The following is a 72,089-nucleotide window of genomic DNA, read 5'->3' as shown; positions in this document are numbered from 1 at the left end:
GGCCGGCCTAAGCTTGGGTTTAAGGTGGCCGGCCCTAGCTTGAACCCAAGCTAGTAGGGCCGGCCATAATTAATTAAAAAGAAAAATTTTAATGTTTATTATTATGTGGAAGATTTAATTTAAAAGAGAATTAAAATTAAAATATCTCTCTTGTAAAAATTTACAAAAGATTAAAGAAAGAGATTAGATCTCTTTCCTTATTTGTAGATTGGAGAGATGTTTTATTTTCTCTTTAAAATTATTCACATGTTAATAAAATTAAAATTATAGATATTTCCTTTTATTAACCATGAAGAGATTTTTAAAGAGAAATTTTATTTTTTTAAAATTTCCAGAAACAAATTAGGAAAGTTTTAATTGTTGATTGAAACTTGTCCAATTTGCTTCCTCTTGATGTGGCCGGCCATTAGAGTTTATTTGAGAAATTTTATTTTATTTTTCTCAAATAAATCATGTCAAGGAAATTAAGGAAATTTTATTGTAAATAAATTTCCTAATTTGCCTAGGCCAAGGAATATAAAAGAAGGGGTAGGGGTGCCTTCATGAGACACAACCTCTATTGTTTTCTCTCCCTTTTTCCTTGGTGTTGTGGCCGGCCATTACCCTCTCCCTCTCTTCCTCTTGTGGTGGCCGAATACTTCATCTTTCTTGGAGTTCTTGTGGTGACCGGATACTACTTGGAGAAGAAGAAGAAGAAGGAGAGAAAGCTAGCATCTCTTGGAGCTTGGTTAGTATTTTGATTTTCTTCTTTGGTAAAGTTCTTCCTTTGTGGCCGAACCTTGCTTGGAGGAGAAGAAGGTGGTTGGTGGTTTCTCGTCTCGGAAGATCGTTGCCCACACAACGTCTGAGGTCAGAAGAGGAATACGGTAGAAGATCAAGAGGTTTTTCTACAAGGTATAACTAGTAATTTCTATTTCCGCATCATGCTAGTTATTTATGGAAATAATACCAAATACAAGAGGCTTACGTTCTAGTATTTCGAATATGTTTTTTCGAAGTTGTGTTCTTTTGTTTCTTTCTTTTCCTTGTGATTTGATTGTTCTCTTTGGTTAACCTAAAGTTATTTTAGGAAATTAAATATTAGCTTTCTATTAAAGGTTTTGTCTAGTCGGTGGTGGTTGCTCCCATATCCAAGAAGGCCATGTGCCTCGCCACGTCGATCTGGGAACCTTTTATGGAAATTAATATTTAATGGAATTAATAACTTAAGGAGACTTGGGTCGAGCGTGTTAAGTTCGCAGGAGATCCAAGTCAAAACCTAAAGAACAAATAGATTAAGTTTTGGATCAAGCGTGTTAAGTTCCGGAGAATCAAAATTTAATTTAAAAGAACACATGGTAGCTAGGAAAGGTTCAGATCTTTGTACAAAATTTTTATGCAGTGGAACCTATAGGCTTTCCGAGTAGCAACCAACAATTGGTATCGAGCTAGGGTTTTGCCTCTGTGTATTTGGTATTTAGTTTAATTATGCACATGTCATACATAATTTAGGCAGGATAATAGTAGGATGTGTTAACTTTGTGGATGCAGGATCCAACTATTATGGCTTTTAGTTAATTATGTGTGTGATTGGACCCTTGGACATGTCAAGGGCAATTTATATGTGTGTGCATGATTGTATTAAAATACAGAGCTGTATTTAGTTTTATTAGGATTTTATTTTTGATCTAGATACATGTACATTCCTTTTATGGAATATAGGATCAAAATGTAAAATTCTATTTATGTCGCGGATCGAATCTTGCAAAGCGTGGAACCTTCTAAGGACCAGAGGCGCAGCGGAACTCGGAGCAAGATGGATGCGACAGTTAGACCCGGTGGCGGTGGCCAAATATGGCAGCAGCTTCGGATGACAACACACGGAGGACAATTAAAGATAAAAGCCATAATAGTTGAAAATTAGATTTTCTATTGCTTTTATATTGTGCTGTGTGTGCATGTTAGTTTACAAGTTTAGTAGGCTAGCATAGTTAAAATTCCTCATTTATAAATAACTAAGTGGGAGAGGGATTTTTAAGTAAATCCCATGGTCTCCATTACTGGTTTGTAAGTGATGCAAACAAGCTTGCGCGTTGGCTCTGAGTGCCTTCCTCCATAACGGATGAGCTTGTTTGCGGATCACTAGAACAAACTTCCATTTTTGGATGACTATAGGAAGTTAATTAAGAGCGTGTGATCTTCCCCAACGGAAGGGGCATAATCTTATTAATGGACTTAGTGTCAAGTAATGGTGAACACTTAGACACATCTAATAGTATCCTCCCCAACGGAGTCACTGCTATTATTTGTGTGACCAAATAATACCAACTATTAATTTTATTTGTCAAAAAGTTAGGTTGACAAGATAATAAAATTAATGGGTTAAAACCCTCCTTTTACAAATGTTGAAATTGTATACGTCCACACTAACGTGGCATACAAAATTCACGGTGTTATGAGGTGTTGGTTAATTTAAAATAGTATTGTTTGAGGAATCAATATTATTCTAAATTTAGAGTTCTGACCAAAAGTTATTTGTGATTCTTAGGATGACTTTCAACCCACTGTCCATCATACTTCAACAAAATAGACTTACTGGACCAAATTACATAGATTGGAAAAGAAACTTGGATATTGTTCTTACTGCTGAAAGCTATAAATTTGTACTGACTGAGCATTGCCCTGATGCACCTACTGGTGAATCTACCCAAGAGGAGATTGAATATCATAGGAAATGGGTAAAAGCAGATGAGATGGCGCGGTGTTACATTTTGGCTTCAATGTCAAATGTATTGCAACATCAGCATAAAGATTTACCAACAGCTTATGATATTATGAACAATCTCAAGGAACTCTTTGGTCATCAGGATAGGGCTTCTAGACAAGAAGCTATGAGAAAGATAATGACAGCCACCATGCAAGAGGGTACTCCTGTAAGGGATCATATCCTAAACATGATGGCTTATAGGGACGAGATACAGATCCATGGAGGAGAAATTGATGGGAAACCCGGATCGATATGATCCTCAAACGCTACCTAGAAGTTTTGAGCGGTCCACTGAACTATAATATGAATAAAAGGATTTATTCATTAGGGAACTACCAGAACTTCAAGCGCAGAAGAGTTATTTCGTCACAATGCTCAAATTCACTATCGAAAATGGTTCTACTTCTAAACCGAAAGGAAAGAAGAAGAAGAAACAAGGTGGTTAGGAAAGAAAGTGAATAAATCTCAGTACTGGATTTAAAGCTGGAATGAAGAAGAAGGGCAAGTGCTTCATCTGTAAGAACATTGGAAGGCGGACTGTCCTCGTAAGAACCAAAACAAAGGTATATCTCATACTCTAGTTGTTGAAACATGTTTAGCGGTGTTATCTACCAACACCTGGTGTGTAGATACGGGAGCCACTGATCATGTTTGCAATTCCTTGCAGGGGTTCCAGGAAACCCGACGACAATTCTTTGAACATGGGCAATGCTACTAAGGTGGCAGCTGTTGCAGTGGGAGGCGTCTACTTATCTTTTAGTAGAAATAGAAATTTGGTTTTAAGAAATTGTCTTTATGTACCCGGTTTTAGAAAGAATTTAATTTCAGTTTCTAAACTGTTTTTAGATGGATATTCAGTTTCTTTCGATAATGATGTAGTTATTAAAAGAAATAAAGTGATTATCTGTTCCGGTGCATTAGTTGGCAATTTGTATATTTTAAATCCAAATTCTTCCACAAAGCAAAACATGGAAATTTATAATTCATCTTCTAATTCTAATAAGAGAAAAGAACCTTCAGAAATGAACCAAGCATATCTTTGGCATCTAAGGCTTGGTCATATTAACTTAAGTAGGATTCAGAGGCTTATAGCTGATGGACTTTTAAGTTCATTTGAGTTGGAAAATTTTCCAACTTGTGAATCTTGCTTAGAAGGTAAAATGACCAAGAGGCCGTTCAAGGCCAAGGGGTATAGAGCCAAAGAAGTGTTAGAGTTGGTTCACTCTGATTTGTGTGGTCTATGTCTGTCGAGGCAAGAGGAGGTTTTGAATATTTTGTCTCTTTCATGGGCGATTATTCAAGATATGGATACATTTACCTAATGCGCAGTCCGAATGCTTTGACAAGTTCAAAGAATACAAGGCTGATGTGGAGAAACGATTAGGTAAAGTATCAAGACACTACGATCGATCGTGGTGGCGAATACCTCTTAGGAGAGTTTAGGAATTACTTATCGGAGGTTCAATCCCAATTATGCGCACCTGGAACACCCCAAATGGTGTAGCAGAGCGAATGAATAGGACTCTTATGGAGATGGTTAGATCGATGATGAGTTATTCAAAATTACCAAATTCATTTTGGGGATATGCTCTGGAAACAGCAGTATACGTTCTGAACTTAGTACCTTCTAAATCAGTTTCTTCTACTCCCATAGAATTGTGGAATGGGCGAAAACCCAGTCTAAGACATATTCGGATTTGGGGTAGTCCAGCACATGTGTTGAAACCAGATACTGATAAGTTAGAATCTCGTACAGAAGTTCGCGTGTTTGTAGGATATCCCAAAGGAACGAAAGGTGGTTTATTTTATAGTCCTAAAGACCAGAAGGTCATTGTTAGCACCAATGCCCAGTTTTTAGAAGAAGACTATATAATGGATCACAAGCCCAGTAAAGTCGTTTTAGAAGAACTTAGAGAGGACATGTCTATTTCAGTACCAATAGTACAAGATGAAGTACCACAAGAGACCGCAACACGTGTCACACATGATACACAACCAGACGTGCCTCGTCGTAGTGGGAGGGTTGTAAAGCGACTGAAAGATTCATGTTTTGGGAGAGTCTTGGACTTAATCCCTGGTAAACATGACTGATCCTGGTCATATAATGAAGCACTCCAAGATATAGATGCGATCTTGGCAAAAGGCAATGAATTCGAAATAGAGTCCATGTATTCTAATAAGGTCGGAGCTTGTAGAACCACCGATGGTGTAAAAGCCGTTGGATGCAAGTGGATCTACAAAAGGAAAAGAGGGATGACGGGAAGGTAGAAACCTTCAAAGCTAGGCTTGTTGCGAAAGGGTACACTCGGAAAGAGGGAATCGATTATGAAACCTTTTCACCGGTAGCCATGCTTAAGTCTATCCGGATACTCTTATCCATTCTTGCTCATATGGATTATGAGATTTGACAAATGGATGTCAAGACGACTTTCCTTAATGGAAGTCTTGAAGAGAACATCCATATGAAGCAACGAAGGATTTATTGAAAAGGCAAAGAGCATCTAGTATGCAAGCTCAATCGGTCCATTTATGGACTGCAAGCTTCAAGTCTTGGAACATCCGGTTTAATGAAGTAATCGATCATATGGATTTATTCAAAGTCCGGATGAGTCTTGTGTATATAAAAAGTGTAACGGAAACGTGGTGGTATTTCTTGTATTATCGTAGATGATATTTTGTTAATTGGCAACAATGTCAAGGTATTATCAGACGTAAGGGTATGGTTGTTCAAACAATTTGATATGAAGGACTTAGGAGAATGTGCACACATTCTTGGGATCAAAGTTATAAGGGATCGCAAGAAAAGAATGTTGTGTCTATCCCAAGCTTCATATATAGATACAATCCTTGCTCGTTTTAGCATGCAGGATTCCAAGAAAGGTTTCTTACCTTTTAGACATGGAGTAGCTTTATCTAAAGAGATGTCTCCAAAGACATCAAAAGAGATAGAGGACATGAAAGCAGTTCCTTATGCTTCGGCTGTAGGAAGCCTAATGTATGCAATGCTATGTACGAGACCTGATATCTGTTTTGCCGTGGGCATGGTCAGCAGATATCAGAGTAACCCTGGACAAGGACATTGGACTGCGGTAAAGCATATATTAAAGTACCTGAGAAGGACTAGAGATTATATGCTAGTTTACCAAGCAGATGATCTGCTCCCTGTGGGTTACACGGATTCAGATTTCCAATCAGATAGGGATAACAGTAAGTCTACATCAGGCTATGTGTTTACTTTAGGAGGTGGAGCCATCTCATGGAGGAGTGTTAAGCAGAAATGCGTTTCGGACTCAACCATGGAAGTTGAGAATGTAGCAGCCTCTGAGCCAGCTAAAGAAGCAGTATGGCTCAGGAACTTTCTAATGGACTTAGATGTGATTCCTGGTTTGCCCAAGATCATCACAATTTATTGTGATAATAGCGGTGCAGTTGTAAACTCGAAGGAACCACGAGCTCATAAGGCGAGTAAACATATAGAGCGCAAGTACCACTTGATACGAGATATCGTGAAGCGAGGAGAAGTTGTCATCGCCAAGATTGCATCAGCGGATAACCTGGCAGATCCTTTCACTAAGGCCCTTCCGGCGAAAGCTTTCGATCGGCATGTGGAGGGAATGAGAATCAGATGTATGGTAGAAGATATGGCAGCTTAGTCATTAGTATAACTGGGAGATTGTTGGAGTGTATACTGAAAGCCTAAGCTTTGTAAACATTCATTATGAATAAAGAATCACATTTGGTCTAATTATCTACATTTGTTTGTAGTTGTTCATTTAATTTATATTGTAGATAACATAGTATGTGGTGTCACATACAGAAGATGATGTTATCAGTACCTTATAAATTATAAACAGTAGCTCACGACCAGAATGGAAAGGAACAAACCATTAGAAAGTCGTAGTGTAATTAGGTATTAGTTTATCTTGACTATATAATTACACTAGTACACTCAGAGTGTATTGAGTAGGACCATTTGAGGTCGTTCCTTTTATACTGACTTTATAAAGGAACAAAGACCTCAGTTATTATGGAAGTGTGTGCTCTTAATCCTAATATAATAACAAGCACATATGTTTGATATTTATTTCTTTAATTTATCAATGGGTGAGATTTAGTTCGATGAATCAATAAACCCGATAAATTGGGAAATGATATCACTCATAGTGTGTGTTGTTGATTATAGAAGGAAACTGTGTCCTAGTGATACTAGGTTGATAATGTCCTCAAGAGGAGCTCATAAAGATTGTCATGTTAAACCCCGCAGTGGACTTAGTCCGACATGATAATAAGGTTGAGTGGTACTACTCTTGGACTTAGATATTAATTAAATGAGTTGTCAGTAACTCACTTAATTAGTGGACATTCGATATCTTAAACACATGGAGACTAACACACTCATAATAAGAAGGAGCCCAAAATGTAATTTGGGATTGGTGCGATAGTTCAATGATAGTTCTCTAGTGGAATGAATTATCATTGATAAAATTAAGTTGTGTGTTCGGGCGAACATGGGATGCTTAATTTTATCGGAGACCAAAACCAATTCCTCCTCTCGGTCCCTATCGTAGCCTCTTATTTATAAAGTACTATACCCACATATACCCACCTTCTATACCCACCTAAAGGGGGCCGGCCAAGCTAGCTTGGGAACCAAGCTAGGGCGGGCGGCCGCGTGGGTTTAAGGTGGCCGGCCATTGCTTGAACCCAAGCTAGTAGGGCCGGCCATAATTAATTAAAAAGAAAAATTTTAATGTTTATTATTATGTGGAAGATTTAATTTAAAAGAGAATTAAAATTAAAATATCTCTCTTGTAAAAATTTACAAAAGATTAAAGAAAGAGATTAGATCTCTTTCCTTATTTGTAGATTGGAGAGATGTTTTATTTTCTCTTTAAAATTATTCACATGTTAATAAAATTAAAATTATAGATATTTCCTTTTATTAACCATGAAGAGATTTTTAAAGAGAAATTTTATTTTTTTAAAATTTCCGGAAACAAATTAGGAAAGTTTTAATTGTTGATTGAAACTTGTCCAATTTGCTTCCTCTTGATGTGGCCGGCCATTAGAGTTTATTTGAGAAATTTTATTTTATTTTTCTCAAATAAATCATGTCAAGGAAATTAAGGAAATTTTATTGTAAATAAATTTCCTAATTTGCCTAGGCCAAGGAATATAAAAGAAGGGGTAGGGGTGCCTTCATGAGACACAACCTCTATTGTTTTCTCTCCCTTTTTCCTTGGTGTTGTGGCTGGCCATTACCCTCTCCCTCTCTTCCTCTTGTGGTGGCCGAATACTTCATCTTTCTTGGAGTTCTTGTGGTGGCCGGATACTACTTGGAGAAGAAGAAGAAGAAGGAGAGAAAGCTAGCATCTCTTGGAGCTTGGTTAGTATTTTGATTTTCTTCTTTGGTAAAGTTCTTCCTTTGTGGCCGAACCTTGCTTGGAGGAGAAGAAGGTGGTTGGTGGTTTCTCGTCTCGGAAGATCGTTGCCCACACAACGTCTGAGGTCAGAAGAGGAATACGGTAGAAGATCAAGAGGGTTTTCTACAAGGTATAACTAGTAATTTCTATTTCCGCATCATGCTAGTTATTTATGGAAATAATACCAAATACAAGAGGCTTACGTTCTAGTATTTCGAATATGTTTTTTCGAAGTTGTGTTCTTTTGTTTCTTTCTTTTCCTTGTGATTTGATTGTTCTCTTTGGTTAACCTAAAGTTATTTTAGGAAATTAAATATTAGCTTTCTATTAAAGGTTTTGTCTAGTCGGTGGTGGTTGCTCCCATATCCAAGAAGGCCATGTGCCTCGCCACGTCAGTACTGGGAACCTTTTATGGAAATTAATATTTAATGGAATTAATAACTTAAGGAGACTTGGGTCGAACGTGTTAAGTTCCGCAGGAGATCCAAGTCAAAACCTAAAAGAACAAATAGATTAAGTTTTGGATCAAACGTGTTAAGTTCCGCAGGAGATCCAAAATTTAATTTAAAAGAACACATGGTAGCTAGGAAAAGGTTCAGATCTTTGTACAAAATTTTTGTACAGTGGAACCTATAGGCTTTCCGAGTAGCAACCAACAATATATTCATTGTATTTCTCTTGTAAAAGATTTGCGAATTATTAGTTAATTGCCCACCGAAAGTACTCTCACATGCGAGCCTTGGAGTAGGAGTCGACGAAGACTCTAAACCAAGTAAAACTTTTGTTAGCGTTGTTTTCATTGTTATTTTTCCGCTGCGTACTCAATTTAATTCTTGATTTTCGACAATTGCTATTCAACCCTGCTTCTCTAGTGTTCTTCACGATCCAACACATTCATCGACAATCTCAGGCAAGAACAAATTGGCATCATCTGTGAGAATATTGAGTGTTGGGGACCGGTAGCAGCCAACTAGAGGGGGGAGAATAGCCCTGCAATAAAAAACGAACCTTCATTTTTCTTTATAGCGTAATTAAATCGAACACTTGCATAAACAAAGTAAATAAACTAAAAGGAAGAGACACAATGAATTACTTGGTTACAACTAGGGAGGTTGTTAATCTAAAAAAGATAAAATCTCAGTAAACTCTCCTTCAGGTGGAGAACTCTTTGCAAGTAAAAAAATTTGTAAGTAAACAATTTTTTCTAAGTAAAATTCGCTAGAAAAAAAAATTACAAAAGAATTTTTACTAAAAAAATTTTCAAGTAATTTTTTTTTAACCTTTTTGCAAGGAAAAAAATTGCAAGTGCCCTATAGACTTGTTCTTCCCTACTCCCCCTTTGGTTCACATTAAAAAAGTGGTTCATTTAAAAGTCTAAGAGTAAAAATAATAAAACTAGTGAAAAAATTTCTAACTATTTTAAAAAGATAAGAATTAATAAAAAAATATTTAATTAATTTTTTAACAGGAAACTAAATGTTTAACAATTAGTCAATTAATACTTATTTCAATAATTGACTTCCAGGCTGTGATGAGACACTAGATATTTTTGGATATTAGAACAACAATAACTTTCTAGACAAAGTCTCTTAAAGAAATTTAATATTTAATTTACTCTGAAAGCTATAATTTAAAAACATTCAATCCAAATATGATTTTGGAATCCAATATAGGTTTCTTCCTACTGGGTTAATTAAAAAATTTTATGTATGTATTTCTGTGAAATTTTCTAAATCTAACCCTTATGATATTTAAGGTACCAATTCAATTCACTATATTTTCTAATATATTGAATATTTGAGCTGGTACAATTTTTCAAATTTTCAATTTCATTTTTAAGCTTTCATTTTCATTTTTTATTTTATCATAGTCTTCTAATAGACAAGATTTAGCTAGAGTTGACTTTAATTCTTTATCTTCTTTTTCTAATTTACAATAATTTTTTGTTAATAATTTAACAAACTGAAATAATTTATTAGAAGAAAGAGAACGTACCTAACTTACCTTGTCGATCCCGTAATCCGAAATTCCCCTTGAAATACTGCTTTCTTCCGATGTCACTTCCCCTTTATCGATGCTTTCGATGCTCATTTCTGACGAGCTTGTTTCGTCTCCTTCTTCTTGGTGACTTGCCACTAGCACAAGTCCGGCGATGACTTCAATTTCTGACTCGGACAATGTTTCGTCCCACGTCGCCTTCGTATTCTTGTACTTGTTCACTTGGGTCGGCTTCTTGTTCATGCTCTTGTCCTTGTCTTTTAATTTAGGGCAGTTATCTTTCACATGTCCTTCTTCATTGCATGGTAGCATCTTATCCTTCTTTTTCTATCCTACGCTTGATTAAATCTTTTAGTTTTAAATAACTTTTTAAATTTACGTACCATCAGTGCTGTTTCATTATCATTTAGAGAAGATTCTAAATCTTTTTCATCCGCCTTTGCCTTTAAGGTAATGTTATGCTCCTTCTTCGGACTTGCACATCTCGTTTCATGGACTTCAAAAGTTGAAAATAATTTTTCTAAAGTAGTTGAGTCTAGATACTTAGATATATAATAAATATCTACTAATGATGCCCATTCAGTATTTCTAGGGAATCTGTTAAGAGCGTACCTTAGCGAATCTCGGTTACTTACCTTTTCTCCGAGATTCGTGAGTCCAGTGATGAGCTCCTTGATCCTTGAGTGAAGGTGTGCAACGGTTTTGCCTTATTCTAATTTGATGTTGATGATATGGTTTCTGAGCAAATCACGTCTCACGAGTTTCGCCTCCAAGGTTCCTTCGTGTAGTTCCAAGAATTTCTCCTTGAGCTCTTTTGCAGACTCGTAGACTCTAATCCGATTAACTTCTTGTGACAGTAAAATGCTCAACAAATGGAACTCTGCTTTGCCGTTTGCCACGAAATCAGCCTACTCCTTTTTGGTCTAGTGGTATTTTTCTTTGCCTTCGAGTGCTACAAAATCAAATTTTATTATTAAAAGTAAATTGAAATCAGTTTTGAAAAATACCTCCAACTTATTCTTCTAGTTGGCGAAATCTCCCTCGAACTTCGGTGGGTAGATGCTTGATCTGACCATCTCGTACGCTTCGTTCGGCGGTTAGTCCTTTTGAAGTGAACTTGACTCTGATACCACTTGTTGGGGACCGGTAGCAGCCAGCTAGAGGGGGGGGGAATAGCCCTGCAATCGAAAATGAACTTTCCTCGTTCTTTATAACATAATTAAATCGAACACTTGCATAAACAAAGTAAATAAACTAAAAGAAAGAGACACAATGAATTACTTGGTTACAACCAGGAAGATTGTTAATCCAAGAAAGAGCTCAGTAAACTCTCCTTCAGATGGAGAAGCCTTTTACAACAATTGACGCACTCAATTACAACTCCGAACTCAATTACAACAATAGGTTTCTTCGCCTACACGATGGAGATCATTTTAGTATTTTCTTCCATCTTGGATTAACAACCACCTAAATTGTAATCAAGTAACTCCTTTGTGTCTTTTACTTATTAGTTGCTTAATTTCCTATTTATAAGTGTGCTACTAATTTGAGTTGAAAGGTCGAGAAGAGTTTTGTGTTATTTATTTTACAGACAATTCACCTCCCTCTTACCGGCCTCACTTGTGCCAACAAAGACATGTTGTGATTGGTTATCATCCTAATGATTCATGATGCCTAGTTGATTTAAGACATGGATTAAATGATGTGTTGATTTGGATGAGTTTTAGAGATGAATCATGTATAAATCTAATCTAATTAGGTTGCAGTATGATTAAAGCTAATTGGGGGATTAATTCATAATTATGTTCGATTAGAGTTACTCTAATTATGTGGGGGTGTTTATTTAGCTATTTACTTCATATGTAATTAGCTAAATACATTATGTGATCGCATGACTTGAATTCAAGATGAGCATCTCAAAGTGGGATTTATTTAGCATGATCAACATATAAAGACTGATATTCTTTCCTTGCCCTCTATATAGTTATTTGAACTTAGTGCATGATTATTATTTGATGGATTAGGCTGTTTTATCTTAAATTCATTTGTATTGTTATTCTGCTTGATACTTATGCTTGACATTTGAGATGATCTATTCATTTCCGATACAGTCTTAGCTTTTGGATATCTATACTCTATTATATATTTACATGTAGAGTATGTATGGTAGGGGATATCTTGTTGACTGAGTTAACATGATGATTATGCATTTATGATGAGTTACACATGATTGGTATATATTGTAGAAGTCATCTGGTTGATTGTCCATTTGTATATTGTATGTGTACACATGTCCGGTGTTTTCTATTGGTGGAATCATGTTTTTTGTATCTATGTTGTGTGTATGTGTCTGATATGTAACAATTGGAAGAATTATGTCGATAATGTCTATGTTGATGAGTTTATGTATCTGGTGTAATATTAGAGGTATCATGTTGATTATACCTACGTTGTAGGGTGTGTACGTGTATGGTGTGTATGTGTCTGGTGTTGCTACTTATGGTATTTATTGTTTAGTAGACACCAGTTGGATTTACTCATACCTCCATATATAGGTATTAGATGGATCATTTTACTAGAGGTATTTATGATGATTGGGATGTTGCATTGATGATGCTTATGTCAGTATTATGATTATTTACATTATGTTCATTATTCATTGCATGCTGACAACCAAAGTCTCCCTTGTGGTGTGAGAGAGTTGTCAGTCATATTTATAGTTGCTCATTAAGTCACTGTGGGAAAGTGATAGCTAGGAGTGGAGCTAGTCCTGTTGTGCTCACTTGGCCGCTCAGTGTTACACTCTGTCAGCCTCGGCCACTCATGTCACGCCCCAGAGGAGTCCCTGTCCGAAGAAATTTCGACAGCATCTCCCATGTACGGCGGACAATCTGAAACTTTCTACATCTTCATATACCTCAGCCACATGCGGCTGGAATAATAACATAAATAAAATACAACCCACAGACATTCCACGCAATTTAATAAGCCATGATAAGAAGACTCAAAATCCACCCTACTCAACTACACTCATAAAACACAAATCCGACGATAAGATCAATTTACCTCTTCTGCCGTCTAGGCAGGCATGTAGTAAAAGCAAAACCAAACCAAATCCATCGACATCACAAAATCTATACTATATCCATACCATCAAACAAAATAAATTTAGCATAATCTATGTAAGAAAACCAAAAGACCAATAATATCCTCGAGGTCTGCAGGGACTAGCAACTGGAACTCTCTCCTGATAGCATCAACCTGAAAAAAAAAAACAACAATGGAGGCGGGGTGAGTCTAACACTCAGCAGGTACAACTGATATGCAAAGTAGGGAAATAACATCTAGCACTATTCATGCGTACAGTCTCCTGATATAAAAGATGAAATGCAACTGAAGTAAACAGGAGAAAAATTATACTAACCAGGACCTGGGTATAAGGACAAATAGTCCGAGTGGCATAGAAATCTTGTATGCATGTCAAACATAGGTATCCAAACAATATGCAGCATATAAATGCAACAAGCACAAACACAAGCAATAAATGCATCATGGATATAATGCCAATGATGCGTCCTGGTCACCCCTGATGCCAGTCGATCATCTCACACCCAATAGTGAGGCCGAGTGGGTAGGGCTGTGACAACCGTGCACTCTGTCGTCACTACTCCTGATGAGTGATCGAGTAGATGGGATGCTGTCGGAGTACACCTATCCTCCTACCCCAAATCATAATGGGGGAGCGCAATGCTCTCAACTCCCGGTACACGATGACGGGGAGGAATCCCTGCCGGCTAACACGTTGCATTACGCTACCCATGAGCGGACCAACGGAGCCAAACAAAGTCCCTGCTGCAACACACACTGCCTGAATCGACCACTAACCCATGAGTGGTGGTGTGTGCAGATCCATATAACTGGCGATGTGCTCAACAATAATGGAGCGGACTATCGCACAGCATGCATTCATGCAAATGGTGCATGGCACTAACCACAAAATATCCTGAGCTAAACCATGTATATATATAGAAAGTGCACCATAAGTCAATGAATCAAAACAACGGTACACAGATCAGATAAGGTATACAATCTAGGTCCTAGAACATGGTGAAGCATGGTATATCACTACCCCTACAAGCATGTATAAACAGGTAAAGTATACATGAGATGCAAACCAAGCAATCAATCAAGCATGTAACAAGTTTTGGGTAGTGATTAACCGAAACAAAATGAGGAACATAATTAATGCAATTTGTTAAATTCACTACTATGCATATCAAACGACATAAAGTCAAAAGTACCCGCCTCCAAAATAAGAAAAGTCCAATCCGAAATAGATCCCTCGTCGAGACACTGCCTCGAATCAAAGTCCTGCAGATAATGTGATATACAATTTAGCTAATTTTATAAACAACAACTAGCTAAATTCAACCCAACTAAATTAGGAAAAACCCTAATCGATCATCATTAATTAATCCTAATTAATGATTAACTTGAATTAATCTCTTTAATCAATAATCTTAAATCAACACAATCATTTCCTTTCGCTGATCAACTTACGATTAGCAATATGATCATCTCTAATAAATCCAAGGATTAAATCTAATCCAATATAAATCAACTGTACTTAATTCATCACAACTACAATAGATTAAGCCTTCCATAATCACATTAGGTTAAGTTAAACATGAATCCATCATAACTTACCTAATTCATCAATAATACAAACCAATTTCCCTACTTCTTACCTTAATCCACAGCCCAACAAAACCATAGCAAAGACAACTTACTGTTGGGACAGAGGTAGCTGTTGGAAATCAAGAAACGCCCTCTTCACTAAACTTCTTCTGTTGGTCCACAATAGGTAGTTGCTGTCAGAAATTGGGGCAGCCGCTGAAAAACCAGATACATAACCGGCGCAATGAATCTACAATTAGAGACCAACATTCTCTGTTAGCGTAACCTTCCATCCATCCCAAGTGTTGCTCACGGCAGGACAAAAATCAGAGCATAAAAATTGAAAACCAAACCCTCAGCCCTCACCTTCAATGCCACTGCCCGATTATTACTACCCTCTGTCGCCTTCTCAAGCTCTTGACTTCTGGCGATCTAGGGCATAGTGTCACCAGGGGCGGCGGCGCACAGGGCAGAAGGAAGGCAGCCATCGCTCCATATCAGTGGCACGAGGTGGAAGGAAGCTTCGGCCGACGACAGTGCTAGGGCGGCAGCGATGTTGCTCAGCGTTAAATAGTGGTGTCGAGATCGCTCCGCACAAGAGGTAGAGAAGAGACTTGGCGAGGGTTTGTATGCCCGGGGAGGAGAAATCGCCGTGGCGACAGCGGTTGAGGAAGAAGTGGTTAGGGCAAATGAGTTCGGGAGGAGAGCGGCGCGCGGAGGTAGGCTCGAGTGAGGGAACGACACAGTAGAGGATCGGGAAAAGAAACGGGAAAAAGAAATAAAATAAAAAAAAAAGAAATTAAAAAGGAAAATAAAACATTTCCTCAATTAAATGGGTAACCTAAACAGGTTTTCCCGGACCCCGTTTTTCTCCCCGTAAACTCGTCCATACGAGCTCTGAAAAATTCTCAAAAAATTTCCAAAAATTCTGGAAAATTCCCTTATCATTATTCACCATTTTTTTTCGGTATTTTACATTCTCCCCCCACTAATAAAAATTTGGTCCCCAAATTTCGTTATCTACCATCAGCAAATACTAACAACAGGTAAAGAGTATAAAATGTTGAACGGTAAATTAAATCACATACCTCAAGTGAAAAGATGAGGGTATCGAGCTCGGATAGTCTCCTCAAGCTCCCAGGTAGCCTCCTCGTCCGAATGATGCTGCCATCCGACTTTAACAAGTCGGATAGTCCTGTTCCGCAACTGACGCTCTTTCCGTCTAAATTCCGTACCGGAACCTCCTCGTAGGTCACGTCAGGATGTACGAGAACTGAGATATCTGTCAGCACATGCGTTGGGTCAGGTATGTTTCCCCTCAGCATAGATACATGGAATACGTCATGAACTCCTTATAGGAACGGTGGTGGTGTCAACCGGTAAGCTACCGCTCCAATCCTTTCCAAAATCTGGAAAGGTCCAATGTATCGCGGAGCTAGCTTACTTCTGAAGTCAAATCTCTTCACTCCTTTTGTGGGTGAAATTCGCAGAAATTATGGTCGCCAATAGAGAATGCTAGGGTTTGCGTCTCCGATTAGCATAACACTTCTGGCGATCCTGCGCCTCTAACATCCTCCGTCTGATAGTACGGACTAACTCTGCGTCATGCTGAGCTCTATGAGGTCCCAACAACTGGGCCTCCCCAACCTCATCTCAGAGGGTGTGTGTCCGACAAGGCCTACCATACAACGCTTCAAACGGTGTCATCTGGATAGCCAAATGCAAACCGTTGTTGTAGGCGAACACTACCAATGGCAAATGGTCCTCCCAACTGTCTCTAAAAATCCAACATACATGACCTCAGCAAATCCTCTAGAATCTGTATGGTCCGCACTGACTGTCCATCTGTCTGCGGATGGAAAGTTGTACTGAAATAGAGCTGCGTGCCCAAGGCCTGCTGCAGACTCTGTCAAAAAAATGAGACGTGAACTGGGGGTCTCTATTCGAAATAATAGTCAAAGGGACTGTTGGTTGCTACTCGAAAAACCTAGAGGTTTCACTGTACAAAAATTTTGTACAAAGGTCTGAACCTTTTCCTAGCTACCATGTGTTCTTTTATATTAAATTTTGGATCGCCTACGGAACTTAACACGTTTGATCCAAAACTTAATCTATTTGTTCTTTTAGGTTTTGACTTGGATCTCCTGCGGAACTTAACACGTTCGACCCAAGTCACCTTAAGTTATTAATTCCATTAAATATTAATTTTCATAATTGGTTCCCAGTACTGACGTGGCGAGGCACATGGCCTTCTTGGATATGGGAGCAACCACCACCGACTAGACAAAACCTTTTATAGAAAGCTAATATTTAATTTCCTAAAATAACTTTAGGTTAACCGAAAAGAACAATCAAATCATAAGGGAAAGAAAAACAAAAGAGCACTATATCGAAAACAAATTCGAAACTCTAGAATCGTATGCCTCTTGTATTTAGTATTATTTCCAAAAATAACTAGTATGATGCGGAAACAAAAATTACTAGTTATACCTTTTAGAAAGACCTCTTGATCTTCTACCGTATTCCTCTTCTAACCTCGGACGTTGTGTGGGCAACGATCTTCCGAGATGAGAACCACCAAGCACCTTCTTCTTCCTTACAAGTTTCGGCCATCAAAACTTCTCCTAGGATGAAGAGGTTCGGCCACCACCACCATGCTCCAAGGGATGCTAGAAAAGAGGCTTCTTTTCTCTCCTTCTTCTCCTTCTTAGATCCGGCCACCAAAGATATCTCCACCATGAGAAGGTTTCGGCCACACAAAGGAGAGGAGAGGAAAGAAAGGGCCGACCACACCCAAGGAGAAAAGAGAGGAAAAATAGAATAGAGTCGTTCACTTTGAAGCCTCCTCTACCCCCTCTTTTATAATCCTTGGTCTTGGCAAATAAGGAAAATTTAATAAAAACTTCCTTAATTCTTTTGCCATTGAAAAGGAAAATTTATTTAATTAAAATAATTTTCTCTTTTCAAATTATAATGCCACTCTTCTCCCCAAAACAAGGAGAGTTTTAATTAAAACAAAAATTAAAACTTCCTAATTTGTTTCTAGAAATTTATAAAAATTTCTCCAATAATTTTAATCCCTTCATGATTGGTTAATAAAAAGAAATTTTATAAATTAAAATCTTTCTTTTAAACATGTGGATAATTTCCAAAAAGGAAAGTTATCTCTAAAAATTAAAATCTCCTTTCAATCTACAAATAAGGAAAGATATTAAATCTTTTCTTAATCTTTTGTAGAAACTAATAAAAGAGAATTTTTAATTTTCAAACTTTCTTTTAAATCATGAATATAATTAAAAGGAAAGTTTTTACCAAAATTAAAATCAACCTTTTAATCTACAAATAAGGAAAGAGATTTTAACTCTTCTCTTAATCTTTTGTAGAATCTTATAAAAGGAAGGATTTAAATTTTTAAACTCTCTTTTGAATTATATTATCCACATAAGAAAAATTTTAAAATTAAAATTTCTTTTTATTTTAATAGGGTCGGCCACATGAATTCACCCATGAACATACCCATGGCCGGCCCTAGCTTGGTCTCCAAGCTAGCTTGGCCGACCCCTATAGGATGGGTAAGAAGGTGGGTATAGGTGGGTATAGTACTCTATAATTAAGAGGCTATGATAGGGACCGAGAGGAGGAATTGGTTTTGGTCTCCCGATAAAATTAAGCATCCCGTGCTCGCCCCGAACACACAACTTAATTTTATCAATAATAACTCATTCCACTAGAGAACTATTATTGAACTACCGCACCAATCCCAAATTACATTTTGGGCTCCTTCTTATCATGAGTGTGTTAGTCTCCCTGTGTTTAAGATAACAAATGTCCACTAATTAAGTAAGTTACTGACAACTCACTTAATTAATATCTAGCTTCAAAAGTAGTACCACTCAACTTCATCGTCATGTCGGACTAAGTCCACCTGCAGGGTTTAACATGACAATCCTTATGAGCTCCTCTTGGGGACATTCTCAACCTAGATCACTAGGACACAGTTTTCTTCTATAATCAACAACACACGCTATAAGTGATATCATTTCCCAACTTATCGGGCTTATTGATTTATCGAACTAAATCTCACCCATTGATAAATTAAAGAAATAAATATCAAATATATGTGCTTGTTATTATATTAGGATTAAGAGCACACACTTCCATAATAACTGAGGTCTTTGTTTCTTTATAAAGTCAGTATAAAAGAAACGACCTCTAATGGTCATACTCAATACACTCTAAGTGTACTAGTGTAATTATATAGTTAAGATAAACTAATACCTAATTACACTACGACCTTCCAATGGTTTGTTCCTTTCCATTATGGTCGTGAGCTACTGTTTATAATTTATAAGGTACTGATAACATGATCCTCTGTGTGTGACACCACACACCATGTTATTTACAATATAAATTAATTGAACAACTACATTTATCATAAATGTAAACATTTGACCAATGCGATTCTTATTTCTAGATAATTGTTTATACCAAAAGCTAGGCTTTTAGTATACACTCTAACAGGGACACCACGTGATCTGATGATCTCTCGACAAAACAGATCTACCAATCGATCCAGGAAATCAGTCTTCCGGATCGCTAACGAGTGCGCGAATTTGGTTAATCAATCAACGATTACCCAAATCGCGTCACGGCCTCGTCATGTCCTCGGCAAACCCACCACAAAGTCCATAATAATGTGTTTTCATTTCCACTCAGGATTAGGAATCTGCTGAAGTAAGCCGGCAGATCTCTGGTGCTCGACATTCACTTGCTGACAGACAAGACATCTAGCTACAAAATCTGCGATGTCTTCCTTCATGTCGTCCTTCATGTCGTTCCACCAATAGAAACACCTCAAATCTTGGTACATACGGGTACTGCCTGGGTGGACAGCAAATCATGAGCGATGAGCCTCCGAAAGTAACTCCTATAAGACCGGATGAGACTGAAGTACGCAAAATCTGCCTCGGAAGTGTATAACACCCTCCTCGTCTCATGTGAACTCGGTCTGCTGCCCGGAAGCTATCTGGCTGCAAATAAACTACAAATACTGATCAACAGCCTAGGCTCTCGTATCCTCGTCCTGATCAACGACTGAGCAACCATGGTAATCAGAGTACCCTGCTCTGTCTGTCCTTACCCCTCAAGGCCTAAATCGGAGGAACCTTAAATCAAGTCTGTGACCACAACTCGGTGGCAATCTAAAATCCCTCCGGACTTCCTGCTAAGCGCATCGGCAACGACATTAGCTCTCCCCGGGTGATAGCTAATGGTACAATCATAATCCTTCAGGAACTCCATTCATCTCCTCTGTCGGAGATTAAGTTCCTTCTAAGTAAACAGATATTCGAGACTCTTATAGTATGTGAGAATCTCAAATGTAACGCCATATAGGTGATGTCGCCAAATCTTCAAGGCAAAAATAATAGTGGCCAGCTACAAATCATGTACTGGGTAGTTCTTCTCAAGCTCCTCCAACAGCTGGGAAGCATAAGAGACTACCCTCTCGTGCTACATCAAAACAGCGCCCAAACCCTGTAGAGATGCGTCGGTATAGAGCACGAATCCGTCCTCTTCAAAGGTAAAATCAAAATTGGAGCGGACACTAGTCTCCGCTTCAGCTCCTAGAAGCTGGTCTTGTCATCCTCAGTCCAAGTGAACTTCACGCCTTTCCTGGTCAAGCGTGTAAGTAGCGTAGCAATCCGTGAGAAACCCTCAACGTATCTCCGGAAATATCGAGCCAAATAAAGGAAGTTGCGAGCCTCTTCTATAGACTCCGTCTACTCCCAACGGTAACAACCTCGATCTCCTGTGGAACCACGGTATACTCCTATTGGTGACCGTGTGTCTCAAACATCTCACAGAAGACAACCAAAATACGTACTACTGATCCTCACATCTAGACGTTTCCATCGAAACATCTCTAGAACTATGCAAAGATTATGTGCGTGACTCACCGTGGATCCGAAATAGATCACAACATCGTCAACAAAGACAATGGAAACCGATCCAAACATCCTGGGAATACCAAAATCATCAAGTCTATGAAAACATCTAAGGCTTCCCAAACCCTAATGGTAAAATCATGACACATAATGTCTGTATCACAGACATTTCTAACCATAAAATCTCTGACAATAAGTCTGAAATATAATCACCAACAATACAAATCACCAAAGAATAGATCTACCAGTATGAGAGCAACGCTCCATCACAAGAAATACCACATATGTGGGAGCAACGCTCTACCACAAATAATCTGTAATATGTGGGAGCAACGCTCCACCACATCAATCCAAAATATGTAAGAGCAACGCTCTATCACAAACCAACAATAATATGTGGGAGCTCCGCTCCACCACAAACGATCCATAAGTGTCCAAGGCACCTAACTATCCAACTAGAGGTTGCACGAGATCACTCAACCACATATCACTGTGGGCAACCAAAGGTATAACAATCCAGCAATCAAATCAAACTCATCGTCAAATCTATCAACATCGTAGTGAGTCACCCACTGATAAGAATATGGGTTGATAGGGTAATCCAACAAATGACATAATGCAGACACTCCACATCCTGCATTCAACATAAGTAGAATCATCATGCTACTACCAACAATACACCTGGCACACTTGCTTACACAACATATGTATGATCGACATAATCCTCCAATTTATACACATCACACATACTCACAACATAGGTATAATTCATCGTGATACCTCCAACAATGCATACCGAACCCGTGTGCATATATCAACATAGGTATAATCAACAATACACCTCAACAACACTCACATGACATATATACACCTATGCCAAGAGTATAATCAACGTAATACTTCCAACAAATCATAATCGACATGAGTGTACTCTCAAAACAATCATATAATAAACAAGATACCTTAAATATTACACCGAACACATCTGCACATATCACAACTCAGATTAAATCGATAAGATGCATCCAATAAAACACTCAAACATATGTGCACATTCCACAACATAGTTTTTAATTGACAAATACCTCCAATAAATAATCAGCCATGTATGTCTAACCACTCGGGTATAATCTACTAGAAACCCATAATAATCATATGTATAAATGTGTACGACCCAAAAGATAAAGTCAGAATTCAAGAACATCAAGACACTCTCATTTTTATCCTCAAAAATATCAGCCCACATAATATCAGATGAATAAGTCTCTACTCCCCATGAGAGCAAGTTAACATTCAAAATATCAAATCATTATTTATCCACATAGTCCAATATCAGAGGAAGAAAATATCAATTTTATCATCCTGTTAACTAACCACAACTAACCAGATTTATTAAAATTCATAGCCACACTCAACCGTAAACTCTCTAGCACCCGATCTATATCTGATCACCAACTATAATCATCAAACCTGTGAATATCATACATGACACTCACTATGTCACCATCAACGTCAACCAAATAATAGATCATCATAATAGTTATCCACTAATAGATCATCAAAACAAATATCTAGTAATAGATCATCAGACAACCACATAACATTTACTCTCATAAATCATTAGACATCAATATATCACAATATCTGATCTCACAATATCCCTCAACCTCAAACCATTCTCAACAATGATCAAACATGATAACTCCCCAATGACCAATTTTTATCGTATCGGGTACCCTAATATCCAAAAAATATGAGTATAAAAACTCTACTGGCTAAGTCAACAGAAATATGTAGGTATCATCCATTACCCAACTAACATTAGCAGAGGCTGGTATGTGCCTCCATATCCTACTAGTAGTAATAGAAGCTACAACTATTGATGGTATGACATGAAAAATCCCGAGAGACTATAATCCTTGATCTCTATTAAGGTCAATCATGCTCAATGGCTAACCCATCACATGTAATATGTGTTACAACAACCAGACATGTACTAAATAAATAATGCTAATACATGTCATAAACTATAAAATTAAACATCATACCTATATGCCGTCTGGAGATGTTCCATCGTTGTCCAGTCCCCAAATTGATCTCGGAATTCCGTACGAGGAAATCACCGGAAATCCATATAAATCCGAAATGAAAGTCCAAAACATATACGTAATGGAAATCCCGTGTAACAAAAATAACTACCCAGTTTGACACGCAAACTTGAGCTAGCACAAAATATCCAGAATACTAAAAGCAAGTATCACACCCTGCTCTGATACCAATAAATTGGTATCAGATAAATCTCAAAAATCCAACACACGACAATCAAACAAGTATCGCCAAACTTTGGCGCTCTGATACCAATAAATTGGTATCAGGTTATCCCAAATATCCAAAATATGAAATCAAAGATCGTAAAACCTGGCTCTGATACCACTAAATTGTCACGCCCCAGAGGAGTCCCTGTCCGAAGAAATTTCGACAGCATCTCCCATGTACGGCGGACAATCTGAAACTTTCTACATCTTCATATACCTCAACCACATGCGGCTGGAATAATAACATAAATAAAATACACCCCACAGACATTCCACGTAATTTAATAAGCAATGATAAGAAGACTCAAAATCCACCCTACTCAACTACACTCATAAAACACAAATCCGATGATAAGATCAATTTACCTCTTCTGTCGTCTAGGCAGGCATGTAGTAAAAGCAAAGCCAAACCAAATCCATCGACATCACAAAATCCATACCATATCCATACCATCAAACAAAACAAATTTAGCATAGTCTATGTAAGAAAACCAAAAGACCAATAATATCCTCGAGGTCTGCAGGGACTAGCAACTGGAACTCTCTCCTGATAGCATCAACCTGAAAAAAAAATAACAACAATGGAGGTGGGGTAAGTCCAACACTCAGCAGGTACAACTGATATGCAAAGTAGGGAAATAACATCTAGCACTATTCATGCGTACAGTCTCCTGATATAAAAGATGAAATGCAACTGAAGTAAACAGGAGAAAAATTGTACTAACCAGGACCTGGGTATAAGGACAAATAGTCCGAGTGGCATAGAAATTCTGTATGCATGTCAAACATAGGTATCCAAACAATATGCAGCATATAAATGTAACAAGCATAAACACAAGCAATAAATGCATCATGCATATGATGCCAATGATGCGTCCTGGTCACCCCTGACGCCAGTCGATCATCTCACACCCAATAGTGAGGCCGAGTGAGTAGGGATGTGACAACCGTGCACTCTGTCGTCACTACTCCTGATGAGTGACCGAGTGGATGGGATGCTGTCGGAGTACACCTATCCTCCTACCCCAAATCATAAATCGGGGAGCGCAATGCTCCCAACTCCCGGTACACGATGACGGGGAGGAATCCCTGCCGGCTAACACGTTGCATCACGCTACCCATGAGCGGACCAATGGAGCCAAACAAAGTCCCTGCTGCAACACACACTGGCTGAATCGACCATTAACCCATGAGTGGTGATGTGTGCAGATCCATGTAACTAATGATGTGCTCAACAATAATAGAGCGGACTATTGCACAGCATGCAATCATGAAAATGGTGCATGACACTAACCACAAAATATCCTGAGCTAAACCATGTATATATATAGAAAGTGCACCATAAGTCAATGAATCAAAACAACGGTACACAGATCAGATAAGGTGTACAATCTAGGTCCTAGAACATGGTGAAACATGGTATATCACTACCCCTACAAGTATGTATAAACAGGTAAAGTATACATGAGATGCAAACCAAGCAATCAATCAAGCATGTAACAAGTTTTGGGTAGTGATTAACCGAAACAGAATGAGGAACTTAATTAATGCAATTTGTTAAATTCACTACTATGCATATCAAACGACATAAAGTCAAAAGTACCCACCTCCAAATAAGAAAAGTCCAATCCGAAATAGATCCCTCGTCGAGACACTGCCTCGAATCAAAGTCCTGCAGATAACGTGATATACAATTTAGCTAATTTTATAAACAACAACTAGCTAAATCCAACCCAACTAAATTAGGAAAAACCCTAATCGATCATCATTAATTAATCCTAATTAATGATTAACTTAAATTAATCTCTTTAATCAATAATCCTAAATCAACACAATCATTTCCTTTCGCTGATCAACTTACGATTAGCAATATGATCATCTCTAATAAATTCAAGGATTAAATCTAATCCAATATAAATCAACTGTACTTAATTCATCACAACTACAATAGATTAAGCCTTCCATAATCACATTAGGTTAAGTTAAACATGAATCTATCATAACTTACCTAATTCATCAATAATACAAACCAATTTCCCTACTTCTTACCTTAATCCACAGCCCAACAAAACCATAGCAAAGACAACTTCCATCAGTCAATCCTTGGAAATCAAGAAACCCTCTCACTAAACTTCTTAGGTCTCATCATAAAGTACCTCGTCAAATTCTTCCAAAAACCAGATACATAACCGGCGCAATGAATCTACAATTAGAGACCAACATTCTCTGTTAGCGTAACCTTCCATCCATCCCAAGTGTTGCTCACGGCAGGACAAAAATCAGAGCATAAAAATTGAAAACCAAACCCTCAGCCCTCACCTTCAATGCCACTGCCCGATTATTGCTACCCTCTGTCGCCTTCTCAAGCTCTTGACTTCTGGCGATCTAGGGCATAGTGTCACCAGGGGCGGCGGCGCACAGGGCAGAAGGAAGGCAGCCATCGCTCCATATCAGTGGCACGAGGTGGAAGGAAGCTTCGGTCGGCGACAGTGCTAGGGCGGCAGCGATGTTGCTCAGCGTTAAACAGTGGTGTCGAGATCGCTCCGCACAAGAGGTAGAGAAGAGGCTTGGCGAGGGTTTGTATGCCTGGGGAGGAGAAATCGCCGTGGCGACAGCGGTTGAGGAAGAACTGGTTAGGGCAAATGAGTTCGGCGAGGGGGGGGGGGGAAGGAGAGCGGCGTGCGGAGGTAGGCTCGAGTGAGGGAACGTCACAGTAGAGGATCGGGAAAAGAAACGGGAAAAAGAAATAAAAGAAAAAGAAAAGAAATTAAAAAGGAAAATAAAACATTTCCTCAATTAAATGGGTAACCTAAACAAGTTTTCTCGGGGCCCATTTTTATCCCCGTAAACTCGTCCATATGAGCTCCAAAAAATTCTCAAAAAATTTCCAAAAATTCCCTTATCATTATTCGCCATTTTTCGGTAGTTTACAACTCATGAGTAGTGCTATCTGTTGGTGTTGCAAGGTTACAAACATAGTCCGACATTGAAAACACTTGGGAAAGATTATGGGTTTATAAGAGAAAAAATATCTTCTTTGGCTTGAGGCCTTTTGGGTAGAGCCCAAGAGCAAAACCATGAGGGCTTAGGCTCAAAGTGGACAATATCATACCATTGTGGAGATATCTAAATTCTTTTCGATCCAACAATTGGTATCAGAGCCCAGATTGCCAGAAGGTTTAACCGTCGACTGTGCACAAGAGCTATGGTCTGATTGAGCCATGTGGATACAATATTGACCTCAAACAAAAAAAGTGGGGGCTCCTATGTTCGGATCAAGAGGACCAGACACCAGGCAAGAAGTCCTAGTTGCGGCTAGGCAAGGAAGTCCTAATAGGTCGGGTGGACCGAGGGGCAGGAAGACCTGGTGGGTCGAGGATCGGGCATGGGAAGTCTGTGGTCCTTTGTTTGAGGGGGAGATTGTTGGGGTTGCAAGGTTGCAAACATAATCGCACATTGAAAACACATGGGAAAGATCATGGGTTTATAAGAGAAAAGACATCTTCATTGGCTTGAGGCCTTTTGGGTAGAGTCCAAGAGTAAAACCATGAGGGCTTAGGCCCAAAGTGGATAATATCATACCATTGTGGAGATATCTAAATTCTTTTCGATCCAACAGTACCTAGAGGGTACAGTAGTCAGGTGGCTAGAGATGTGAGTAGTTAGGGACCCTGATACTATGTAGTTAGATAACTACTTAGCGAACTGTTCGTCCTGGCCACTCTATTGTGGTATCTGGAGTATACATGCGCATTTTGCATATGATGCGTGGTGCATCTGTGGAGATATATTTGTATACATGTCTAGTAGATACTAGCTACATGTGATTGTGATATGTTGCACTTGTTTAATCTATGATTGTTGCATATGATTGTCATGCTTCATACATGTCATTTATTATACATGTATATGTTGTCGGTTATATTGCTCATGTGTTACGAGCAGATCTGTTGTCGATCCCTGGTGAGTTTACTGATCATTGCAATGTATATGTCGATTTCAGATTCGATATGTGCATTTATTATGTCAGTTATGATTATGTGCATTCCTTATGTTGGATATGATTATGAGTATTCATTATGTCAACTATGTCTAGGTGCATTCATTATGTCAGTTATGATCATGTTCTTACTTCCTGATGAGACTGTATACTTTGATCTCCATATTTTATTTAGACCATGCACTATCTTATCTATTACCTGTTTAGTGACCCACACTCACCACTGCATTTATGTATTGTCTTTTTCCTCAGGTAGCAGATAAATGATTGTGGAGTCGCTTGGAGTATCCTGTTTGTCGATCTCACATCACATCAAAAGATGAACTTTATTTCGCTTTTGTTGTCTTACATATTTTCTGTTGGAATCTCAAGGTTGTTTTGATGTGATCAAAAAGTTAAGTTAGGTCCTATGGTGTTTTAACATTGTGTCTAAGTGTGCAGGAGTTTAGGAGCACTGGGAGTCGAGCAAAAGACGCAGCTAGCGAGAAGGACGGTACGGGAAAGAGTCGACGGGCTCAGTGCGTCCGAGGGACGAGGTGCTGCGGAAGAGTACGCGGGCGGACGAGAAGGAGATGCACGACATTTCCGAGGGACGAGAAGCCGAAGCGAAAGGTTGCTCGAGAAGGCCGGAAGTTGGGTTCGGGTGAGCCCTATTTCAGATGGTCGGGATCACCCAAGCAAGCGGAGCCGGAATGGAAGCCCTGGACCGAGGCGAACTGAATCGAAGTAGAGGGTCCGGACGAAAAAGTCAACTCTTTTGACTTTCTTGGTTTAGGTGCCCAGACTAGTCCGGGGCACCCGGAATCCTTGCGAGCGCCCGGACCTGAATATTATCCAGATCGCGGTCAAACGTGATCTATGCGAGAAGGAATAAAGTTTTATCCCCTCCCAGACACCTGGAATACTTCCAGGCGTCCTGACCAAGGCTATAAATATAGCCTTGGTCCAAGAAACTCAATAACTCAAGCAATTAGCATTTCCAACACTTGTACGCTTTCTTTAGAATTTAGCTTCTATTTTTCTGTGCGTTATTACTGTAAGAGGTTTCTTCGCCTGAAGGAGATACTAGTGCGACACATTACTTGGATTAACAACCTCCCCGGTTATAACCAAGTAAACCCTTTGCCTCCTCTTTAAGTTTATTGCTTTTATTACTTTATGCAAGTGTTATTCTGAGAGTTCAAGAAGGGTAGTTTTCTTTTACTTTTGCAGGGTCATTCAACCCCCTTCTTGCCGGCCAACGCGGTCCAACAAGTAGTATCAGAGTCAGGACGCTTCAGGAGGACTAATCGCCGAACGAAGCACCGAATCATGGCCGGACCAAGAATCTACCCGCCAAAATTCGAAGGGGAATTCGCTAACTGGAAAAAGCGAATGTAGGTATTTTTCAAGACAGACTTTGATTTACTTTTAATTATGGAATTCGATTTTGTAGCACCAAAGGGCAAAGAAAAATACTAGTGGACGAAAAAGGAACTGGCCGACTACGTGACAAACGGCAATGCAGAATTCCATCTGTTGAGCGTTCTTCCGTCATAAGAAGTCAACCAGATCGGCAACTACGACTCAGCAAAGGAACTGTTGGAAAAGTTCCTTGAGTGCATAAAGGAACGTCCGAAGCCAAGCTCGCAAGACGGGATTTACTTCGCAACCAGCTCACCAACCTGCGACTTGAAGAAAATGAAACAGTCGCATATCTGCACTCGAAGATTAAGGAAATCATCACCGGACTTTCGAATCTCGGAGAAAAGGTAAGTAACCGAGATTCGCTAAGGTACACACTCAATTCATTTCCTAGAAATTCAAAATAGGCATCACTAGTAGATGCATTTTTTTTCGAAAGACTTAGAAAAAATTACATTAGAAGAATTATTTTCCACATTTGAAGTACATGAATCAAGATATGCAAATACGGAGGAGCCCAAGCAAAACATCTCCCTCAAAGTATCGAGAGACGAACCTGAGTCAGAGTCTTCCCTCGACGACGAGAAAATGATTATGATGGTAAAACGCTTTAAGAAGTTATGCAATTCTAGAAAAACTAACAATCCGCGGGGCAGAAAGAAAAGGGCGATCCGCTGCTACCATTGCAACGAATAAGGGCACGTCAAGGACAACTGCCCCAAGTTAAAGAACAAGGACAAAAATAAAGGCAAGAAGTCTGTCCAAAGAAACAAGTGCAAGGTCTTAAAGGCGATGTGAGACGATACGTCGTCCGAATCGGAAGTCGAAGCCTTCTCCGGACTTGCATTAATAGTAAGTCATCAAGACGAGAACTATGATTCAAGCTCGCCCGAAATGAGTATCGAGAGCATCGATGAAGGGGGAGCTACTTCGGAAGAAAACAACAGTTCAGGAGGACACACGGATAACGAGATCGACAAGGTAAGTCAAGTACGATCTCTTCCTCCCGATAAACTCTTTAAGTTTGTTAAAGACTGCTACAAGTTAGAAAAAAAATTAAAAATTTAAAAGTAATTCTAGTTAAGTCTTGCCCATTAAAGAGTTAGACAAATTAAAGTTAGAAAATGAAAATTTGAAAAGACAAATAGATTCTTTAAAAAATCATGCATGTTCCCATAATACAAATTTTAGAAAATACAATAATTTAAATTGATATTTTAGATATCACCAGGAATAAATTAGAAATATTTCAAAAAGATATGCCCCTAAGAAATTTTTAGTTAATCCAGTAGGTTGGAATCTATATTGGGTTCCAAAGTCTTGCTTAACTTGAACTATTAATTAAATTTAGTACTTTTAGCGAGAAAATTAAACAGTTAATTTCTTTATGAGACTTTGTCTAAGAAAGTGGTTGTTGCTCCAATAACCAAGAAGGCCTAGTGCCTCGCCTGGAAGCCAAAATATTGAAATGAAATATTTAATTAACTTTCTGATAAATCATTAAAGTTAAAATTAAATAATACTTTAGAAAGTCTTTCAAATATTTTTTTAGAAATTTTAAAAAATATATATATATTTTTTGCTTAGAAAAATTTTCTTGCTTAAGTTTTCTGTTTAAAAAATTCTCAAAAATAATTTTACTTGTAAAAACTTAGAAATTTCTCAAATTTTTTGTTTTTGCTTAGAAAAATTTTCTTGCTTAAGTTTTCTGCTTAGAAAATTCTCAAAAATAATTTTGATTACAAAAAACTTAGAAATTTTTTAAAATATTTTTTCATACAAAATTGTCAAACTTAGATTTTTTTTCTAATTTAAAAATTTTCTTTGAAATTTTTTTCACTTAGAAATGTTTTCTAAAAATCATTGAAATAATTCTCAAAATTTTCTAAGTTTTAACCCTTAGATTTTTCTTGGAACCCCATTTTTTATGTGATCAAAGGGGGATAAGGAAAAGTATAAGTCTAGGGGGAGGTAGATCAATTTTTTCTATAATTTTTCTATCTTTTTACACTTTATTGCAATATTAGTTATTTCATTTTTATGTCTATTTACCCTACCTTAACGTGGGTTGCTCAAATTAAAAAGGGAAAGATTATTGGAACCCCAAGGTTGTTTTGACGTGATCAACAAGTTAAGTTAGGTCCTGTGGTGTTTTAACCTTGTGTCTAAGTGTGCAAGAGCTTAGGAGCACAGGGAGTTGAGCAAAAGATGTAGTTAACGAGAAGGATGGCACGGAAAAGAGTCGACGGACTCAGTGCGTCCGAGGGACGAGGTGCTGCGGAAGAGTACGCGGGCGGACAAGAAAGAGGCGCGCGGCCTTTCCGAGGGACGAGAAGCCGGAGCGGAAGGTTGCTCCAGAAGGCCGGAAGTTGGGTTTGGGTGAGCCCTATTCTGGATGACCGAGATCACCCAAGCAAGTGGAGCCGGAGCGAAAGACCCGGACCGAGACGAACTGAACCGGAGCAGAGGGCCCGAACGGAAAAAGTCAACTTTGTTGACTTTCTTGGTCCGGGCGCCCGGACCTGGATATTATCCAGATCACAGTCAAACACGATCTATGCGAGAAGGGATAAAGTTTTATCCCCTCCCAGACACCTGGAACCATTCCAGACGTCCCGACCAAGACTATAAATATAGCCTTAATCCAAGAAGCTCAATAACTCAAGCAATTAACATTTCCAACACTTGTACGCTTTCTTTAGAGTTTAGCTTCTATTTTTCTGTACGTTATTGCTGTAAGAGACTTCTCCGCCTGAAGGAGATACTAGTGCGACACATTCCTTGGATTAACAACTTCCCCGATTGTAACCAAGTATTCCCTTTGCCTCCTCTTTTAGTTTATTACTTTTATTTACTTTATGCAAGTGTTATTCTAAGAGTTCTAGAAGGGTAGTTTTCTTTTACTTTTGCAGGGCTATTCAACCCCCCTTCTAGCCGGGCAACGCGGTCCAACATTTTCCTTATGATATTGGCATTGTATTGGTATTTAGTCATGTGACTTTTTTACCATTTTTAGTATTTGTTGTGTTTAAATCGTGCCGGCACGCATTGTATCTTTTTGATTTGTATGAGCTTTACTTTCATTTTTCCACTGTGTTTTTAATACAACCGTATATGCTACTTATTATACAACTGCGTGGTTGGGATCATTTTGTTCCAACCGAGTGGGATGTGTATATAATTACGTGATTGTGTATGTTCCAGCGGTGTGGATTGTTGATTATTGCTTGTGAGTAACCTTGTGGCAATGTATATATGCTTCATATTGTCACAGTTACTGTGGAGATGCTGTTCGTTTGTCAGGTAGGAACTCCTCTGGGGCGTGACACAGCTCGACTCGGCCAACTCATTTCGGCCATATAAGATAGCTTGGCTTGGCGATATTTGGCAGCTCATCTAGATAGCTTGATCCTGCCAAGTCAGTTCGGTCGTACAAGGTAGTTTGGCTCGACAATACTTGGAAGCTCATCTAGGGAGTTTCGACCATACTTGGTAGCTCATCAAGGAAGCTTGACTCAACCAAGTCAAATTGGCTCAACCATACTTAATAGCTCATCTAAGCAGCTTGACTTGGTCATACAAGACAGCTCAGCTCGGCTATACTTGGCAGCATATGTATGCAGTGTTAGGATCGATGATCGCGGCTAGAGAGGGGGTGTGAATAGCCGACCCAAATTCTTCCCGTTTCTTCCTACGATTAGGATTAGCGCAGCGGAAATAACTAAATAGAAACGAAAGCGGAGAATAGCAAACCTCAAACTCGTCGATGTAACGAGGTTCGGAGATGAAATTCCTACTCCTCGGCGTGTCCGTAAGTTGGACGAAGCCTATCAATCCGTCGGTGGATGAGTCCCCGGAAAACCGGCTAATGTAAACTCCTTATGGGTGGAGAAACCTCGCCACAAAAACTTACAACAGCAAGAAGGAAATACAAAGAAGAGCAAGAACAAAATATACAATGAATGTACAAATACTCGCTTGCCTTCTCGTCGACTGCAGTCCCGGATGAAGCACCAACTTCACGGACGAATGCCAACAAGCAACTCAGTCAAAGAAGCTCCCCCGAAGCTTCGGAGCTCAGCAAAGCTCAAGAGCACAGCTTTCAGAAGAAACGCAGTTCAGTTCAGAGGAGGAAGAAGAAGAAGAGTTGTAGTCAGCAGCCCTCGATCTCTTCTTATAACCTCTGATATCTTGAGCCAACCTGCGAACCTGCAAGCAAAAAGAACAGAACACAGAAGCCCGAAATAACCTAGCCGTTGTCACTCACAACGGCTAGTCCTGGACCGATCAAGCTGTCCCTGATCGGTCTTGGGGACCGATCAGGCTAAGCCTGGACCGATCAGGCTATGTCCTGATCGGTCCAGGAGGAGTCTGATCGGTCCCTTGGACCGATCAGCCTTTCTCCTTCTTCAGCATTCTGTTTGATTACTGATCGGTCACCAGACCGATCAGTCGTATCACTGGATCGGTCCCCAGATCGATCCAGAGCTTGCCCCAAACCAAGTCCCAAACCTTCAAACCAACATCCGGTCAACCTTGACTGTTGGTACATCATGCTTAGCATCCGGTCACTCCCTTGACTGCTAAGACTCACCAAGTGTCGGTCAATCCCTTTGACCCACTTAGACTTTTCTCTTCGTGTCAAGTATCGGTCACTCCCTTGACCTACTTGACCTTCTCAACACCGGATGTCCGATCACCCTTGATCCATCCGTTTCCCTGCCCGTCTTCACTCACGGGACTTTCACCTAGCTTCACTCACTAGGGTTTTCACGCTTCACTCACCAGGATTTCCAATCTGGCTTCACTCACCAGGACTCAACCGCCTGGCTTCACTCACGGGACTTATCCTTCCTGTCTTCACTCACGGGACTTTCCACATCCGGTCCGAGAGCGAGCTGAGGCCCTCTCTGACCACAGTTCGGAGAACGAGCTACCAAGCCCTCTCCGACTTCCATCCGGTCCAGAGAACGAGCTCCCGAGCCCTCTCTGACCACAGTCCGGAGAACGAGCTACCAAGCCCTCTCCGACTTCCCATGTGCCAAGCTTCCATACTTGGACTTCTCCGTGCCAAGTCTCCATACTTGGACTTTTCCCGTGCCAAGTTCCCTGCTTGGACATTTCACCATGCCAAACTCCCTGCTTGGACTTTTCCGAGTCAGGTCAACTCTCCTCGGGTCAACCAGGTCAACCTTGACCACGGGTTGCACCCACAATCTCCTAAGCTTGTTCTCGTCAAACATCAAAATACAACTCGAGTCAAGTCAACTCGAGTCTGGTCAACCAGGTCAACCTTGACCTAAGGTTGCACCAACAATCTCCCATCAAATACAACTCGAGTCAAGTCAACTCGAGTCTGGTCAACCAGGTCAACCTTGACCTAAGGTTGCACCAACAATCTCCCATCATGTTCTCGTCAAACATCAAAATACAACTCGAGTTAGGTCAACTCGAGTCGGGTCAACCAGGTCAACCTTGACCTAAGGTTGCACCAACAATCTCCCCCTTTTTGATGTTTGAAAAAACCCATAATCAAACTCATAATCAAGTTAGGTTAACCCGATAACCTAACTCAGGTTTTCTAATGTTCTTCCCTGAACATTCTCTATTCTCCTCAAACTTACACTCTCCCCTTTTTTGACACACATCAAAAAGAGTGAATCAAGGTCAAGAGTTTCTTTCTAATGAAAGTCTCATACCTTTCATTGAAACTCTTGATTTCCCCCTTGATACTAAGGTCAACAATTAACTTAGTGATAATCCCATATCACTCAAGTCTTTAGGAGTAAAAACTCTCCCTAAAAGTCAACTCCCCCTTGACTAATAGGTAAAACTCCCCCTAAAGGTCAACTCCCCCTTAACCATTGCACCAACAATGTCTTGGAGAGTTTCAAACCTTTAGAACTCTAAAACACCACTTCCATAGCTGCAATTTCAGACAAACAGTCGAAATTCAGCAACTTGGTCACCAGACCGATCAGGGATTCCCTGGATCGGTCACGGTGACCGATCCAGGCACCCCTGGACCGATCAGAATCCCCTCTGATCGGTCCACAACTCTGATTTCTGATTTCTGAATTTTTCTTCTCCCGAAATTCAGAAACCTCTAGAAAATTATAGAAAATTCCAAAAATTGTGAAATTTTGAGGATACATTCCTCATAACATATACTATCAAGGAAAAATAGTTTTCTATGAAAATAACTTCCATTGTTCAATCTTGATACAAAGTTCAAAAGTCTTTGAAATAGCTCAAAGTTAACTCATCTTTGTATCACTTTGATCAATGATGAATGTTATCACTAGAAAAGCTTCATCAAGGTTTTTCAAATCAATTTTGAAATGATTTTAAAACAATTCAATTTAGGACCATAATCTTTGGGCTAGATGTACATGACTTATACATAAGCTTTCCCTATGATCCCCAATTTCGAATTAGGCTCATCTAGGTACAAGAACTATGCACCTTGATCTTAACTCATGATCCTAATATCTCACACACATCTAAGGTGTATCAAACACATCCAAGTCAATTTTGATGTGAGATATGGGTTTAGGTTAGCTTATTCTAAGTTCTCATGCATTTTTCTAAACAACAATTTGATCTCCATATCAAATTGTGTTTCTTATCCTTAAATCAAGTTAATTGATCATTAATGCACAAGATGATGACATGGCATATAATGATATCATAAATGAAACATGTGCCAATGTCATGATGTCATGGCATAAAGTATGAAACTTAAATAAAGCATGACATTTAACTAACCTAAGCATTATCATGACATTTTAAATTATCATAAAATAAACATGATGTCATGACATGGCATATGGCAAACAATATATGGCAAATAGCACATAAAGGTATAGAAAATACCTAATTCTAGCCTTAGTTGCCATTTTTGATAATTTCGATCATTTTGCCATAAATTTTATATTCCTAAGTGTGATAGACCTCAAATCATATACCAAAGATGTTTAGATCATTATGTGCCAATTAGATTGATTCTAGACAACTCCTCAAATTTGATTGGCACATCCTAATCACCTTAGGAATAACTTTCAATTTCATTTTCAAGGCTTGATTGCACCTTGAAAATTCCTAAAGTGCCACCTTTTGCCATGATTAGGTTAACTACCTATTCAAGTAAGGTTGGCACACCCTAACTCATCTAGCGTGATGAAATCACGCTCCTAGGAACCCAATACCTATTTGAGCTCATTGGGTTCACTAAGTATTCACTAGGGATGACTTCCCTAGCAACCCTTCTAATGACCCTCCTAGGCTTTGAAGCCTTGGTCATTTGGGACTCATCAAGATCAACTCTAGGGGTGACTCCCCTTGTGACCTTGGTGATGGTCTTCCTAGCCCTAGATTTTGTTCCATAATCGAATGGAACATTGTGATAAGTGGGCTTGACCATTTGGGACTTAGGTTTGTGACTCAAACCTCTCTTGTCCTTTGTCTTTGGTTTTTGACCCTTAAACCCTAGAGATACATTCTCCAAGTTCTTAAGAGCCTTTTCTAAAGTATCAAGTCTTGACCTCAAGACTTGATTCTACTTCTCTAATACCTCAATTTTTAATTTTTCATTGTTCTTTGAGGTACTCCTAGGCATATGTCTAGTAGTTTTGGGATTCCTATCTAGGTTTCCCTTAACCTTAGATGGGTTAATTCTAGGGTTAGCTTTCCTAGTGTTATCCTTATCTAGGCTCACATGTTTGGCACCTAAGCATGTGTATCGATTTCTAATGTTATCATGCTCACCATTATTAACAATAGCAATAAGGCTACTAGCATGTGTCTTATTATTATTGCAATAATGTGCCTTAGAGATGTTAGTTAGAGCCCTAGAGCCAATCATTTGATGATTGTATGGACTCATGTATATCATATTCTTGTATATTAATAAAGGTATTTGTTTGGTTATTATACTTATTTATATTAGTGTCAAATAGACTAAGTATAATAGCGTCCTTGAGTAGAAGGTTCATACCTATATCAATCGATTAGTTGAATCGATAGTGAGATGATATAGGGAACACTACTCTAAATCATTCCTAGTCGAGTATTAGCATTCAGGGACAATGTTAATACAATAAGACTAGCATGTAGGTCAGCTCGATGACTTGATCTCATAAGTCATGGATATAGAGATATCAAGCTGACACATGGGTATGCATTAGAGAATGTATACTGAATGACCCGCCATGAGAAAGTATCATGGATCGTTATATGAGTGTCATATACTTTCTCATGTGGCTATTAGTATGACTATTAGTCCTTAGACCAGAAGTCACCATGGATCCCTACATAAGGAGTTATGTACTTTAGTTTCGTCAAACGTCACCCGTAACTGGGTGGACTATAAAGGCGATTACTGGGTATGTAACGAATTATGCAGAGGGATGTGAGTGATGTAGATGGGATCTATCCCTCCCATATGACGGGAGCGACATTGCTATTCTTGATAGAGTGAGACCACTAAGCGCATGGCCATGCCCAAATGAGTCAACATTAGATGTTGAGCTCATTTGATCGAGTGAGTCTACTTGGAGTTCAAGATTTAGATTGATTAGAGGATGACACGGTCTATGCCTCATATTGATCAATCTAGATGTCTAGGATAGAAGGACATTTGTCATTATTTGTGAGGAGTCACAATTAGTAGTCACAAGGTGATGTCGGATCTCGACATTCTTGTAACTTGGGTAGTAATGATGTGTTGCTAGATACCGCTCATTACTTATGCTCCTAAATGGGTTTACGGCATTGCCAACGTTACAAGAACCTATAGGGTCACACACTTAGGACAATTAGATGGAGATTAGGTTCATATGATGAACCAAGAGGATTAGATTCATTTGATGAATCAAATTGGATTAAGAGTAATCCTAATTGGGCTAACTTGAGTTCGACTCAAGTTGATTCATGTATTTAATGAGTCTAATTTAGATTATGACTTATTAAATCAATTTAATTTAATGAATTAGATTCATTATATTAAGTTGGCTCGAATCAAATGGTTGGATTAGATCAACCATGGTAGAGATTGGGTCAAGTTTGACTTGACTAGAGATGGAAGACCAAAGGTCAATTTTGACTTAACCTTTTGCCACCTCATTGGTGAGTTGGCATTAGGTGGACCAATGATGATATTCCACATCATCATGGATGCCACCTCATGGAAGTTACAAAGTCATTTTCTTATTAACTTCACATTAATTGCAATTAATGGGGAGTTACTCTAGATGAAAGTGGCCGGCCACTTTGTGAATGTGTGTGAATTTCATTTTCATTCAAGTGTGGTGCTTCTTCCTCCTTCTTCCTCTCAAGCTCTCCCTCTCCCTCTCCTCCTTGCTTGGCCGAATCTCACCAAGGTGCTAGCACACCTTCGTGTGAGGTTTTTCTCCACCTACGTGTCCGTGTGGATACTTCTAGAGGACCGGCGCTTGACGGTCTAGAGATCCGGCAACTCCTTGGACGAGCGGGATAAGCGAAAGGCACGCTTCGAAGGTATAACCCTTATCTAGTGTAGATCTAAAGGTTTTACAAACTCGTACAAGAAAAGGTTTTTCGAAAAAGTTTTTGTTTACGAATCTTTGCGTGCTACGGCTTTGGGTGACTCGGGGTTTCCATGACGCGAAAAAGTGGTATCAGAGCCACGTGCAAAGACTTGTACGAGTTCGTTTGTATTTTTATGAAAAATAAACCTTCTGTAATTTTCTGTAAAAAATTGAGTTTTTAGAGTTTTTATGAGTAATTTTTCCGTAGAAGCGAAGCACAAGTGTCTCGGCACTTGTAGGCTTCGGCTACCGGAAAGTTTTCTTTTAAACGACTTCGTTTTGCCCCAAATCCATTTGGGACAGCGGGGTCGGGTGCCATTAGATCGCAAAGGAGCAACTCACGATGGTTAGATCGTGGGTAGGGGCATAGCCCCTAACCCCGGAAGGGAATTTGCTTCGCGATTGCACCCGAAATCGCTAAAAACGAACCCGCCGGGAAGATTTTTCCGAAACGGCAATGTCTCGACCCAAATCTTTTTGGGACAGCGGGTTTAGGCGTTGTTGGATCGCAATGGAACCCTCGCGATGGTTAGATCGCAGGTAGGGGTGCTGCCCCTGGGCCCCGCAAGGGGATCCGTTCCGTGATTGCGCCCGAAACCGCTAAACGGGACCGTCGGGAAATTTTATTCATAAAAATTGTAAAAATTATTTTAAAATTATAGAAAATTATGAAAAATATATAATTTTGAATTATATATTAATTTGTGATAGTCATGGCCCAAAGCCCAATATGATTGGTTGTGTTGTAATTCATAATACGGTCTGCGTGCCGTTATGTGTTTGCGAATGTTGTATTATATTCGCGACCTGCGCGTCGTGCCTTCTCTTATTTTCTTGTTGTAAATTAGATTTAGACTCGAATGTAACTCGAGTTTCAAATTGTAATGTACAAATTGGAGCGGTGGAGGGTCCACACGAGACGGAGTTCCGAGGCGGGCACGAGCAACACAAGTTGGTCAAAGGGAGGAGCTTGAAGAAGCTGTTGACCCTAGGTTGACCAATCGATCTTCTCATTGGCTTGAGAAGATCGTAGTAGGGTCATGACTAAATCACAAATAGATTAATTAATTGCTTGTGTATGTGATGCATATTTAATAAGTAGTTAATTAATTAGTGCCTTACGATTAGATTAGATCTAAGTCGTGCACATGATGCACCCTTGCGATTAGATTAGATCTAAGTCGTGCACAAGATGCATCCCTTTTTCGATTAGATTAGATCTCAATCGACTCAACTCTAATGCCTAACCGTGCCGTGATACCTATCACTACCTCGATCACATGTATTGTTGAATCTGCCAAAGCAGAGCAATACATATTATCTTGGTAGGATACGGAGGGACAATCTTGGTCCCGTCTATCAACGCATGGGTGAATACAAACTCAATTAGATTGAGTATTCATAGTTACTCGGTTGGATCGAGTCAACTGTAGGCATTCTTCCAATAGTTGGAAGGATACGTCAAAATCACATCTATATTAACTCTCGGGCGTATTAGCCAAAGCTAACTCGAGTTTTAATATAAATGCGGATATTGATTCTATAAACAAGAGTTGCATAGAGATGTAATTGGTAATCGTTACCTACCGATCATACTAAGCCTTGGGCGTATTAGCCAAAGCTAACTCAAGGGTTAGTATGATGTGGATCTTGTCCCACAAGAATTATAGAATTCAGTGGGGGCATCATTTAATTAAAGGTCTAATTAAATGATTTTTAAAGAATATGATATTTATTTCTGCAAATTTTCTGTTGTAGATAACCATGACGCCGAACACGAATTCCTTCTCCCTGCGATCTGTCCTTGAGAAGGACAAGCTCAACGGAGCGAATTTCCTGGAATGCAAGAACTTGAGAATAGTTCTCACCCAGGAGCGTAAGCATCCTGGAGCAGCCCATTCGAGGCTCCTCCCGCCAATGCCCCATGAGCCGACAAAGATGCTTACAAGAAGAAGACGACGCATTAGATGTGTTCTGTCTAATGCTCGCGACCATGAACTCGAGCTGAAGCAACATGAGTTGATGGGCGCTTTTGATATGGTTGAGCATCTTCGCCAACTATATCGGGACAAGCGAGCATGAGAGATTTGAGATCTCGAATGCACTGTTTCAGTGCAAGATGCTCCTGTAGGTCCTTATGTACTCAAGATGATTGGGTACATAGAGAACCTACAAAGGTTGGGGTTTGGCCACTGACTTGATCTTGCGGTCCTTGGGATAGCTATAGTTAATTCGTTCTCAACTATAACATGAACGAGATTGACAAGCCACTGCTACTTAGTATGTTACGAACACTGAGATTAACCTTAAGAAGGTTAAGCCCATTCGATGGTCCGAAGCACAAGGGCAAGGGCAAGTCCAAAGGTAAGGGAAAGTCCCAACCAAGGGCAAAGGCAAGGCCTTGAAGCCTAAGGAGGGTGCGAGGATGCTACACTGCTTCCACTCGGCCAGACCTTGGAAGAGGCTGCAAGGTATACTTGGAGGATCTTAAAAAGAAGCGAGACTTCCACATGTATATATGTTATAGAAGTCAATCTATCTATTTCTACATCATGGGTATTAGATCTGGATGTGCTTCTCACATTTGTCCTGATGTGCAGAGAAATAGCAGAGCATTGGCAAAGGCGAGGTGGACCTACGAGTAGGCAATGGAGCAGGGGTTGCTGCTATTGTAGGAACTTACTGACTATCTCGCCCTCTGGGCTTGTACTAGATTTAGATGATTGTTGTTATGTACCTGCTCTTACTAAGAACATAGTTTCAGTTTCTTGTTTAGACAAGAAAGGATACTCTTTATAATAAAAGACAAATGTTGTTCTGTTTATTTGAAAGATATGTTCTATTGTAGTGCACCACTAATAAACGGACTCTATATTCTAGACCTTGAGAGCCCTATCTATAACATTAGTACCAAGAGGTTCAAGTCAAATGACATGAACCAAACATACCTCAGGCTATCGCTTAGGTCATATAAATGACAAGCGCTATCCCACTCCATAAGGATGGTTTTTTGGACTCATTTGATTTAGAATCATATGAGATATCGAGTCATGCCTACGAGGCAAGATGACCAAGACCCCCTTTAGTGGGCATAGCGAGAGCAACCGATTTGTTAGGACTCATACATAGTGATGTATGTGGCCCTTTCAATGTTGATTCTAGAGGCGGTTATAGATACTTCATCACATTTTCTTGATGATTTTAGTAGATACGGTTATGTGTACTTGATGACACATAAGTCCGAATCCTTTAAAAGTTCAAAGAATTCAAGAATGAAATACTGAACCGACTTGGCAAGAGTATTAAGGTACTTGGATCGAGGTGGTGAATACTTTAGCCATGAGTTTCGTGACTACTTAGCCGAGTGTGAGATTTTATCTCAACTCACTCCTCCTGGAACACCACAGTGGAATGGTGTATCCGAAAGGAGGAATCGTACCTTATTAGATATGGTACGATCTATGATGAGTCACACGGATCTTCCGACATATCTATGGGGATATGCTCTAGACACAGCAACTTTCATACTCAACCGAGTTCCATCAAGGTCGTGATAAAGACACCATATAGGATATGGACGGGAGAGATGCCCAGGTGTCTTTCATGAGGATTTGGGGTTGTGAGGCTTACGTTCGACGTCAAGTCTCAGACAAATTAGGACCTAAATCGACAAGTGCTATTTCATCGGATATCCCAAGGAAACTAAGGGATATTACTTCTACATTCGCAGACAAGATAAGAAGACTCGAGTCTTTCTAGAAAGGGACTTTGTTTCTAGAAAGACTAGTGGGGCGTTCGATCTTGAAGAAGTTCAAGATCGAACAATAGCACTAATGCCACGATGGAAATTGCTGGAACCACAAAGTGTTGTGGATGATGTTGTTCCACAATGAGTTGAGGAACAACAACCGTTCATGTAGACATACCTCTTCGGCAGTCCGATAGGGTACGTCGTCACTGAGAGATACTCATTTCTCTTGTCGACCATGATGACATTGTGCTCATAGAGGATGAGCCTACCACCTATCAAGAAGCTGTGAGATTCCGAGAAATGGCTAGAGGCCATGAGATCCGAGATGGAATCCATGTACACTAACCAAGTATGGACTTTGGTTGATCCACCTGAAGGGGTAAAACCCATTGGGTGTAAGTGGGTCTTTAAGAGAAAGACTGACATGGATGGACTTATCTAAAAGGGTCGCTTGGTAGCTAAAGGTTTCAAGCAAATTCATGGTATTGACTATGATGAAACCTTTTCTCCAGTAGCGATGTTTAAGTCTATTTGGATCATGCTTGCTATTGCAGCATACCATGACTATGAGATATGGCAGATGGATGTTAAAACCGCGTTTCTGAATGGAAACCTGCTCGAGGATGTGTACATGACACAACTTGAGGGTTTTGTAGATCCACAGCATACTAGCAGAGTATGCAAGCTGCATAGGTCCATTTATGGACTAAAGCAAGCTTCTCGGAGCTGGAATCTTCGATTCGATGATGCAATCAAACAGTTTGGTTTCATCAAGAACGAAGATGAGCCTTGTGTCTACAAGAAGGTTGTAGGGGATATAGTTGTCTTCCTCATATTATATGTGGATGACATACTACTCATTGGGAAGAACATCCCTATGCTTCAGTCTGTCAAGACTGGCTGGGAGTTGCTTCTCAATGAAGGACTTAGGTGAGGCATCCCGCATTCTAGGGATACAGATCTATAGAGATAGATCTAAGAGATTGCTTGGCCTAAGTCGGAGTACATATATTGACAAGGTACTCCTTCGGTTTGCCATGCAGAACTCCAAGAAGGGATTTCTGATGTCACATGGCGTGAGTCTTTCGAAGACTCAAGGTCCCTCTTCTAGAGAGGAGAGAGACCGCATGGATCAGATCCCTTATGCCTCAGCCATAGGATCGATCATGTACGCCATGTTATGTACTCGACTGATGTCTCGTATGCTTTGAGCATGACGAGCAGATACCAGTCGATCCGGTGAAAGTCACTAGATAGCGGTCAAGAATATTCTTAAGTACTTACGAAGGACTAAAGAATATTTCTTGATATATTGAGCAATGATGAGCTAGCGTAAAGGGTTACTGATGATCTGAGCTTTCGGACCGATCGGGATGATTACCGATCGCAATCGTGGTTCGTATTTTGCATTAATGGTGGTCCGGTGGAAGAGTTGACGGGATACGATGGTGATTCTATGAGCGAGTATATTCGCATCGAGGCGTGAAAGGAGGCGATTTGGATCCATGAGTTCATTATTGAACTTGGGGTGGTTCTAGCATCGACCAGTTGAGCTCTATTGTGACAACAATGGAGCTATAGCACATGCGAAGCTCGCTCACACCAACGGACCAAGCATATACTACGGCGTTTCCATCTCATTAGAGATTATCGATAGAGGAGATGTGAAGATTTCAGAGTTACAGAGGCTAACATCGCAGATCCCTTAACCAAGGCTTTGCACGGAGGAAGCATGATGGTCACACTAGGTCTTTAGGCCTTAGAGCCTATACTGATTGGTTCAGTGCTAGTGGGAGATTGTTAGTTAGAGCCCTAGAGCCAATCATTTGAGGATTGTATGGACTCATGTATATCATATTCTTGTATATTAATAAAGGCATTTGTTTGGTTATTATACTTATTTGTATTAGTGCCAAATAAACTAAGTATAATAGCGTCCTTGAGTAGAAGGTTCATACCTATATCAATCGATTAGTTGAATCGATAGTGAGATGATATAGGGAACACTACTCTAAATCATTCCTAGTCGAGTATTAACATTCAGGGACAATGTTAATACAATAAGACTAGCATGTAGGTCAGCTCGATGACTTGATCTCACAAGTCATGGATATAGAGATATCAAGCTGACACATGGGTATGCATTAGAGAATGTATACTGAATGACCCGCCATGAGAAAGTATCATGGATCGTTATATGAGTGTCATATACTTTCTCATGTGGCTATTAGTATGACTATTAGTCCTTAGACCTGAAGTCACCATGGATCCCTACATAAGGAGTTATGTACTTTAGTTTCGTCAAACGTCACCCGTAACTGGGTGGACTATAAAGGCGATTACTGGGTATGTAACGAATTATGCAGAGGGATGTGAGTGATGTAGATGGGATCTATCCCTCCCATATGACGGGAGCGACATCGCTATTCTTGATAGAGTGAGACCACTAAGCGCATGGCCATGCCCAAATGAGTCAACATTAGATGTTGAACTCATTTGATCGAATGAGTCTACTTGGAGTTCAAGATTTAGATTGATTAGAGGATGACACGGTCTATGCCTCATATTGATCAATCTAGATGTCTAGGATAGAAGGACATTTGTCATTATTTGTGAGGAGTCACAATTAGTAGTCACAAGGTGATGTCGGATCTCGACATTCTTGTAACTTGGGTAGTAATGATGTGTTGCTAGATACCGCTCATTACTTATGCTCCTAAATGGGTTTACGGCATTGCCAACGTTACAAGAACCTATAGGGTCACACACTTAGGACAATTAGATGGAGATTAGGTTCATATGATGAACCAAGAGGATTAGATTCATTTGATTAATCAAATTGGATTAAGAGTAATCCTAATTGGGCTAACTTGAGTTCGACTCAAGTTGATTCATGTATTTAATGAGTCTAATTTAGATTATGACTTATTAAATCAATTTAATTTAATGAATTAGATTCATTATATTAAGTTGGCTCGAATCAAATGGTTGGATTAGATCAACCATGGTAGAGATTGGGTCAAATTTGACTTGACTAGAGATGGAAGACCAAAGGTCAATTTTGACTTGACCTTTTACCACCTCATTGGTGAGTTGGCATTAGGTGGACCAATGATGATATTCCACATCATCATGGATGTCACCTCATGGAAGTTACAAAGTCATTTTCTTATTAACTTCACATTAATTGCAATTAATGGGGAGTTACTCTAGATGAAAGTGGCTGGCCACTTTGTGAATGTGTGTGAATTTCATTTTCATTCAAGTGTGGTGCTTCTTCCTCCTTCTTCCTCTCAAGCTCTCCCTCTCCCTCTCCTCCTTGCTTGGCCGAATCTCACCAAGGTGCTAGCACACCTTCGTGTGAGGTTTTTCTCCACCTACGTGTCTGTGTGGATACTTCTAGAGGACCGGCGCTTGACGGTCTAGAGATCCGGCAACTCCTTGGACAAGCGGGATAAGCGAAAGGCACGCTTCGAAGGTATAACCCTTATCTAGTGTAGATCTAAAGGTTTTACAAACTCGTACAAGAAAAGGTTTTTCGAAAAAGTTTTGTTTACGAATCTTTGCACGGATCTACGGCTTTGGGTGACTCGGGGTTTCCGCGACGCGAAAAAGCGATTTTCGCGGCCCGACGAACCTAACAAGAGATTACCTTAGGGTTTGCCTTAGCTCCCCCTATCGATGTGCTCGTCTTCTTGTCCTTGTGAGGTTGCCTCCCCCTCGGACATTGGCTCCGATAATGTCCCCTTCGCTTGCATTGGAAGCACACCACGTGCTCCTTGCTCTTGCGTATCGGGACTCCGGCTTCCTTGACTTTTGGTGCCGGTGGAGTCTTCCTTATCCTCTTTGGACATTTACTCTTGTAATGTCCATATTCCCTACACTCAAAGCACATTATGTGTAATTTATTCGAAATTAAAATGCTTGAGTTACCTAGGGTTGAGGATGGTTGTATGCTCTCTCCTTCATCCCTTCCGGAGATAGAAGCTTCTTCTTCTTGCTCCGATCTTGATGAAGAACTCTCCTCCTCTTCTTCCTTAGATGTTGAGTAACCCTCAACTTCTAATTCCACATCTCCATGGTGTGAGCTACTTAGCTCACTTGACTCCTCTTCATGGCTTGAAGTGGAGCTCCCCTCATGGAACATGGCTAAGTTGTTCCACAATTCCTTGGCATTGTTGTAACCACCTATCTTACACAATATATCGTTAGGTAATGAGAATTCAAATATTTTCATTACCTCGTCGTTGATTGTGGATTGGTGGATTTGCTCCTTCGTCCACTTCTTCTTCTCAAGAGGTTTTCCTTCTTTATCCATCGGAGGAGTGAAACCTAATTGTACACAACTCCAATTTTCAATGTTAGTCATAAGGAAATACTTCATCCTTACCTTCTAATACGCGAAGTCGTCGCGATCGTAGAAGGGTGGAATTGTGATGTCTTCTCCGAGTAGATCCATTCTCTAGCTTGTGCTCCCTCGGGTGTTAATCCGGCGAAGAGCGACCTCGCTCTGATACCAGTTGTTAGGATCGATGATCGCGGCTAGAGAGGGGGGTGTGAATAGCCGACCCAAATTCTTCCCGTTTCTTCCTACGATTAGGATTAGCGCAGCGGAAATAACTAAATAGAAACGAAAGCGGAGAATAGCAAACCTCAAACTCGTCGATGTAACGAGGTTCGGAGATGAAACTCCTACTCCTCGGCGTGTCCGTAAGGTGGACGAAGCCTATCAATCGGTCGGTGGATGAGTCCCCGAAAAACCGGCTAATGTAAACTCCTTATGGGTGGAGAAACCTCGCCACAAAAACTTACAACAACAAGAAGGAAATACAAAGAAGAGCAAGAACAAAATATACAATGAATGTACAAATACTCGCTTGCCTTCTCGTCGACTGCAGTCCCGGATGAAGCACCAACTTCACGGACGAATGCCAACAAGCAACTCAGTCAAAGAAGCTCCCCAGAAGCTTCGGAGCTCAACAAAGCTCAAGAGCACAGCTTTCAGAAGAAACGCAGCTCAGTTCAGAGGAGGAAGAAGAAGAAGAGTTGTAGTCAGCAGCCCTCAATCTCTTCTTATAACCTCTGATATCCTGAGCCAACCTGCGAACCTGCAAGCAAAAAGAACAGAACACAGAAGCCCGAAATAACCTAGCCGTTGTCACTCACAACGGCTAGTCCTGGACCGATCAGGCTCCAACCTGATCGGTCCACACTGTCCCTGATCGGTCTTGGGGACCGATCAGGCTAAGCCTGGACCGATCAGGCTATGTCCATAGCCTGATCGGTCCAGGAGGAGTCTGATCGGTCCCTTGGACCGATCAGCCTTTCTCCTTCTTCAGCATTCTGTTTGATTACTGATCGGTCACCAGACCGATCAGTCGTATCACTGGATCGGTCCCCAGATCGATCCAGAGCTTGGTTTTTGCCCAAACCAAGTCCCAAACCTTCCAAACCAACATCCAGTCAACCTTGACCTATTGGTACATCATGCTTAGCATCCGGTCACTCCCTTGACCTGCTAAGACTCCCCACCAAGTGTCCGGTCAATCCCTTTGACCCACTTGGACTTTTCTCTTCGTGTCAAGTATCCGGTCACTCCCTTGACCTGACCTTCTCAACACCGGATGTCCGATCACCCTTGATCCATCTGGATTTTCCTTCCGGCTTCACTCACGGGACTTTCACCTAGCTTCACTCACTAGGGTTTTCACCGGCTTCACTCACCAGGATTTCCAATCTGGCTTCACTCACGGGACTTTCCAACCGCCGGCTTCACTCACCAGGACTTTCCCTGGCTTCACTCACCGGGACTTATCCGTCCTGGCTTCACTCACGGGACTTTCCATTACTCCAGAGAACGAGCTACCGAGCCCTCTCTGACCACAGTTCGGAGAACGAGCTACCAAGCCCTCTCCGACTTCCATCCGGTCCAGAGAACGAGCTCCCGAGCCCTCTCGGACCACAATCCGGAGAACGAGCTACCGAGCCCTCTCCGACTTCCCATGTGCCAAACTTCCATACTTGGACTTCTCCGTGCCAAGTCTCCATACTTGGACTTTTCCCGTGCCAAGTTCCCTGCTTGGACTTTTCACCATGCCAAACTCCCTGCTTGGACTTTTCCCGTGCCAAGCTCCCTGCTTGGACTTTTCCGAGTCAGGTCAACTCTCCTCGGGTCAACCAGGTCAACCTTGACCACGGGTTGCACCCACAATCTCCCAAGCTTGTTCTCGTCAAACATCAAAATACAACTCGAGTCAAGTCAACTCGAGTCTGGTCAACCAGGTCAACCTTGACCTAAGGTTGCACCAACAATCTCCCATCAAATACAACTCGAGTCAAGTCAACTCGAGTCTGGTCAACCAGGTCAACCTTGACCTAAAGTTGCACCAACAATCTCCCATCATGTTCTCGTCAAACATCAAAATACAACTCGAGTCAGGTCAACTCGAGTCGGGTCAACCTTGACCTAAGGTTACACCAACATACAGCTCGAGTCGGCCATATAAGACAGCTCGGCTCAACCATATAAGACAGCTCGGCTTAGCCATACTTAGTAGCTCATCTAGGCAACTCAGTCAAACAAGGCAACCCAATCTTCCAAGTGTCTCAATCATCCCAAGCAGCTCATCCTTCCCTACTTAGCAACTTTGATTATTAGCTTAAGTCATCTCGATAGATAAATCAAAACTTGAATTTTATAATTCCAACTCAGAATATCTCTTTTTTTTATCAAACAAAAAGATTATCTCTCTCCAACTCTCGTGTCACCATGGAATTACATCCCTCAAGTCTTAGACCCATGACGTCCATCAGCAATTACCCTTTTTAGGGTTTAATCTCTCTCAATTCAAACATAGTCACGAATCGAGCATATATAACCCCTGATCTTGAACCCGTTGTGTCCATTAGTAATTATCTTTTTTAAGATCCAATCTCTCCCGATTCGGATATAGTCGTGGTTCGAGCTTATATATCCCCTGGTCTCGGACCAGCGATGTCCATTAGCAATTGTCTTTTTCAAGGTCCAATCTCTCCTAACTCGGACATAGTCGCAGATTAAGCTCATATATCCCCTGGTCTCGGACTAACGGTATCTATCAATAATTACCCTTTTGAGAATCCAAACTCTCCTAACTTGGGCATAATCATGGATCGAGTTAATATATCCTCTGGTCTTGGACCAACGACGCCCATCAGCAATTACCCTTTTTAGGGTTCAATCTCTCCCAAGTAGGACATAGTCGTGAATCGAGTTCATATATCCCTTGGTCTCAAACTAGTGGCGTCCACCAACAATTGTCTTTTTCATGATCTAATCTTTCTTGACTCGGACATAGTCGTGGATCGAACTCATATATTCCCATGATCTTAGATCAGGGGTGTTCATCAGCAATTATCATTTTCAGGGTTCAATCTCTCCCGAATCGGACATAGTCGCAGATTGAGCTCATATATCCCCTTAGTTTCGAACTAGCGACGCCCATCAGCAATTATCCTTTTCAGGATCCAATTTTTACCGACTCGGCCATAGTTATGGATCGAGCTCATATATCCTCTGGTCACAAAGCAGTGGTACACATTAGCAATTGTCTTTTTTAAATTCTATCTAACCCGACTCAGATATAGTCGTAGATTAAGCTCATATATCCCCTGATCTTGGACCAGTGACACCTATCAGCAATTATCCTTTTTATGGTTCAATCTCTCCCGACTTGGACATATTCTTGAATTGAACTCATATATCCCCTCGTCCCGAACGACCTACACCCATTAGCAATTACTCTTTTTAGGGTTTAATTTTTTCCGACTAGGACATAGTTGTGGATCGAGCTCATATTATATCCATTGGTCTCGGATCAACAACATCCATCAGCAATTGTCCTTTTCAAGATCCAATCTCTCCCAATTCGGACATATTCGCGAATCGAGCTATTCTCTCTCTGACTCTATGGGTATTCGGGATTGTAAGATTGAGTCTACTATTCTCTTCCGACTCGGACATAATTAAGGATCAAACATTTGTTCCCCCTATTCAGATGGTCATTGGCATTTCATCTCCTCTGTCCCAAGCAGAGTCACCATGCTCAGGTCTAATATGTCCATTTCATTTCTAACAAAGTCATACTTTCATTAATAGTGGAAGACTTCCCCGATGTTCAACACCAATAGTCTAGTCAGTCGGATTCCCGCCTTCTTTGACTAGGCTTGAGGAGATGCTTGTGATGCTGAGGTAAATAAGGGTTCACGTGGCAGATCCTTAACTTGGTCAATATAGATTCCAAAGGACGTGTCGACTACCGAGCCAACTCAACCGACCGAGTTGTTGACCTCTCTTAAGGAGTCTTCCCAACAAAGGCCAACTCCTCCAAGAGTCTTCCCGACAAAGGTCAACCCTCCCGAGGAGTGTTCCCAACGAATGTCAGTTCCTTCAACTCAATCACTCAGTTCAACCATCTCGGCCCTGTCAATTTAACACCTCTTGCACACTTGACTCGGCTCTGCTGATCTGATACCTCTTGCTCAACTATCTCGATCCCGCCGGTTGGACTCCCTAGCTCACTCGGCTCGACCCCAATGATCTGACACCTCCTGCGCACCCGGCTCAGTCCTCATGACTAGATGCCCCAGCTCACCCAACTCAACCCCACCAATCTAACACCTCTTGCTCAACCATCTTGGCTCCACCGACCCGACACCCCTCGACTCAACAAGCTGAATCCTCCTGCCCAACCAACCTAGCCTATTGAATAACACATGGAACACCACGCGAGCGGACATGCACGTTGGACACCATGCAAGCGGACATAGCACGTGGGGCATCACATGGACGGGTATAGTACATGGAACAACATGGTGTGCATGGCATGTGATAACATGACGTAGCATGATCCTCTACAATAGAGAATGTGAGTGACACGGTCAAATACGATGATGTAATATTTTTCCTATTGGAGTATGAAGTCTCGACAATCAATACCTAGAGAAGAGAAATACTTTGCCTTTATTATGCAACAGTGATATAAAAGAAGTCGACTCTTGGGAGCAAAAGTATCATTTCTTGTTTACGATTCTTCTTCCCCACCTCACCTGCCAAAGACCTGATTAGACAGTGATTGATCCAGGCCCCCTCTGCATGACATCCATTCTAACTCTCTCGTTCTCTCGAGCTTTGCAGGCATTATTGACGATCCGACTCTCCTTTGATATTCAACGACTTCATCAACATCGAAGACAACTGTCCGATAACTCATTCATCGTCCCAAGCAGGAACGACCACCGATATGATATCACTCAGGGCACTATGAGTAAGATTTATATAGCACACTTCAATGAAACATTACTTTTAAAACTGAATTTAAAACAAGAAGAATGATAAGTGATTACAGTTAATCTAAATTCTCTTTCCATTTACATCCCAAGTCAGCATCAAATAGTTTTAAATTTGTTAACATTCTCCACAATTATTATGTATAGCCAATATCTCACTTTCATAATTTTTATTGATCAAATCCACTACTCATGCATGACTTTTTTGAGTCGATCAGAACATTATAAAAAAAAAGTTTTTATACAAAACCATACTAACTAATTAAAAAATAACACAAGTAATTAAGCTTAATCACTCAACACGGCCCAGCCAACTAGTGTCAGTGGTGGCCCCAAAACACTAGTGCTCCACGTAACCCAATGTTAACATATTCCACAAGGCGATGACTAGGACTTATTTTAATTAAGTGCATGCATCTGTCACATAATACAGCTTACTTTTTGAGATCCCTCTCACTCTCTCCCTATTTTAATACTAATTAAAGAATAATATAGAATATAACAGACCATATAACTATAAAACTACTGCATAATCCATTGTTAACATTATTAAACCCTCATAAACGCACCATAATTTCTCAATTAACATTATTAATTAAACCTTCTAAGGGGTTGAGTGTGTGTCATTTTGAATGGACGGTGACTAAACATCGAGGAGTAGATCTTCGCCGTCCAGTGGCAGCTCCCGAAGCGGGAGCCCATCGAAGCCGATGAAGTCGTCGCCGAGCTCGCCGAGCAGGAACGGTGCCTCGCCGTCGAGCCCGATGAGGTCCTCCCCAGCGAAGAGTTCTGCGATGGACTTCTCCTCGTCGGCCTTTGGCGTCCACCACTTCGTGGCCGGCGGTAGGACTGAGGAAGGGGATAGGACGCAGAGGCATGAGGACGCGGAGTCCTCCGCAACGGCGGCACCGGGCTTGGACGGCCGGAGGCAACGCTTCTCCTCCTCGAGACGGGCCGCAGCGGCTCGGTAAGCGGCGGTGGCCTCCTCCGAGGTGGAGAAGGTGCCGAGCCAGAGGCGCGCGCGGCGGATCGGGTCGCGGATCTCCGCCGCCCACTTCCCCCACCGCCGCTGGCGGACCCCCTTGTGCTTGCAGGAAGGAGCGGCGGGCGAAGCCACCGCCGCCGCTTGCTTCTCCCCCTCCCCCTCCTGATCCGCTAGGGTTTTCAGGGGTTTAGCGATTGGTTGCACAGCGATCTCGCGTGCCACCTGCTTGTTCTTCCTCGTCAAATCAGAACCCTCGTCGTCGCTGTCCGTGGCGTCAGGATCCACGAATAAAACCCGGATCTTCTTCACTGGGCTCGATCTGACCTCCGCCAAATCATCCAACTTCCGTCCAATCTTCTTCTTCGCCGCCACGATCAAGGGTCTGTCTAATATCTTCATCTTCTTCCTCCTTCGCATCCTGTACCGGCTCCAAAGCTGCTGAATCCGAGCCCCCACCATCCCCACCCCAACTCCAACACAAATCTCGGAAGCAAACCGCAAAATTCCCCCCAAAAATACCAAAAAAGGGCAGCACGGCAACCGTCAAGGTAGGGTTCCTCCTCGAAACAAGAGCAAGAAGAAGAAACACCGAAGAAACCCGAAAGACTTCGATCCAAGACCAGATCTGAAACCCAAATCCAATCTCCCAATCAATCAACAGACGATGCAAGGAAAATAAAAATAAAAACTAACCGCATCGAATCTGCGCTCGATACCATGAATCCGGGGGCCGACCGAGAGGACAGATGAATCCGACGGTGCGATGACGCAAAAGCAACACCTGCAGACATAAATCGGGAGGCCTCCGGCGATCTGTTGGTAGGGGAGTGCGAAAAAGGAGAGAGGAAGTAGCGTTGGTTTATAGAAGTGGGAATATGAGCAGTAGTGCCCCCTGGGCTTGCTCAGTTGGTTGGTAAGTACCGATTGATCAAATTATAGGTCTAACAGGGTGTAAATTTCTGTACTCTGTGTAAAAAATATTCCATCTACCACTTATTTGTTGATTCATCGGTATTTATTTTTTCTGTGTGTTAATATGAGACGGATTGACGGAGATGTGACGAACGTATTTATAAATAATAGTGGATAAAGAGAAGAAAGGGAAGAGGTGTGACGGGACGAGATCACGAATCTACGGCTGTGATTCTTCCTCGTCTTCCTTTGGATCATTCTTCTCTCGTGGCAAGCTTAGGACAAATAATAAGTGTTGGAGTGCTCCGTTGTTGTCATTGTCTAATTTGATATGGTTGGGCAAAAAGACGATTTCGTTTCATACCGATGTAAATACGGGAAGGTAAAATAGTGGGTGAATTATGCAAGGACTAGGGATTTACGTCCGGATAGTCTTGGGGTTTGATCTTTTATTTATTGGATGAATTTGTTGTCCATTTACCATCTCTGTTGAGCCCTGAAAGCGTCTAATTTAATATTGTTGGTGTAATGGAAGATCAATTTAGGTGCTTCGGCTTCGCCTAGGGCCAATGGTACAGAGATAAAATATCTTGCTATTATTTTTAAATATTTAAGGATTAAATTTCAACTTAAAATAAATCAATGGATGACTTTATTTTTCTTAATAGATGACTTAAGATTTATTGTAGTGATCATTGAGCATTAGTGATTGATCTTGTCGGGAAGTTGAGAAGATGAATTTGTCGGAATGTCGTGTTCGGAATATTGACCGTCTCTCCATGACCCGGATGATGATCTGTCCTCTATGTTGACTAAGTCGTCAGAAGTCCTCCTCTGGTCAACCGTTCTTGTATCCAGCGACCGGGTTACCCCAGTCCCTGGTACCTCGATGCTCGAGGCGGGTCCCACAAATGTATAAGTAACCGAACACTAATGACAGAATAGTAAAATAAATGCAGGAAAGGTACGTTGACGTACCCTGGTCCCGGGGGGGGCGCCCTTGGATGGATGGAGGAGCTGGCTGCGACACTGATCGAGTCGTTGCGCCCGGGAAGAGTAGATAGACGTCCACCGGCTAAATAGCTGGCTGCGGCTCGAAGTCGGACGCGATATGGATCCGCAAGACGATGAACGATCCGACCACAACCTCGGCTCGCAAGCCAGAATGCAACAACGGCACGAAGGCCGAACACTCCATCGGCTCACAGGCCGGGATACAATAGTGGCACGAAGGCCGAACACACTCTCGGCTCGCAGGTCGGAAGATAGGCATAATACGATATCTGAACCCTCAGATGATAGATGTTCGAAGGGTGACGACGGTTGTCGCCGAGGGCGACGCCCGCTGGAGACTATGCTAGTGGCTGCTGGAGATGTTGGCAGCGACATCTGTTGTCGCTGGAGGCAGTGGCAGCAACTATCACCGAAGACGATGGCGATAATGGTCACCGGAGGCGGCTGTAGCGATGGTCACTAGAGGTGACAGCACTGCGCCAAAAGTGACTACTGCTGAGGGCGGCTGCGGCAACTACGGGAGGCGACGGTGCTGCTCCTCGATGGCGTTGGCGCCGGAGGAAGGAGGAGGAGACGACTGCGCCATACATCTAGTGAGGGAGGAAGGAGTAGGAGACGGCTGCGCCATACACCTAATTCATGTCAAATGTCCACAATACCCTCCTCTCTTATCTCTTCACCGCATCAGTGATCATTTAGCATTTGGTTAAAATCCAACCTAACAAATTAAAATTTTTTCAACCCACTAAATTTTCATACAAAAATTGAAAAAATTCGAACCAATTAAATTTTGACTAATTCAGTTTTCGATGAAATTAATCAAATTAATCAAAATTTTAAAACTAAATTAATTAAATTTAAATTTTATTTAATTAATAATATTTTTATATAAAAATAATCAAATTAATAGCTTTATTTAATTTATTCAATATAACTAAATTATGAATTTTAAAATGAAAAATTGAATCGAATTAACTAAAAATTGAATCGAATTAATTAAAATCGAATAAAAAAATCAAAAATTGAATTAACCTCATTATATATCTCGAGCTAGAAGGGAAGTAATGATAAAATTATTATCATGTGATCAAAAGGTCATAAGTTTGAATCTTGAAAATAGTCTATTGTAAAAAATGAAAACTTCGCACCGGACTATTTTTTTTTATTTTTTGAGCTAATTAAAAAAAGTTGGGTGGACCCTTCTCGAAACTGCTAATTTTGATCCGTATTAACGAATAATTAAGGAAATAATTTTCTTAATTAACAAAGAAATAACAGCCTATACTTGAAAGTTTATGGAAAAGATAACGGAGATAGGATATTATGTAACACATCTTCTCGTAACGCTTTCATCATATCGAACCGTTTCTATCGCCAGAGTTTCCAGAATATACAAAAGATAAAAATAAATAAAAAAATATCAGACGGCCCAGACGTCATCTCGCCCGTAATCAAACGGCGCAAAGTGATCATAATCCACTCCCTCCCCGTCCTCGTAACGGACGGAGTCGAATCCTAACCCGTCGTCGTAACCGTACCCAAATCCGCCCATCTCGTCGTCGCCGAACCACATCGCCGCCACCGCGGCGGCGGCCTCCGCCTCTTCCCCCAGCGGTCGCTCCTCCGAAGTTGCCGGAGGAATCCCGAGCTCGTCGTCGGAGGCCTCAAGTAGATACCACAGATCCGCCGCCGCCGCCGTAGGCGGGGGCGGCAACGGCGGTGGCGAAGAAGCGGAGGCCGCGAGTGCAATCTCCCGCTCGAGGCTCCTCATCACGGTGGCGAGATCTTCGCAGCGCCCTCCAGCATCCGCTCCGCTGTCGTCGTCGAGGATGCCAAGGATAGCGTCGGGGCCGTGGAAGTGCTTGGCCGCCGGCGAATTGACCTCCTCCTCCTCCTCCTCTCGTTTCCGCTTGATGAGATCCATCGATTACTGAAGCAAAAGACGCGACTGAAATTTTGTGTGTGTTCGGTTTGGGACTCTGGAGGGGTATTTATAGGGCCAGATCTGAATTTCAAACTGGGGGGTGGGTGGGTCGGCGAGTCGAGCGACCGCATCGCCCGCTCACTACCACCGAGTCTCGTCACGAGTCAAACGCGTGCGAGCCCCACAGCGAGTTTTTGTTCATATACGGACGCCTAGGGTTTGGCCGCCTACGTCGCGAGCAAGTAAACGACTCCGCTCCCGCGTCGTCACGCGAGGCGTGCCTGCCTGCCCCTTTACGCGGCGCCACTTGAGACGCGACTTGCGCCGAGACAGAAATAAATAAATTTTAAAGATTTTTGGCGTGGCTTTGATGAATTTTATCTAGAACGAGCTGAATCAAATAGGTAAATAAATAAATAAATGTATTTAATAAATTAATTAAAACAACCTTTCAATTCTTGCTTCCAAAATAAAAAATAAAAAATAAAAAATAAATATAATTTAAATGAATGGTCGAAAAGGGAACCCTAGGCGTGATTTTTGACTTATCTAAAAAGGATCAAAATCGGGGAAGAGTCAAGATACCTTTTCCTCGAAATCTAGAGAATAACAAGGAACAAGAGCACCGTGGACGGTCAAATAAAGAGTAGTTTATTCTTTCTTTTAATTAATGTTTTTTTTTAATTTAGGCAAGCGCTTTAGGAAAACGCTCCCCAGAATATTTTTTTGAAAAAAAATAAAGCAACACCGCCACCATATTTTTTATTTCAAAAATAATCTTATACCAAACGCTTTTATATAAAAATAAAAAGATTTTTTATATAAAACTTTTTATTTACTTTATTAAAATTATTTTAATATAGTAATACAATTGTTAAAATATTATAATATTTAATTAATGATTACTAGAATATTATAGTAGTGTAACAGGCATTTAATAAATACTACATTGACATTATGATAATTTTGATTATATTGAAGCAATATGAATTAAATTTAAATAATTTGAATTAAATTATATATATAATCGATTAATTGTTTTTTTTAAATATTGTAACAGTTAGTGTGTTTAAATAGAGATATTTCTGATAAAACATATAATAGTGCATTTTTAAAAAAATATATATATTTATATATATCCTTTTCATAATTCTGATAATTAGATGCGTTTTTTAAAAATCTTTTTCCCCATTTTCTTTTTATTTATCGTGATCCATCGTATCACATTCAATGTTCTTGTTGAATGAGGATTTGCGATGCGACTCTAGCTCACGATTTATGGGGAGTTGGGCGTTGATTAGAAGAATCCAACAAAATCCGGCGATACGAGTCTTCGTTCCAACCATGACAAATCTTTTCGGTGGCCGGCCGTTGACCTGCGCTCATGGTTGAGGACTGTGTGCTATGCCAGTACAGCAATAAGCCACGATATGCTGGAAAGTTCTATCAGAAAAATTAAAGGAATTAAATAAATTATTATCAACACACAAAAAAACAAATTGAATTTGAATATATACAACTCTGAATATTTGAAAAACATCGACACTTTGTTGACAATGAGATGGATACTTAGAAATTATTTTTAACCATGTGATCTCTCTCCATGGAAGTTTCTAAGCCACAACATTCTACAATCTGGAAACTTCTTTATATTGGAGAAATTGTGAATTAACATAATAATAATTTTACAGCAGGTCAAACTCAAACTTTATTCTAGAGTTAAATCCAGGGGTGGAGCCACCCTTGGCTAGGGTGGCTCCAGCCCCATTCATTTTTAAAAATTTATAAGTAAAATTTTATTTCAATCTCATCCTCATTTTATTTTAATTCATATGATCTATAGTAACTTCATTTCAACCCTTATTTCTCCCGATTGAATGACCAAAAATATTAATTAAACCTAAATTTCTCTTTATTTGTTGCTTCATCTCCCTATGTGTACTACTCTATCTGTTGCACAAATAGTCAATGTCGCCGCCTTCCTTATCCCTCCTCGCATGCATCTACCCACGACTTGACTAGCACAACCACGACAAACATTCTCCTTATTAGCGTGTTATATCTATGGGACATTGCCACAGCCGCAGCCATGATCCTACCGTCGATACCTTTCTCCCTAACCACCATGACATCACATTCATTGCTATCCCTATTGATAGTTTTGTTATCACTGTTCTTCCTACCACAAGCGATGTTGACTCTGCCTGTGTCACGATTCAGTCGCAACCATCGTCGCTGGAACACCAACGTCGATGATCAACCTCAGCTAATTTTAAATCTTGGCTACGCCCTAGTTAAATCCCTTGTTAAGTCTAAACCCATATGATCTAAACCACATTGAGAGAATTTGGAATAATCTCAATCATGGAACTGGCTATGAAAACAACTCCAGGATGCATGCATACCTTGCATCAGGCAACAAATACAATCCATTGAGACGCTCTTGTTTTTTTTTCTCCTTGTCCTCCAACTCGAGTTTACATATCGAGTGTTTGTGATCTGTTGAAGTGGGCAATTGCACAAAGAAAGAACTAGATAACTCACATGAAGTCGTAATCATTCACATCATCGTAACCGCCTGTGGTGCTGTAGTCATCATCAGCCTTGTCTACTTGAAGCTGTTTCTTCTTTGCACCTGGTAGATCATAACCATCGTTACATTATTATACTTGTCCAAACAGAGAACCAACACATATAAGGGCATTATACACTAACCTTGTTTCTTCTTTCCTGCGTTGGCTTCTTTTTCTGCCTTAAGCTTCTCATTTGCGATCGCTGAAGCTGAGGCGGCTATTTCTTTTGCATCTGCGGCTTTTAGTGAAGTCATGGAAAGCCTCAAGACGGATATAAGAAGACCAATGTAATGAAAGCTTTTCTGAAGGGAAATGCAGATGAAAGTCAGTACTATAAATGAATATAGATCATCAAAAAATATATATAAGTTTTACCTCATATGGGTGCATCTTATAAGAGAGCAGCTCAGCGTACTCCAGAAAATCATTTTCCGATTTAGGAATAAAGTCGTCTAGTGTCTTCTGATCACCTTTCTTAGCAAACAACTCTGCAGTTGATCTGTTGTCAGTTTCTTCAACAAGTCTGCTACAAGTGGCTATATGTTAGTCGGGATTGCATCCAAAGGTTCACATGATGACTGCTAGTAAAGAAACCCAATCAAGGTAACTAACTGCTTATAACGAAGATACGTAAACATAACCTTTGTAGGCGAAGTTTTTCACCGACAGAGTCTGCTAGAACTTCAACAGCTACATCAGCTGTCTTAGCTTCGGCCAGTTTGTCTTTCTTCCCAGCAATTTTGACTTCTGTTTTTGAAACAGTAGGGTTTGCAGCTTGTTCTGGCTTTGGTGACTGCATCAATCCAAAATGGCAATTTGAAACCATATATAAATCAGTAATCTAACAATTCATACGTGCCATTTGAATGTTTTAACAGCTTCATAAACTTCCAGTTGAAATTGCATTAAGCATCATTTGGGAAGGGCCTCTAACAAATGGGAGTTTGCATTTCTAAGTAGTTGAATACAGACAATGGCAATATTCACCACTTTTGTTGAAAAGATGCATTGATCAGTCAGTGTTTTTTACCTCCATAGTATCTCCCTCATCTTCCCAGGATTCTTTAATATTCTCATCTTCCATATCCTCATCGTCCCACTGGTTCTTTGGTTGAATGGTAACTAATCCTGGAGCTGCTGGCTCAAAATCTTCTTCTTCTGAGAAAGGCAAATGAAAAACAAAATATGCAAAGCCATATTAGCGGACACGATCAATGAGAGATTTAAAGAGAGAGGTTTAATTCTGTTTCACTGGAACTATAAGAAATAATTCACGAATAATGCATGCTCACTACTGAGTATGTTAAATTGCACACCGATTTAGCAAGAATTTCATAAAAATTTACCAAGAAATCCCTTGAAATCTGTTTCATCGTTCTTAACACAAAGGTAAGATTAGGTTCCATTTTTATATCATGGTTGATAGAGACAAGAAGCTTCCACATCTACATCTGTTTGATAGATGTGCAAGTTTCAATGACAAATAATCATAAATGTTGATGTGACATAGCCACGTGTAATGTTTGCAGATCATTCAACTAACAGACAATGGACAAAGAAAATAATATAACACTGAAATGCCAATATTTTCTCTACACTGATCGTTTCACCTCAAGACAGATGAGTTTTTAAGTTGAATGGAAGACGCCAAAAAAGGGGTTAGAATCAATAGTTAGTATGAAAATAGCAAAAGTTGATTGGTCACATACATTCAGATCCTCAGGAACATACTTAGTGGAACACAGAAACCATCCAACATGAGATGTTTTTTCAAATCTATAAGCTACGCAAAGACACAATATATCTGTAATGAGTATTGCACATGTAAGATTAGTTACCTGAAGGGGAAGCAAAATTCCTCATATGGATAGGAATAAGATATGCTAATAGCTTGATCATGGCATAGATATTCACCTACCAATGGGTTGAGGGTTTTTGGAAATAAATCCCATACACCTCAGCAAGACTTTAATATTCCCTTGGCAAACCAAAATACAAAATACCAAAATTACCTATCTGTAATCAGTGGACACCAACTTGATTCGATTCATTACAGTGCTAGAAGATGGATAATTCAGACAGAAATTTGAACCTGGGTAGCAGTTCTGTTGCTGCTATACATATATGTAATATGTTCTTAAGAAATAAGGTGACTTGCTACAGTCTCAGAATGCAGCCTTAATTGTACAAAGAGTGAGGCATAAAGCATGACAAATATATTAATCTTTTATTAAATTTGTTTTTCTTCCAAGAAGAATCTGGACCTGATTTAATTATGATTATATAGTACAACATGTTGGATCAATCCATAACTTGACTTTAAACGTTAAGGAGGAACATATAACATGGAAATCTTTTATTAAAATCATCACAAATAAGGATGAGACCCAAGACCAACACAGCATTGGAAATTTAGTATTGAGGAAAGAGGCAACTTCAGTGTTCATCAGTCAAGAGATGGGCTTGACAACCAATTCAAATGAAAACTGAACTGAAATCCTAGCTTTGCCAATTAGTTAATGACTCACAAGAGTAAAGCAACAACGATAGTGATACTTCAAGCATGAAGAGTTCAAAACTCTTCTAACATTTACCAATGACGATGAAGATAGGTAGCTATTAGTCAACTATAACTTATTAATACAATGTCCCAATACATAAGCTCATATTAAGAAAACCATTTTTCAAACTTTCTTTCATCTCTGAGTTCAGCTTTAAGTTACTTTGAAGACAAAGAAATCAGAAATTTTCAGCAATGCTGAAAAAGGCAATATCACCGATCGGAGAAGTTTTTGAACAACTTAAATTGATGCAGTGAAAAATGGCTGACATCATACGCATTATACATTTTTTCCCCTCACCAATGACATTTTTGCATAACTTCATTACAGTGTCAGACAACTTGATTATCCTTAGCTCTGGATTTCAAAGTGCACTTTCTTTTTAATCCACTCAACTCATAAATTTAATGCAATTCTAGACATTTTTTGAGATACAAAACTTCAATAGTTCTAGTATGGGTCTATACTTAAAATATATAGTTACACACAATATACTCACACCTGAAATATATGGGCAATATGTGATTGCCTAGTTACGCAGATGGATATGTTGACGCATGTGGTTCATGTTAGAGAAATTAAAAATAATTAATATTGATATAAATGTTTAGCATAAATCTATACAAAAAATATAATAAACAATCTATGGATAATACAACATAAAAAATACATGTAACTCTACAATGTAGAACATACTGTAGAAAAATCCAAATTAATCAATAATATACTATGTAACTAGCATGCATATAATTTCTATGTAACAAGCCAACCGTTTTAAGTTAACACTTAAAAATACTCCATCAAAAGCATAGTTTTGTAAATGTGAATGAAATGAAATATCAGAAACCCTCATGATTTGAGTAGAGATCAGTGCAAGCAATAACAAGATTTCTATTTGATTTGATTCAACCAAAACTGTTTTGCATAAGCCACACTTGTGATATTTGGGGTCTCTACATATACAAGCTGCATATGATACATATGTGGACAACAAAAACTCTTGTTTATTGAAGTTAACTACGTATGAGAGACAACACATAATGTTGTGCGATGTGATCCCTTGCCTCAGACGCATAATAAGCTAATATCTAAATTGCTTCCAAAATACTACTCATACTGTCCAGATTTAGTCCAACTTGCTGAACCTATGCTACAATCATATTTTCTTCATACTCTAAAAGACTGAAAAGAAGAGTCCAGAGAGTAAAATCAATTGGTAACATCAAGAGAAATAGTATATGGAATTACACTTGAAGAAAAGGAGTCTAGAAACTAAAATCATTTTGTAACATCAAGAGAAGTTATATATGAAATTATGCCGGATGATCAAAGAAAAAAATGCTAAGATCTTTTAAACAAAAACAAAACACCAATCGTTGTCACCATTTCATTGCATACTGATAAATTTGAATTAACATATTTGCTTAGTGCTATTGTGTTGCTTGAGCCTGAATATATGTGATGCTCTGTACGACAGCTAGTTAAGATTTAAGAAACAAACATAAACGTAGCTTATTTACTAGTGGTGTAATAAATATTTGATGTTGTGTAGGGGCAGTTGCTAAAGCGGAAACTGAAGAGACTAATGAGTTGCTATATTTACAACAACAAAAAATAATAAACGCAAAAGTGTACTTTCCTGAACATTAAATCAATTATCGTAAGAAAAACTTACTAACGGGAGAAAAAAAATAGATAACAAAACTCGGGAAAAGCTAAAATAAAAGGCAGTAAATTCGCGTTCAAAATTCATTCGGTGAAATAAACAAAGCAAGAATAATCCTTTTCTCGACCAACAACAACTTAAATCAATAGATTGAAACTAGTTCACATCTATTCGACGGTTGGAAGACGACTAACCCCAATCAGCCATGAGTCTTCTGTTTCAACCCGCACTCTGTAGTTGCAGCTGGTAAATTTTCAACCCGCCATCAGAATAGCCGAAAACGTGCAGCGAACGAACCACGGAAAAAAAAAATTGTCAGCTCCGGTATGATCCGTAGGAAGGAAAACGAAATGATTATACCTCCAAGAAGTAAAACGGCCAAAGATTCTCCCAAAACGAGCAGCCGTCAAGGAAGGCGGGAACGGGCCTCGAAGGGTTTGGAGCAGAGGAAGAAGCAAGGTGGCGCCTCGGCACTCGACAAGATAAATCGGGCAAGGAAGGGCAAAGGCGGCGAGATCCCGATGGCTATGCGACGGCGATGACTGAGAATTGAGAAGGAGCAAAGGAAGGAGTAAATACGGGAGAGATACGGGGCGAAGTGAAGGGCAGCGAAACGGAATGGAGGGAGCCGTTTTAAAGCGTGCGACCCGGGTCAAGGCTGGATCAACTACAGCTGTCCCTCACGTGCTTTGTACGCGACTTGTTCCATTGCCAATTTTCAGTTTGCCCCAAACGAAGCCCTTCGTACTTTTAGAAAATTAATTTATCTAGTTATTTCATTATTATCCATAATGTACCTATTGCGTAATATAATACCTAAATACATACAAATTTTATAAAATGAATATTTTCTATAAATAACTAAATAATATTTTCTATCGGTAAAATAAAAAAAAATGAAAAAAGTATATTTTTAAAATCGACGTCAAGATATTTATAAAAATTTCTCCACTTACATTAATGAGATTAAACAAAATCAAATAAAAAAAATTCTCAATAATATATTAGAGTTTTAAACTTTAGATATCTCATTAATTAATGAGAAAAATCTTTAATAATACATAGTCCCTAATTGATTAATGAAAAAATTATTAATAAATTTTAAAATTATTTTTAACATGAAAAAAATATTAACATAATTTAATTTTAAACTTCATCTCATTAATTGAGAATTAGTTATTAAAAAAATTAAATTATTAATAAAATAATAAAATATTATAGTAACGTGTTTATTTAAGATTTAGAAGGTAGATAATAATAGGAACGATATCATTGAATATTCTACACGAAGTATTGGTGGACTGGGTTCTTTAATAAAAAAACAAGCCAAAAAGCACAATTAAAAAAAAAAAAAAAAAAAAAAAAAGCGCTCTTCTAACTTTTTGCGACAAAAATAAAACAAGGATCTTATTTTTATTATCGTTAAAAAAATATCATGGCGGACGTGGACATGGTGGCTGCTTGCCACCTCAGCGTTTGGATTGGACTCGAGGATATCCGAGGACAGAGATACCATTCGTTGTCTGTCGTATAGGCCATGCTCCCGTCCACGAGGCCCCACGCTTTTGGTGTTTATAATTGGAAGTTCGGCTTTTAATGAACCACCTACGTAAATTTTTAAAATAATTAAATCATCTATGATAATTTTAAAATTATTTACTTATCCCAGAGGCACCTCGTCATAGGGTAGGGAGAGGACAATTTATATCTTATGACAACGGTCAAGTCCTATGACTAGACCATACTCCTAATCTGGCGACGAGATGTTCTGCTGTCCCATCTAGAGCGTGCTTGGACTGTAGCAGTATGGTGTCAGGTAAGCTCTCTGACAAATACATACCGAGGTATGGGCTAAAAACACGTGTTTACCTCGATTGGTGTGCATGAGTTTCTTCCAGCCCTATATAAGAAGTCTTATACTTCACCGGAGATACGGGTTCGACACCTTTGGAGCCACTTTTTTCACTACTTGCTCACCTGACTTGAGCGTCGGAGGGTCGCCGCCGGGAACCTCTTCCCGGGCCGACTTCTGTGCAGGTTCGCCGGAGGTTCGTGCAACCAGTCGAAGATCCACGTCAGCAGCCGGGGAGCGTCACGTGCCCAGCGTCCGTTGATTCAGCATTCGGACAGGATCACCTATATATTTCATTACAATAAAAATATTAAAAGACAACGATTAAAAATCATTATCGTAGGCTCTTTAAAATCGTTGTAATTGACAGTGTTGTTAAAAGTGGAGGGTTACGACAACGATTTTAAACTATTGTCTTTGAGTGAAAAGACAATAATTTTGCAACAATTTTAAACCGTTGTCTTTGAATAAAAAGACAACGATTGAAAATCGTTATTATTTAGAGTATTTTTAATAACGTAACACTGCCAATTACAATCATTTTTGGAGCTACGACAACGATTTTTAACCATTGTCTTTAAGGATGATAGACGACAATAACGATTTTAAACCGTTGTCTTTTAAATGCTTGGATCACTCACTTCTTTCAATGCTTGGATATTTTTGTTTTCCATATAAAGAGTTTGAGAAATGATATTCTTAAGGAAAATTCTTAAGGAAAATTTTTAAGGATAGACACATAAATGATGAGCCCCACAAAAAGTGAAATGATGGATCTCATCATTTATGTGTTTATCCTTAAAAAAATTTCTTAAGAATTTTTCTTATGAATATCATGTTTTATTTCATGTCTTATTTCATTTCTCGTTGAAATGAATGGGTGGTTTTGTTGCATTTTCTGCCTCTAAGAATCTAGAACCTGCATTGTCAAGTGCAATTGCTTTTCCTCCATAGGGCCTACTTCATAGTTCTAAGAATTAATCATATCATTTGAGTGTTATGTATTGGGAATAAACCCGTTACAATCTTTTTGTGATCGTCTCAGAAGCTCTGTTTCACGCTTCTGAGTCCATACCAAATGCACAAGTACTTACAGTCAAGAAGGTTTGAGCAGATAATCTCAAACTGTCGACTCTATTGAGTCGATCCAAGCGCCAAATAGGTGAGTCGCGGACATCGTGAGTTGTCGAGCAGCGCCAAGTTGCTACCGAGAGTTGTTGACAGGATGTCAGGAGCTGCAACACGAACTCAAAGTGGATGCCGAGTCCAGCAGAGCGCTGTCTCCTTAAAACAGATTCGGCCCCTCCACGGTACTCAGAAGATTAGGTGGACGTCTGTCTCCCAGGATAAAACGGCAGGATCACGAACACAACCGAGCACTGGTTGTCGTGACGATCTGAACTAGATCCGAAAACTATCACGATTTCTGTTGAGCAAAAGAAATGCCCAACAAAAAGGAAGGAAACATAGGGATTCAAAGAGGAAGGAAAGAGCACATGCACACAAAGCTTAGTTTTCCACACGAAACTCACTGAAGCTGTGTTTCACTTCATTTCTGTGCTCAAGGTCTTATATAGACCTTATGCAAGCTTGGCTTGCAAGCACAGCAAGGCCACAACGTGGCTTGCTGGTGGCTGCAAGCAAGCCACGTTGTGGCTTGCAAGCTTGCTTGTCATGTGCCCTTGCTTGCCATGTGGCACAAGCAAGCGTGCCACGTGGCGTGTAAGTAAACTGGCGACCTTCCTTATCTTGTATGTTAGTCAACAAGTTGTCTGACTGATGTAACAAACAATGGGGTTCACAAAAATACCCCTCGGGTTGATGTCATCCGGGCCCTGGATTTCCAACCCCCTTTGTTTCGAATCAGTCGGAAAGTCTTGCTTTCAATCGTTGTGGGACTACAACTCACACGTCGCGTTTTCATTCAATTTTTTCCAACAATCCCCCACATGAATGAAAACAAGGAGTTGTGATAGTTTTCGACAGTTGAGTCGAGTATAGGATAGGTAGGTGTTACCCTTTGAACCTTCTCTTGTAAACTCTGTTTGCTCACTGGCTGATTAGTAGACGTGATGTCTTTGAACTGTTTGGCCGTTGGTGTAAGCATGGACAGATCTTACCCAAGACTCTCCCTGATATAGCTCAGGTCTCATGAGTGTGTTCGTTCTTGGCCATGAACACGCCTGGTTATGTGAGAAGCTCTCAGAATTGTGCCTCCAATTCTCTTCGAAGCGGCCTCACTTCTTTCTCACATAGGTGATCCCTCAAGAGTTGTCATTTACTCTTTTTGATCATTAAAAGCCTATCGGCTTACCCTGGTCTCGTCACTGTTTCATGGGGCTTCCCTACAGTGTGTCTAGTCAGTTCAGATTAGTTGTCCCTTTGAACCTAGTTCTTGGGATCTCCAGTCAGCATAGGTTGGGTGTCCTCTGTACTGATCGCTTACAACGGCATCAAGCCCATTCCCTGTGATGAGCTTGCAACTAACTCTCGATTTAACCCTTTGGTTAGCGGATCCGCTAGGTTATCTTTTGACTTCACATAGTCAACAGTGATAACACCAGTTGAGAGTAGTTGTCTAATGGTATTATGTCTACGACGTATATGTCTAGACTTACCATTATACAGATGGCTCTGTGCCCGACCAATTGCTGATTGACTATCACAATGTATGCAAATCGCCGGCACATGTTTTGGCCAACGTGGAATATCTTCTAAGAATTGTCGTAGCTATTCAGCCTCTTCACCACATTTGTCAAGAGCTACAAACTCAGATTCCATCGTGGATCTGGTTATTACAGTTTGCTTAGAAGATTTCCAGGAAATGGCTGCACCAGCTAGAGTGAATACATATCCACTCGTAGACTTAGAGTCTTTTATATCAGATATCCAACTTGCATCACTGTATCCTTCGATCACAGCGGGATATCTCGAATAGTGCAGTCCATATTCACGAGCATACCTTAAGTACCTCAGTACTCTTGTTATCCCTTTCCGGTGCTCAACACCGAGATTACTCGTGTATCTACTCAGTTTGCTTACTGCGTAGGCTAAGTCTGGTCGAGTACAACTCATCAAGTACATCAAACTTCCAATAACTCGAGAGTACTCTATCTGCGAGATACTTTCACCTCGATTTTTCGATAGATGTTGACTCGTATCTATCGGCGTTCGTGCCAACACAGTATCACTCTTGGTGAATTTCTCAAGAATCTTGTCCACGTAATGGGACTGATTAAGAACAAGTCCTTCTGTCGTTCTAAGAATTTTGATTCCTAGAATCACATCAGCTAGGCCCATGTCTTTCATGTCAAATCTTGAGTTCAACATGTCTTTAGTGGATTTGATTATCTTATCATTACTCCCAATGATAAGTATGTCATCTACATAGAGACACAAGATGACATAGACATTCTCTATGGCTCTCATGTAGACACATTTATCACATTCATTGATCTTGAATCCACATTCCTTCATGGCATTATCAAATTTTTCATGTCACTGCTTTGGTGCTTGTTTCAAGCCATATAATGACTTCACTAATCTACAGACCTTGTTTTTCTGTCCTGGTACAAAAAATCCTTCAGGTTGGTCCATATATATTTCCTCTTCTAAATTCCCGTTTAGAAAGGCTGTCTTTACATCCATTTGATGTATTTCGAGATTCTATAGAGCGGCGATAGCTAACAATACTCTAATGGAAGTTATTCTCGATACCGGAGAATATGTATCGAAGTAATCAAGGCCTTCTTGTTGTCGGTATCCTTTGATTACCAATCTAGCCTTGTATTTATCGATTGTGCCATCTGACTTCATTTTCCTCTTGAAAATCCACTTGCACCCTAGTGGTTTACTTCCCGGAGGAAGATCCACGAGTTACCAAGTGTGATTTTGCAAGATAGAATCTATCTCAGATGCAATTGCCTCTCTCCAGTGAGGCTCATCAGACGAGCTTACTGCTTCTGAGTAACTCCGGGGGCTCACTTTCCAGTATGAAAGTGATAAAATCCGATCCGTAGGATTTTTCTACTCGAGCTCGTTTACTCCGTCTAAGTTCAACCTCAACTGGTTCCTCATCTTTTTCTTCGTCTTGTGTTTCATATGCCCGTTTTGAGGAGCTAGCTGTTAGAGTGTATACTAAAAGCCTAGCTTTTGGTATAAATATTTATCTAGAAATAAGAATCACATTGGTCAAATGTCTACATTTATGATAAATGTAGTTGTTCAATTAATTTATATTGTAGATAACATGGTGTGTGGTGTCACACACAGAAGATCATGTTATCAGTTCCTTATAAGTTATAAACAGTAGCTCACGACCAAGATGGAAAGGAACAAACCATTGGAAGGTCGTAGTGTAATTAGGTATTAGTTTATCTTAACTATATAATTACACTAGTACACTTAGAGTGTATTGAGTAGGACCATTTGAGGTCGTTCCTTTTATATTGACTTAATGAAGGAACAAAGACCTCAGTTATTATGGAAGTGTGTGCTCTTAATCCTAATATAATAACAAGCACATATATTTGATATTTATTTCTTTAATTTATCAATGGGTGAGATTTAGTTCGATGAATTAATAAGCCCGATAAGTTGGGAAATGATATCACTTATAGTGTGTGTTGTTGATTATAGAAGGAAATTGTGTCCTAGTGATCTAGGTTGAGAATGTTCCCAAGAGGAGCTTATATGGATTGTCATGTTAAACCCTACAGGTGGACTTAGTCCGACATGACGATGAAGTTGAGTGGTACTACTCTTGGAGCTAGATATTAATTAAGCGAGTTGTTAGTAACTTACTTAATTAGTGGACATTTGTTATCTTAAACACAGGGAGACTAACATACTCATAATAAGAATGAGCCCAAAATGTAATTTGGGATTGGTGCGGTAGTTCAATAATAGTTCTTTAGTGGAATGAATTATTATTGATGAAATTAAGTTGTGTGTTCGGGGCGAACACGGGATGCTTAATTTCATCGGGAGACCAAAACCAATTCCTCCTCTCGGTCCCTATCGTAGCCTCTAGTATATAGAGATTTATACCCACCGCATACCCACCTTCTTACCCATCCAATGGGGCCGGCCAAGCTAGCTTGGAACCCAAGCTAGGGCCGACCAAGACCAAGTGGATGAGCCATGAAGGTGGCCGGCCAAAGCTTGGGTCCCAAGTTTAGGTGGCCAGCCACTAGAATATTAAAAAGGATTTTTATTAAAAAAATTTCTTATGTGGATATCATGATTTTAAAAGAGAGTTTAAAAATTAAAAAATTTCCTTTTATAGTTTTCTACAAAAGATTAAGAGAAGAGATTAATCTCTTTCCTTATTTGTAGTTTAAAAGGATGGTTTTAATTTTTGGTAAAAACTTTCCTTATTTGTAAATCATCTACATGTTTAAAAGAGAGTTTAAAATTTGAAATCTTTCCTTATTTGTTGATTAAAGGAGGATTTTAAATTTTAAGAAAACTTTCCTTTTTAACCATGTTCATGATTTAAAAGAAAGTTTAAAAATTAATAATTCTCTTTTATTAGTTTCTACAAAAGATTGAGAAAAGATTTGATATCTTTCCTTATTTGTAGATTAAAAGAGATTTTAAATTTTAGAGATAACTTTCTTTTTATCCACATGTTTAAAAGAAAGATTTTAATTTATTAAATTTCCTTTTTATAAACCAATCATGAAGGGATTAAATTATTGGAGAAATTTTATAAATTTCTGGAGACAAATTAGGAAGTTTTAATTAAATAAAACTCTCCTTGTTTGTAGCTTTGGTGTGGCCGGCCAAATAAAATTGAGAAAGAAAATTATTTTAATTAAATAATTTTTCCTTTTCAATGGAAAAAGAATTAAGGAAATTTTTATTAAATTTTCCTTATTTGCCAAGACCAAGGATTATAAAAGAGGGGGTAGAGAAGGCTTCATGGTTAATAATCTCTATTCTTTTCCTTCCTCTCCTCTTTGGTTTTGGTGGCCAGCCCTATTTCTCTTCTCTCCTCTTGTTGGCCGAAACTTATCTCTTGGTGGAGCTTTTGTTAGTGGCCGGATCAAGGAAGGAGAAGAAGGAGAGAAAGCAAGCCTCGTTTCTAGCATCCCTTGGAGCATGGTGGTGGTGGCCGAACCTCTTCATCCTAGAAGAAGTTTTGATGGCCGAAACTTGCAAGGAAGAAGAAGGTGTTTGGTGGTTCTCATCTCGGAAGATCGTTGCCCACACAACGTCCGAGGTTAGAAGAGGAATACGGTAGAAGATCAAGAGGTCTTTCTAAAAGGTATAACTAGTAATTTTTCTTTCCGCATCATACTAGTTATTTTTGGAAATAATACTAAATACAAGAGGCATATGATTCTAGAGTTTCGAATTTATTTTCAATATAGTGTTCTTTTGTTTTTCTTTTTCTTGTGATTTGATTGTTCTTTTCGGTTAACCTAAAGTTATTTTAGGAAATTAAATATTAGCTTTCCATAAAAGGTTTTGTCTAGTCGGTGGTGGTTGCTCCCATATCCAAGAAGGTCATGTGCCTCGCCACGTCAGTACTGGGAACCAATTATGGAAATTAATATTTAATGGAATTAATAACTTAAGGTGACTTGGGTCGAACGTGTTAAGTTCCGCAGGAGATCCAAGTCAAAACCTAAAAGAACAAATAAATTAAGTTTTGGATCAAACGTGTTAAGTTCCGCAGGCGATCCAAAATTTAATTTAAAAGAACACATGGTAGCTAGGAAAAGGTTCAGACCTTTGTATAAAATTTTTGTACAGTGGAGCCTCTAGGTTTTCCGAGTAGCAACCAACACTAGCATCCTCTCGGGTCTTAAAAGGAAATACATGCTCAAAGAACGAGGCATTTCTTGATTCGATTATCGAGTTCTTGTGTATCTCCGGTATGTGTGATTCAAACACACAAAATCTATATGCAGCGCTGTTTTGTGCATATCTAATAAATATGCAATCAACAGTTTTTGGTCCTATCTTAATCCTTTTCGGATCAGGTACCAACACTTTGGCAAGACACCCCCACATTCGTAAATATTTGTAGGACGGTTGTCTTCCATTCCACAACTCATAAGGGCTCTTATCTAGTGTCTTCCGGGGCACCTTATTTAAAAGGTAATTAGCTGTTAACACAGCTTCCCCCCACATGGACTCTGGCAATCCAGAGCTTAATAGAAGAGCATTCATCATCTCCTTAAGCGTTCGGTTCTTTCGCTCAGCAACTCCATTTTGCTGAGGAGTATAAGGAGCTGTTGTTTCGTGTCTGATCCCATGTTCAGCACACAACTCAGCGAACAGTGACACATATTCACCGCCTCGGTCACTTCGAACCACCTTAATCTTTCTATTAAGCTGGTTTTCAACCTCGTTCTTATAGAGAGCAAATTTCTCTATAGCTCCATCCTTACTTTTGAGAAGATACACATAACAGTATTTTGTGTTATCATCTACAAAA

At 39.9% G+C, this 72,089-nt stretch overlaps 3 protein-coding genes across 7 annotated transcripts; all 3 read right to left on the bottom strand.

Moving 5' to 3' along the window:
• Window positions 1–51,521: 51,521 nt before the first annotated feature.
• Window positions 51,522–53,061, bottom strand: LOC121975397 (ethylene-responsive transcription factor ERF118-like). Of its 2 annotated transcripts, none has more exons than XM_042527017.1 (2): window positions 52,854–53,061; window positions 51,522–52,762 (listed from the first exon to the last, which is right to left on the bottom strand). In XM_042527017.1, the coding sequence occupies exon 2, from the start codon at window positions 52,594–52,596 to the stop codon at window positions 51,796–51,798; it is 801 nt and encodes a 266-aa protein (XP_042382951.1). In that variant the 5' UTR covers window positions 52,597–52,762; window positions 52,854–53,061; the 3' UTR covers window positions 51,522–51,795. The 2 variants fall into 2 exon arrangements, with proteins under 2 accessions (XP_042382951.1, XP_042382952.1); XM_042527018.1 differs by having other exon boundaries at window positions 52,831–53,060.
• A 2,422-nt stretch (window positions 53,062–55,483) lies between these two features.
• LOC121978362 lies at window positions 55,484–55,987 on the bottom strand. Its single transcript, XM_042530717.1, has one exon. It carries the CDS (start codon window positions 55,985–55,987, stop codon window positions 55,484–55,486), a length of 504 nt encoding a protein of 167 aa, XP_042386651.1.
• A 1,205-nt stretch (window positions 55,988–57,192) lies between these two features.
• LOC121975396 (eukaryotic translation initiation factor 3 subunit J-like) lies at window positions 57,193–63,396 on the bottom strand. 4 transcript variants are annotated; one of them, XM_042527014.1, is made up of 8 exons: window positions 63,148–63,396; window positions 62,982–63,030; window positions 59,591–59,718; window positions 59,202–59,353; window positions 58,936–59,083; window positions 58,703–58,862; window positions 58,532–58,622; window positions 57,193–57,430 (listed from the first exon to the last, which is right to left on the bottom strand). In XM_042527014.1, exons 2-8 carry the CDS (start codon window positions 62,992–62,994, stop codon window positions 57,370–57,372), a joined length of 753 nt encoding a protein of 250 aa, XP_042382948.1. In that variant the 5' UTR covers window positions 62,995–63,030; window positions 63,148–63,396; the 3' UTR covers window positions 57,193–57,369. The 4 variants fall into 4 exon arrangements, 3 of the variants coding, with proteins under 3 accessions (XP_042382948.1, XP_042382949.1, XP_042382950.1); XM_042527015.1 differs by having other exon boundaries at window positions 57,193–57,420; XR_006110319.1 differs by having other exon boundaries at window positions 57,416–57,430; window positions 58,393–58,622.
• Window positions 63,397–72,089: the final 8,693 nt, after the last annotated feature.

Source organism: Zingiber officinale, chromosome 4B (assembly GCF_018446385.1).
Source record: "Zingiber officinale cultivar Zhangliang chromosome 4B, Zo_v1.1, whole genome shotgun sequence".
NCBI classification, from domain to species: Eukaryota; Viridiplantae; Streptophyta; class Magnoliopsida; order Zingiberales; family Zingiberaceae; genus Zingiber; species Zingiber officinale.
Note: the sequence above shows the minus strand (reverse complement) of the source record. Positions and strands in the feature narration are given on the sequence as shown.

What these genes read in the sequence shown, in the direction of transcription:
- LOC121978362 (XM_042530717.1), bottom strand. Translation starts at nt 55,987, where the DNA reads ATGGATCTCATCAAGCGGAAACGAGAGGAGGAGGAGGAGGAGGTCAAT.
- LOC121975397 (XM_042527017.1), bottom strand. Translation starts at nt 52,596, where the DNA reads ATGGTGGGGGCTCGGATTCAGCAGCTTTGGAGCCGGTACAGGATGCGA.
- LOC121975396 (XM_042527014.1), bottom strand. An exon ending in ATGAGGGAGATACTATGGAG is followed by an intron (nt 59,354 to 59,590) that starts GTAAAAAACACT and finishes GGATTGATGCAG; the next exon opens with TCACCAAAGCCAGAACAAGC. An exon ending in GTGAATGATTACGACTTCAT is followed by an intron (nt 57,431 to 58,531) that starts GTGAGTTATCTA and finishes TTTTTCTGATAG; the next exon opens with AACTTTCCAGCATATCGTGG.